General features: G+C 42.2%; 1 protein-coding gene across 1 annotated transcript; it reads right to left on the reverse strand.

Annotated features, from left to right (window-relative positions):
- Positions 1-7,856: 7,856 nt before the first annotated feature.
- On the reverse strand, positions 7,857-34,571 carry LOC132886000 (steroid 21-hydroxylase). Its single transcript, XM_060920538.1, has 12 exons — positions 34,442-34,571; positions 30,759-30,950; positions 30,539-30,628; positions 30,266-30,420; positions 25,087-25,182; positions 24,869-24,979; positions 23,577-23,663; positions 23,392-23,478; positions 19,008-19,121; positions 18,381-18,547; positions 8,199-8,302; positions 7,857-8,098 (listed from the first exon to the last, which is right to left on the reverse strand). The coding sequence occupies exons 1-12, from the start codon at positions 34,569-34,571 to the stop codon at positions 7,857-7,859; spliced, it is 1,575 nt and encodes a 524-aa protein (XP_060776521.1).
- Between the last annotated feature and the right edge of the window lie 37,518 nt (positions 34,572-72,089).

Consider the following 72,089-nt stretch of genomic DNA (forward strand, 5'->3'; position numbering starts at 1 on the left):
GCAACTGGACTTGCTTGAAAAGTCTTGAAGACGTTTCGCCTCTCGTCCGAAAGGCATCATCAGTTCTGTCTGTCTCTGTTCAGTGATGGTCGTTCCAGGCTGACAAAATTGAACGATCCTCTCTGGCTAAGATGTCTGCCAGTTTTCTGGAAGTCCTCTCATACTCCCGCACTAGTCGAAGGGTACTCATCCCAAAGTGTGTAGAAACATATCTGTGAAGATACTCAGTCGTCCAGGTACATAGTAATCTGTGGTTGGTAGAAGAGAGCAACTGGACTTGCTTGAAAAGTCTTGAAGACGTTTCGCCTCTCGTCCGAAAGGCATCATCAGTTCTGTCTGTCTCTGTTCAGTGATGGTTGTTCCAGGCTGACAAAATTGAACGATCCTCTCTGGCTAAGATGTCTGCCAGTTTTCTGGAAGTCCTCTCATACTCCCGCACTAGTCGAAGGGTACTCATCCCAAAGTGTGTAGAAACATATCTGTGAAGATACTCAGTCGTCCAGGTACATAGTAATCTGTGGTTGGTAGAAGAGAGCAACTGGACTTGCTTGAAAAGTCTTGAAGACGTTTCGCCTCTCGTCCGAAAGGCATCATCAGTTCTGTCTGTCTCTGTTCAGTGATGGTCATTCCAGGCTGACAAAATTGAACGATCCTCTCTGGCTAAGATGTCTGCCAGTTTTCTGGAAGTCCTCTCATACTCCCGCACTAGTCGAAGGGTACTCATGAACTGATGATGCCTTTCGGACGAGAGGCGAAACGTCTTCAAGACTTTTCAAGCAAGTCCAGTTGCTCTCTTCTACCAACCACAGATTACTATGTACCTGGACGACTGAGTATCTTCACAGATATGTTTCTACACACTTTGGGATGAGTACCCTTCGACTAGTGCGGGAGTATGAGAGGACTTCCAGAAAACTGGCAGACATCTTAGCCAGAGAGGATCGTTCAATTTTGTCAGCCTGGAACGACCATCACTGAACAGAGACAGACAGAACTGATGATGCCTTTCGGACGAGAGGCGAAACGTCTTCAAGACTTTTCAAGCAAGTCCAGTTGCTCTCTTCTACCAACCACAGATTACTGTTTCCCTCCCTGTTCTGCTTCAACTGAAGGATTCTAAAGTTGCATCCAATCTAGTTAGATTTTTAAAATCCTCTGGCCTTTACGCCAGAATCTAAGAGACTGATGGACTAGTAGTGGACTTAATTATCCTGTAGGTGGCGGTAATACACCGGATGGTGTCCAATCCGCCATTATATCCTGAAGAAGAAGAAGGAACTTTGCCCACCCAACCAAACAGGTACTAAGGGAATGCTGGGAGTATGGTCGACCCATATGCAGTTTTGGGTGGGATGGTAATCTAGCCTGGCAAGCCAGACTAAATGTGAATATTTAGTCTGGCCTCGATCCGTAGACATTTCCGAAGGGGGTAGGAGGAACAAACCGCTGTCTTTCAAACTGTCTCTGTGCGTATAGGCCAACGCTCTGACCAATCAGCGCAACAGTGACTGTGACGTAGTCAGAGCGACAGAAAGCAGTGGGGGAGGCCTTGAAATAAATAATTTTTCAAAATGCGTATTAATTAATAAACAGGTTCTAGATATTAAGAAGTTTGGAGATAATGACCACAAGTTTGGAGTCTGTACCACATACACTCATTTTTTTTTCCAAGTGTTTTTCAAGGGTTTGCTTAAACTGTTTTTGAGAGTTTTTATTTAGTGGTGTTTGGTGAAATAATTTCCCTTAAATTTAAAATAACGGGAAAATAAGAAACAATCAAAAAGTAATGTTTCAAAGCTGTTTATTAATTCTTCGTACTGCACAAACTAGCCCCATCCTTTTGGCTACCAGCGGAGCCAGCTGGTAGATCAGACTTTTGCCATAGCTGGTCGGCAAAACAGCGAAAACGTCCTTCTTGAGAAGGAATGAGCGGAGAGCCTCTTCCTGCTCATGTTTCAACGAAAACTCCAACTCTAATTCTTCTAAAACTGATTCCAAAGCGGAGTCAAACGCACGCTGTTCACTAGCGGTAGCCATCTTTCCTGTTGTGCTTTCTCCAGCGTCGCACAGCTTTGTCGTCACTCCTGCAAAAGCCCGCCCAAAGAATCCAAACAAAAACCTTGCGTTGTGATTGGCGGGCACGATTTGATGCCCGGGGTGTTTTTGTTTATATGGTGCGAGGCTAGACCCACTCGCTAGGCAAAAATATTTTGGCCGCTAGGCGGGTGGGTCTAGTTTACTAGGCTAATGGTAATCAGCAGGCAGATCAATTGGGGATCAGTGACATTCCTCTTTGCAAAACAATTACAAGGTCACTCATTCCCCCTTGGTTATTTTATTTCCATATTGTAAATTTGGAAACTAAGGAGATTGCAAAATCCAGAGGTTTTTATCAGAATGTACAGCAGTATTTAGAAGTAATGTATGATGATACGACACAGATATATACAGATGCTTCTAAAGACGAAACTGGTAAGACAGGAGCAGCAGTATTCATCCCCAGCTACAATATAAGTATTGGGAAAAGGACGTCAGATCACTTGTCAATTTTTTCAGCAGAAATGATGGCTATTATACTGGCCCTGCAGTGGGTGGAGGAGGTGAAGCCTAGTAAGGCAGTTATTTGTTCAGATTCTATGTCTTCCTTAAATAGTATCCAGAGTGGAAAATCTACATGCCGACAAGACCTCTTAGATGAAATTAACCACCTCATATTTAAGATAAATCAACATAAAACTTTTATTCAGTTCACATGGGTTCCAGCTCATAAGGGGGTTGAGGGTAATGAGAAAGTGGATAAAATGGCCAAAGAGGCCATCAAGGCAAATGAGGTTGAGTTAGAAGTCCCATTAAGCAAGGCAGAAATTAAAGTAATAATTAAAGACAACATCAACAAAATGTGGCAGGAGAAATGGAATACAGAGGAGAAAGGAAGGCATCTATATAACTTACAAAAGGAGGTGGTGTTTAGAAGGGGTGGTGAACTGAAACAACAGGAGGAGGTTTGGTTGACGAGGCTGAGGATGGGGCACACAAGTCTAAATAGTGGGTTGTATACAATAGGGAAACATCATTCTGGGGCCTGTGCATACTGTGGAGAAGTAGAAAAGGTTGAGCATGTTCTTATACACTGTACACAGTATTCCAGTGAAAGAGAGAAGATGGGGAGGGCATTGAGAAAACCTGTAACTATAGACAACTTATTAAGTCAGCCATTCACACAATCAGCAGTAACAGCTCTAACACAGTATTTAAAGGACACTCAACTAGCAAACAGAATTTAGGTTTTTTTTTGTTATAATCAGTCTGCAATTTAATATCCCTTGAGATCACACCTCAGCCCGGTAGATGGCGGTAATACACATTGATTGTTAACCACCAATAAATCGACAGAAGAAGAAGAAGGAACTTTGCCAGAATGTCTCACTTTGCTTCTAGCCGTTTCTGTCATAGATTTACATAGAAGACTAGATGCCTCGTCCCCGTTGCCCATCAACGAAGTCGAACGTCCACACATGGCGGCCATCTTACCTCAGACAGCTGGCTTACCCATTACATTGTGTTGGTAGCGATATGTACTTTTCAGATGACCGTAACTTCCTCAAATTTCAATCGATATTCAAACGGTTTGGTTTGTTATATAAAAAAACCAAACGGAAGTATGCATTTATGATATTAATGATGAATAATCATTTTATGTTTTAAAAAAATACGCATAGCTTGGCGAAAATATTTCAGTATACTACAGACTGTAAGACAGGATGCATGCTGAAATTCCTCTGCTGTGAGAAGCCTAACACTGCATACTTATGGATAACTGCGGCCTTAGGACAAATAACCATACAATTTATTTCCAATTTTTAGTGAAAATATTTTTACGTGATAGGGCCGTAGGGGAAGCTAAAGTTAAATAAACAGCTTACTCACTTCTGAAACTTCAGAAATACTTCATCCACCTCAAAAACCTAATGCACTCACATCATAGCATAATAAATATAAACTCACATCATAGCATAATAACAAATGTAAACTCGCATCATAGCATAATAACAAATGCACTGCCCGAGTAAGTAATAGTATAAAACAGTGACAGCGACTCACGGTAGCTTGTGACAAAAAAAAGCATTTAATTAATCACATGTGGTTATACTTCCAAGGATAAAAAGATATCTTTACATTTACAAAAAGAACATTCAAAGCTGATTATCATGTCAAAGTCAATATATGTTAGCACAGAAGATTGAAATTTCATTTGACTAGGCTCCAATGTGCAGTTAAAATAAAACTAAACATACTGATATAAACATCTACAATTAAAACACACACAGACACACACATCATCTTGTCATCAAAGTCAGTACTTTGATTTCCTGTAAATCATAATGTGAGTGCTGGGCTGTGCTGTGCTTGCGTAAGTCTTCATACCCCTTGTCTGTGGTAAGATGGCCGCCCTGTGCGGACGTTCTGGAATACGCGGTGAGGAATCTAGTCTTCTATGTAAATCTATGGTTTCTGTGCCTCTGTTATGTTTCATGGTTGTTTGCTCAAGCTCATTTTTCTATTTCATGGTTTTTGCACTAAGGGTTTATTTCTAGCTCATGTTTTTTTGCACTAGGTTTTTTTTTTCTTGTTTTTGTTTTTTTGTCCTAGCATTTTTTGTCCTTGCCTGTTTCGTGTTTTTGTCTAGTTTTCTGTCTCTTGTTATCTGGATTATTTTTGCCATTTGTTTTTGTCTCGTTTGTTTACCATTGTGCCACGCCCTTTTCCCTGGATTAAATCTCTCTATTTATTTGATTACTGTCAGTGTTCTACTTGTGGATCCTTATCTCACCATGCCTCCATGACCCCTAACATTTTCTAATACTGCATTGCCATAATTTTTGTGAAGAAATGCAAACAAATTGACAGAGAAGTCATGCTAGACCATAATATTCTACTATAGTCTAGTTGTCACAACAAAAGTACTCTCAGACGCATTCTGGACAGCGTGCACTCTGAACTGACTCACGCACATGCCATGAATGACGTACACCTGCATGGGATTAAGGTGCAATCAGCGTGCTTAAATAAGGACTCAAAATGCAGACTTACTTTGCGAAGTATTGCGTTGTTGTGACACATTACTGAGCCTTGTTTCCTGATTGATTTCCTGGTTTTTGATTCCTGTTTCCTGTTCCTCGTTTTTGATCCTGCTTCTGTTTATGATATTCTGTTTGTGCCTCACTTGACCTTTTGCCTGTTTTACCATTCATGATATGCCGATTTGGACTGTTTGCACTTTTCTTTATAATAAAGCTCTTCTGAACTTGCATCCATCTCCAACCATCTCTGACAGAATACTTTGCCCTGCTGACACGAATATAGCATGCACTTGTACACCTCTGCTGTGCTCGAGGAAAATGACGTCACGCACAATGGAGTTATGGCGGCCTCCCTAACAAAAAATAGTCCCGTCTATTTTCATCGCTTTAGTGGTAATATTGTTAAGAACAAATTCAAACTGCAGCTTTTTTTTTTTAAATAAAGGACATACAAAAAGACCGACTTTTAGCTCAGTTTGTTTATTTGTGATATATTTTCTTTAAGATGGGTGTTGGATTGGGTGGCATGGTGGTGTAGTGGTTAGCACTGTCACCTCACAGCAAGAAGGGCCTGGGTTCGAGCCCAGCGGCCGGTGAGGGCCTTTCTGTATGGAGTTTGCATGTTCTCCCCATGTTTGTGTGGGTTTCCTCCAGGTGCTCCGGTTTCCTCCACAGTCCAAAGACATGTAGGTTAGGCTAATTGGTGGCTCTAAATTGACCGTGAGTGTGAATGGTTGTTTGTCTCTGTGTCAGCCCTGCGATAACCTGGTGACTTGTCCAGGGTGTACCCCGCCTCTCGCCCATAGTCAGCAGGGATAGGCTCCAGCTTGCCTGTGACCCTATAGAACAGGATAAGCGGCTACAGATAATGGATGGGTGGGTGTTGGATTGCAGCAGGGCTCGGCCCTAAGCCCTTTCCTGTTTGCTGTGGTAATGGGTAGGTTGACAGACAACACCAGGTAAGAGACCCCATGGACAATGATGTCTTCAGATGATATTGTGCTCTGTAGTGAGAACAGGGAGCAAGTGGAAGAAAACTTAGAGACATGGAGGTATGCACTAAAGAGAAGGGGAATGAAAGTCAGTAGGAGCAAGATGGAGTACATGTGTGTGAATGAGGGTGAGGACAGTGGAATGGTACGGCTACAAGGAGTAGAGGTGGTCAAAGCAGATGAGTTCAAATATCTGGGGTCAACTGTACAAAGCAATGGCGAGTGTGGAAGAGAAGTGAAGAAGAGAGTGCAAGCAGGTTGGAATGGATGGAGAAGTGTCAGGAGTGATTTGTGACAGAAGGTTGCCAGTAAGCCTGAAAGGGAAAGTGTACAAGACAGTAGTAAGAGCAGCGGTGTTGTATGGTTTGGAGACAGTGACATTGACAAAAAGACAGGATGCTGAACTGGAGGTAGCAGAACTGAAGAAGTTGAGATTCTCATTGGGAGTGACAAAGTTGGACAGGATTAGAAATGAGTACATTAGAGGGACAGGACATGTAGGACGACTTGGAGACAGTGAAAGAGGCGAGATTGAGATGGTTTGGACATGTACAGAGAAGAGATCCAGGGTATATTGGGAAAAGAGTGCTGGAGATGGACTTGCCAGGTAGAAGAAAAAGAGCAACATGAGATTTATGGATGCAACAGAAAAAGATACAGAGGATAGGATACGGTTGGTGCAACAGAAAAAGATACAGAGGATAGGAAGAGATGGAGGGACATTATCTGCTATGGTGACCCCTAATAGGAACAGCTGAAAAAAGTAGAATAATTTTGGTCTGAGTCAAGAATAAGGAAGAAAAAGGATTTTGTTCCTATATTCAGGCCAAAATGCAAAGCAGCTATAGCACCACCATCAAGACAGTTTGGGCTCATTTTAGGACAGAGTATTATCTATTCAGTGTTCTCATCTCATCTCATTATCTCTAGCCGCTTTATCCTTCTACAGGGTCGCAGGCAAGCTGGTGCCTATCCCAGCTGACTACGGGCGAAAGGCGGGGTACACCCTGGACAAGTCGCCAGGTCATCACAGGGCTGACACATAGACACAGACAACCATTCACACTCACATTCACACCTACGGTCAATTTAGAGTCACCAGTTAACCTAACCTGCATGTCTTTGGACTGTGGGGGAAACCGGAGCACCCGGAGGAAACCCACGCGGACACGGGGAGAACATGCAAACTCCACACAGAAAGGCCCTCGCCGGCCCCGGGGCTCGAACCCAGGACCTTCTTGCTGTGAGGCGACAGCGCTAACCACTACACCACCGTGCCGCTCTATTCAGTGTTATGGGGAAAAAATTCATTTTAAAGTTCATTTTCAACTTATGTACATTCATGGAATGACACATGGACCACCGCCATTTTTAGATTTTTTAAAAAAACAAAGTTTTATGGGAAATTTCAACTACAGCAGAGAACGACACTTTATTAGACTTTGAATATACCACTGTCATTCTTTACATATTGCTGAGCATCATGTCGTCAATTTTATGTGATTTAGAAGAATGTAGAAGCTGCCATTTTGCACCAGCTCTAAAGTTTAAAACTCAAACTAGTTTCACCTTCACACTAACAACAAGGGTTTCAGCAGAAAAACATCTCACTGTCATGAAAAAATGCACTTCCTTGAAACATATGATGTTTTTCATTAAAGGGAAGCAAATGTCTATTTTGAGAGTTTGTGCAGAATAAACAAATACTGTCCTACATTATAAGCTTGTTTGAGCTACACAAATCCATGAACAAACTACAATGTAGATTCACTACAGTGATTTATTAGGCTCGAGGACGGGCTATAACTCTGTAGGGCTTGGCTTTTAGGACCACACTAGCCACACCACGCAGGTCAGGCAGTGGTTCCTCAGGGCTGGCAGGAAGAAACTGAAAGTCCCGTAGCAGATAGCCAGTGAAAAGGAACATCTCCATTTTGGCTACAGACTCCCCAAGGCATAGCCGAGCACCCCCTCCAAAAGGTATTAGGGCCCGGAGACAGCTCCCATCTCCCTCCAAAAAGCGCTCTGAAATGAAGAACGTGCCCTATCAACATTATGAAGCCCTGTTTTGTGTCTTCCCTGAGGTATAATATGCTATCAAATAGGAGATTAGCTGTTAATTTACCTGGTCTGAAGCTGTTTGGGTCAGGCCAAACCTCTGGATCATGATGAGCTCCAAATAAATTGGGGATAACAATGGTGTTTTTAGGGATGAAGTATCCTGCAATGCTGAAGGAGGGACAGTCACATGTCATAAACGTACAACATCCTACACAACATTGCAATCATATCTCTCAAATGTACAGTGGATATAAAAAGTGCACACACCCCGTTAAAATGATAGGTTTTTCTGATGTAAAAAAACTGAGACCATGATAAATAATTTCAAAACTTTTCCCACCTTTAATGTGACCTATAACCTGTACAATTCAATTGAAAAACAAACAAATATGTTAGGGGGAAAAACATAAAAAAAAAAAAACCCGTACAATAAACTGGTTGCATAAGTGTGCACACCCTTAAACTAATATTTTGTTGAAGCACCTTTTGATTGAATTACAACATTCAGTCTTTTTGGGTCGGAGTCTATCAGCCTGCCACATCTAGACTTGGCAATATTTGCCCACTCTTCCTTGCAAAAGCGTTCCAAATCTGTCAGATTGCGAGGGCATCTCTTGTGCACAGCCCTCTTCAGGTCACCCCACAGATTTTCAATTGGATTTAGGTCTGGGCTCTGGCTGGGCCATTCCAAAACATTTTCGGGGTCACTGTCATGCTGAAAGATGAAATTCCTCTTCATCTTCAGCTTTCTAGCAGACACCTGAAGGTTTTGGGCCAAAATTGACTGGCATTTAGAACTGTTCATACCGCAAGTCTCTCCACCTTGACTAAAGCCCCTGTTCCAGCTGAAGAAAAACAAGCCCAAAACATGATGCTGCCACCACCATGCTTCACTGTGGGTATGGTGTTCTTTTGGTGATGTGCAGTGTTGTTTTTACACCAAACATACCTTTTGGAATTGTGGCCAAAAAGTTCAACCTCAGTTTCAGCAGACCATAACACATTTTCCCACATGCTTTTGGGAGAGTTGATGCATTTTTTTTATTTTTTTTTGCAAAATTTAGCTGGGCCTGGATGTTTTTCTTCGACCCTACCTCATAGTCCAGACATATGGAGAATACGGGAAATTGTTGTCACACGTAGTACACAACCAGTACTTGCCAGAAATCCCTGCAGCTCCTTCAGTGTTGCTGTCGGCCTCTCGGCAGCCTCCCTGACCAGTTTTTGTCTTGGCTTTTCATCAATTTTGGAGGGACGTCCACTTCTCGGTAATGTCACTGTTGTCTCATATTTTCTCCACTTCCTGATGACTGTCTTCACTGTGCTCCATGGTTTATCTAATGCTGTGGAAATGTTTTTGTACCCTTCTCCTGCCTGATACCTTTCAACAATGAGATCCCTGTGATGCTTTGTAAGCTCTCTGTGAACCCTGGCTTTTGCTGGAGGATGCAACTGATACCCCTTTTCCACCAAATCAGTTCCAGGGCTGGTTCGGGGCCAGTGCTGGTGCTGGTTCACAACTCGTTCAACTTGCGAGCCAGCTGAGAACCAGTTTGCTTTTCCATAGCTCGCGGTGCTAAGGGGAGCCATGTTATTATGTCGTTGTATACGTCAGTTACGTCGCTGCATTTGCATAAACCTTGGCGCGAACATCGAAGCAACAACAACATGGAGAAGAAGCAGCAACAACAACAATAATAATGGATGACTTCTCATTTGTACAGCTGCTGCTTCTCATCGCTTAAAAATGGCGACCTTTCACGGTCTTGCGATTGTTGTTGGTCTTAACAACTCCGCCCCCCCACTGACTTAAGCGGTTCTTTCCTCTGGCCCAGCAAAGAGTTGGTGCTAGCCTGGAACCGTTTTTTTCTGGCCCAGAGACAGTTCTTTGTTCAGTGGAAACAGAAAACCCGGTTCCAATCTAAGCACTGGCCCCGAACCAGCCCTGGAACTGCTTTGGTGGAAAAGGGGCATCATGAGTAAATGTCTGAACTTTATTTGGGGTGAATCTGAGTCATTTTAATTGATGGCAGGTGTGAACCCAAAAAGACTGAATGCTGTAATTAAATCAAAAGGTGCTTCAACAAAGTATTAGTTTAAGGGTGTGCACACTTATGCAACCAGCTTATTGTACATTTTTTATTTTTTATGTTTTCCCCTCTAACAGATTTGTTTGTTTTTCAATTGAATTGTACAGGTTATAGGTCACATTAAAGGTGGGAAAAGTTTTGAAATTATTTATCGTGGTCTCAGTTTTTTACATCAGAAAAATCTATCATTTTAACGGGGTGTGTACACTTTTTATATCCACTGTATTATACTGCTTATCGCTCGAAATGACCCTTTATGTACTGTTTATAAAGAAATGATAAGTTGTTTGAAAAATGCAAGAGTTTTTTTTTTTCTTTTGTGTGTTAGTTTCTAAATCTAGCCTTGTCAGGTGTTATCCTTGATGAGTCCAAATTGAGTCTAGAGCCCTGGGTAGTATGGACCCTTTTCACGTGACATCATGACAAACGCGGCCGCCATTTTGGACGTGTACTACCAGTAGTTTACCACAGCCAACATTGAGGAACGGCAGCAAAGAAAGTGTTTATTTTCAGCAAGACTTCCATCATGCCACTATATTGTTGTGCACCTGGATGTAGTAACCATCAACAAACAAGGCAAGGGTTATCATTTTATCGGATCCCGGTAGATGCTGACCGATGGAGAAGATGGATAGTGGCATACCAACGCTTGTGTAGTGACCACTTTGTTGGAGGCAAGACGAATAAAATTAGCCAGAAAAGGCATTACATTGGTGTTAACATTCTGTGGCGGCGAGTGTGTAACCAAATAGGCTAAAATAACCCATTGTAACCTCTTTGTTCTTCTGTAGTAGCTATTGTTGACTAGCTAATGTCAACAAGTAGCTGGTATGTTACTGTAGCAATGTTTACGTTCAGTCATTTGGATGACTGTTAAAACCTTTCAGTCTCAAGTTTTTCCTTTACTGTATTTACTAGTTTACTGTAATTATGATCCGGCAGCTATTTACACCGGATCCAGTATAAATAGCTGCCGGAGCCAACGTCCGAGGTTCCGGCGCGCTCCGGCTTGCTCTCCCTCAAATTAAGCAGCGTGCGCCGGCTTGCTCTCCCTCAAATTAAGCAGCGTGCGCCGGCTTGCTCTCCCTCAAATTAAGCAGCGCGCGCCGGCTTGCTCCCGGAGTGCTCCGGCCGAAGTTCCCCTCAAATTAAGCAGCGCGCGCCGGCTTGCCCCCGGAGTGCTCCGGCCGAGGTTCCGGAGCACACTCCGGCCGAGGTTGCCCTCAAATTAACCAGCGCGTGCCGGCTTGCTCCCGGAGTGCTCCGGCCGAGGTTCCGGAGCACACTCCGGCCGAGGTTGCCCTCAAATTAAGCAGCGTGCTCCGGAACCTCGGCCGGAGCACTCCTGGAGCAAGCCGGAGCGCGCTCCGGAACCTCGGACGTTGGCGTGTATGTGTATGGCGATGGGTTTTTAATGACATAGGTATACAGATCATGTGGGCCGAAGTCAGGTAAAGATGAGGGCTTTGTGTACTTCCGTACGTCAGTGAACAATCCTGGTGGAAGCAGGTAAACGTCGTTCTCTAAGCCTGCTAACCTCAATTTTTGCAAATACCTCTCCCTCTGCTCGCCCTGTAAATGCCCTACGTCGCTGGATAGTGAAGGTGTTTTCTGCATCTCGCTCCTTTTTCTTTTATGTTCTCCCTTTGTCGCCTTCCTCGCATTCAAACTGATTCGAGCTGAAGTCCACTACATGTCCAAAATGGCGGTCGCGTTTACGAAGGTCACGTGACTGAAAAGGGTCTATAGTAGGAGTCGAGCTTTAAGTCCTAGATATAGTTCTTAAGTCTAGGAAACTATAAAATCCTACTGTGGCAATGGATAATGTCAGAGAAGCTGACAAAACAAAACTTGGCATTTTATTTTATTTTATTTGAACTATACTGAAATGTACTGATAATTTACTCTAACTATGTTATGTCAGCCAACTAACGTCTATTGGATTGTTAACAAGCCTTTCTTAATGTGTCTTTAAGAGACAAGCACTCTTTGGCCACCTGACCAATCACAACCATGTGCTTTTTGAACGTCCCATTCCAGATTTAGTCTCCCATTTGCTGTTATAATGATTTTGTGTACACGTGCATAAGCAGTAGCAAGACAAGCATCTTTTGTTCACATACATACCTGAGGTTTTTTTTAAACGCCTGGGTTATTAAAAAGCGATCACTCAATGCTATATTGCCCTTAGTATTAATGTCGTTATTGCATCATGTGTAGAATTCATTTCTGAAGACATACACAATTGATGCTCCAAACAATTTCAGGCATCCATCTTGTACGGGTATGTGTGTATTATATGTCTAGTTAAAAGCAAATACATTTTACATACGGCTGAAAGTATGTGGACACCTGACCATTATACCCCTATATACTTCTTGAATATACGTATCATTCCAAAACCATCCCCTCTTTCCTGCGATAACACTCTCCACTCTTCTGGGAAGGCTTTTCACTAGATTTTGGAGTGTTGCTGAGAGGATTTGCTCATTCAGCCACAAGAGCATGAGTGAGGTTAGGGACCGATGTTGGTCGAGGAGGCTTGGGGTATAATCATTGTTCCAATTCATCCCAAAGGTGTTCAGGGAGGTTAAGGTCAGGGCTCTATGCAAATCACTCGAGTTCTTCCACTCTAACCTTGGCAAGCATGTCTTCATGGACCTTGATTTGTGCACAGCAGCATTGCCATGCTAGAACAGGTTTGGGCTAGACCCCATAGATTCAGTGAAAGGAAATGTTAATGCTACAGCATACAAAGACACAAAGACATGTGAGCTTCCAACTTTGTAGCAACAGTATGGGGTGGGCTGTGATGGTCAGGTGTCCACATAATTTTGGGCATATAGTGTATGTGAAGGGAGATATCCTGTTTCCTGTGTTCATCCAGCCATTTCATCCAGCCATTTTTCTTTTAAACATTTGTGTATAAAAATAGTCATGACCACCCAGGTGGAACAAAGTCATTATCCGTTTGTCATCTTTCAACATGAGTGTTTGCACACATTTTAGCGAGCATTCAATAAAATCAACCTTTTCTATTAATACACAATTTCTACAATAGGTAGGACTAGATAATTAAGTTATTCACGAAATCGAGTCGTACATGTGCTGATAGCCGACGAGGCAAGTAGCACCAAATAACTGTTTTATTCTATCCACATTCACTGGATTTTGAGAAACAGACCATTTTTTGCACATTCGATAAATAAAAACTTTATTTAAAACATCCGACAAAATCATTTCCGCTTAGAATGTAAACAAACCGGTGAGCAATTTGTGAAAAATGCGATAATAATAATTCTTGAAAAATAAAAAAAAGATACATTCTTACCAGGAATGGAATTTCGTCATTTTAGGGGCAAGGCTACTTGGCCTTTTGTGCTGTCAATTTTTTGAGGGCACGAAGGCCAAAAGCCAGGGCACCAAGGCCATAAAATAAAACAATGATTTTAAGTTCACGTCTATCATGAATTTAATTTAAGGACTAATGACTCACCAACTCCAGGTTGGTGGAGAAGTCCTGCCTCAAGTGGAGGAGTTTTAGTATCTCAGGATCTTGTTCATGAGTGAGGGAAGGATAGAGCGTGAGATTGACAGGCGGACCGGTGCAGCCTCCGCAGTGATGCAGTCGCTTTACCGGTCCGTTGTGGTGAAGAAGGAGCTGAACCAAAAGGCGAAGCTCTCAATTTACCGGTCGATCTACGTTCCGACTCTCACCTATGGTCATGAGCTTTGGGTAATGACCGAAAGAACAAGATACAAGCGGCCGAAATGAGTTTCCTTCGCAGGGTGGCTGGGCGCTCCCTTAGAGATAGGGTGAGAAGCACAGTCACTCGGGAGGAGCTCGGAGTAGAGCCGCTGCTCCTCCACATCGAGAGGAATCAGCTGAGGTGGCTCGGGCATCTCTTTCGGATGCCTCCTGGACGCCTCCCTGGGGAGGTGTTCCAGGCATGTCCCCCTGGGAGGAGGCCCTGGGGAAGACCCAGGACACACTGGAGGGACTACAGTATGTCTCTCGGCTGGCCTGGGAACGCCTCGGTGTTCTTCCCGAGGTGCTGGTTGAGGTGTCTGGGGAGAGGGAAGTTTGGCTTCCATGCTCAGACTGCTGCCTCCCAAAGACGAGACGAGACGAGACTAATGACTCTTCTGAGGAAGATTGGAGTATCAGTCGAAACTATCAAGCAGGTAAAGAAACATCTCCTACACTATTATGTCTGAAGATAAGAAAACATTGAACACATCTAAACTTATCAATCCATCACTCACTTCAAAAATTGTAAAACTTATTAAACCTATATCCTCCCATAATTTTTGTTCAATTGACCCCGAATGTGCAAGAGCATCTTCAGACTGTACTACTACGCAGATTTTTGATTAATCAAAATTGAGCCTGGAGTACATCAAAATGTTTGACTGTAAATGGAACTTATACTAGAATGTATATGAAAATGAATAAAAGTAAATGTTAATGTTGTAATGATGCCAAAAACAATGAGAAAATCTCTTGCGATGGTGATCTCGTCAAGATGGCAGCAGTTACACTTCGGTTAAACAGCAAAAAGAAACATACAATACGAGTAACAAAACAATGCTAACTGCATAGATTAAAAAAGTGGCTATGAACAGACAACAGCACATATCACGTATCATATTACAGCAGGAACAAGCAGTAGTAACATCCATGACCTTATGCTTAAAGCTCGACAAAGGAAAAACTTGACAGAAAGCTAATTAGCATGTTAGCAGCTACAGTCGGTACCCGGCACGTTAAAAGTGGGTCAATGTTGTAACGTCATAACGTTACTGTACAAGCAATGCTTATTTAACGGTAACAAACTTAAGCCCTATATGTTGAAATTCCTGTCTTATTCGTTCGTTAATTTATCACACAGTCTTACCTCAGTCAACTTCTTCCCTCCTTCTGTGAAAATTCAACGTCTCAGACGCGGACACAAGTGGGCGGGGGATGCGTTTGATTAAGTCTCCTGGTTGGCTGGTGATAGATTGGTGTCATTATAGCACGTTGGAGCGGTTCATGCCAGGCTCAAGGCCGATCCGCCAGTGATGAGTTGCCCAATAAGAATCCAGAATGTCATCAAAAGATGTATTTTTTTCTCAATAGACGCAGGTGATGTTAAAGCCTATTGGCAGTCACGAGGCAGACTACAAAACCGCAGGGCATCAAGGCCACTGTGGCCTTACGGCAAATATTTTTTTCCAAGGGCACAAGGCCAAATTGAGAGGGCACGAGGGCCATGGCCAGTGTACAGGACTGAACAACAGTTACTGGAAACGTTTAGTTGCAGTTATTGCTGCACAAGGGGGTCACAGCAGATACTGAAAGCAAAGGTTCACATACTTTCGCCACTCACAGATATGTAATATTGGATAATTTTCCTCAAAAAATAAATGATCAAGAATAATATTTTTGTCTCATTTGTTTAACTGGGTTCTCTTTATCTACTTTTAGGACTTGTGTGAAAATCTGATGATGTTTCAGGTCATATTTATGCAGAAATATAGAAAATTCTAAAGGGTTTACAAACTTTCAAGCACCACTGTATAATGTAAATGGGTGATGAAGCATTACATCGCTGGCTTAGACTACACTATTGTATCAAAGAAGACAGACATTATATACCATTACATCACCCATCAGGATCATAGTCTTATGAAAAGAAGAAAGACATTACTGGTCAACATAACCTTCATTAAGCAGAGAGCAGAATGCATGAGCAAAGATAAATCTCAAGGATTTAACTAACCAAAACAAGTAGCAATCAGAACAGATTGTACCAGTTTCAAGCATGCCAAACATATGTGTCTATCAATGCCCGCTTAGATCCTGAAAGGACCTGATGCATGCTCGCTCACACTGGACTTTCCTCATCTTTAAGTTTGAGGTCTTGCAATGGTACGGCTATCGCACTTTTAACAATAGACATTGTCACAAAGCAGCTTTACAGCAAAATAAAGACCCCAAACACATGAGCCAAGTCCATCCCCAATAAACTTATTTATCTCAGACGAGCCCCCATAAAACTCTCCTGGATCAATGTGTGAGGCAGAATCTTTTAGGCAGCAGAGGTCTACATTCCTAGATCATACTTTGCAGAGGTGGACAGTAACGAAGTGCATTTACTTGAGTACTGTACAACCCCGATTCCAAAAAAGTTGGGACAAAGTACAAATTGTAAATAAAAACGGAACGCAATGATGTGGAAGTTTCAAAATTCCATATTTTATTCAGAATAGAACATAGATGACATATCAAATGTTTAAACTGAGAAAATGTATCATTTAAAGAGAAAAATTAGGTGATTTTAAATTTCATGACAACACAACATCTCAAAAAAGTTGGGACAAGGCCATGTTTACCACTGTGAGACATCCCCTTTTCTCTTTACAACAGTCTGTAAACGTCAGGGGACTGAGGAGACAAGTTGTTCAAGTTTAGGGATAGGAATGTTAACCCATTCTTGTCTAATGTAGGATTCTAGTTGCTCAACTGTCTTAGGTCTTTTTTTGTCGTATCTTCCGTTTTATGATGCGCCAAATGTTTTCTATGGGTGAAAGATCTGGAATGCAGGCTGGCCAGTTCAGTACCCGGACCCTTCTTCTACGCAGCCATGATGCTGTAATTGATGCAGTATGTGGTTTGGCATTGTCATGTTGGAAAATGCAAGGTCTTCCCTGAAAGAGACGTCGTCTGGATGGGAGCATATGTTGCTCTAGAACCTGGATATACCTTTCAGCATTGATGGGGTCTTTCCAGATGTGTAAGCTGCCCATGCCACACGCACTAATGCAACCCCATACCATCAGAGATGCAGGCTTCTGAACTGAACGCTGATAACAACTTGGGTCGTCCTTCTCCTCTTTAGTCCGAATGACACGGCGTCCCTGATTTCCATAAAGAACTTCAAATTTTGATTCGTCTGACCACAGAACAGTTTTCCACTTTGCCACAGTCCATTTTAAATGAGCCTTGGCCCAGAGAAGACGTCTGCGCTTCTGGATCATGTTTAGATACGGCTTCTTCTTTGAACTGTAGAGTTTTAGCTGGCAATGGCGGATGGCACGGTGAATTGTGTTCACAGATAATGTTCTCTGGAAATATTCCTGAGCCCATTTTGTGATTTCCAATACAGAAGCCTGCCTGTATGTGATGCAGTGCCGTCTAAGGGCCCGAAGATCACGGGCACCCAGTATGGTTTTCCGGCCTTGACCCTTACGCACAGAGATTCTTCCAGATTCTCTGAATCTTTTGATGATAGTATGCACTGTAGATGATGATATGTTCAAACTCTTTGCAATGTTACACTGTCGAACTCCTTTCTGATATTGCTCCACTATTTGTCGGCGCAGAATTAGGGGGATTGGTGATCCTCTTCCCATCTTTACTTCTGAGAGCCGCTGCCACTCCAAGATGCTCTTTTTATACCCAGTCATGTTAATGACCTATTGCCAGGTGACCTAATGAGTTGCAATTTGGTCCTCCAGCTGTTCCTTTTTTGTACCTTTAACTTTTCCAGCCTCTTATTGCCCCTGTCCCAACTTTTTTGAGATGTGTTGCTGTCATGAAATTTCAAATGAGCCAATATTTGGCATGAAATTTCAAAATGTCTCACTTTTGACATTTGATATGTTGTCTATGTTCTATTATGAATACAATATCAGTTTTTGAGATTTGTAAATTATTGCATTCCATTTTTATTTACAATTTGTACTTTGTCCCAACTTTTTTGGAATCGGGGCTGTACTTAAGTATACTTTTTGACTTGTGTGAAAACCTGATGATGTTTTAGGTCATATTTATGCAGAAATATAGAAAATTCTAAAGGGTTCACAAACTTTCAAGCACCACTGTATACAAGCTGATATCCTAGTAGTAGAGTAGCCAATCAGAGCGCATGATTGCTCATATCCAGTGAATGTGGATAGAATAATAACTGATATTACTCTGCATGTAATATAAGTACCATGCAAAACCTAGTATAAAATGCAAACCAAACTGTCCCAAGGCTGCATTGCTCTCGTTACACCACTGTGACATTATCTAATATGAGTTGTAAGTCATATATGTCCAAGTCCAAGCCTTCATCTGTATTTAAATCCTCTGACAGTTTGTTCTATTGTAGAGCCACTACAGTTACCTGCTGTCTCTGATGGCTTTGTGTGGCACAGCAAGTGGAGCCACAGGTCTCAATCTCAACACCTCATTAATCACTGCACACAGATAGGGCAGTCTGTGTCTGTCGCTGTAGTGAGGATACTGACCCTTCAGCACGCTATTTATCTCTTCATACACTCTCGTCTGAACCTGCAGTGAAATCAAATGCAAGCAGCAAGAATAAAGGAGAAAAGACACAGACAGGAATAGACAAAGAATGATTTGTTTTTATTCTTTACGGGAGACCGCACTAATATTAGAGGGGAAAAATATAATATCCTCCTGGGAACCAAGAAAAAAATGCGTCTCTCAATTTCTCTTTTGTTGTGATTTCCTTACTAGGAATTTCCCAGCAACCCTCCTAGTAACATGATATATCATTGGAAAGCCCAGGATGTACTCTTTACAAGACACCAGGATTCAAGTGAATCGCTTGAAAGAGTAAGAGGGTGTGCACGTAAACCAAATATCAACTACAGAGGACACAAGTCTATGGGTTGGTTCTCAAGAGGATATATTTGACTGGTAAGTGTAAGTTAGCAATCATTTGAACCCAATGCTGCTTTGTATGCCTTGGAGTAAAATTTCTTTCAGTATTTTATATTATTACCTCTGGTCTATGTAAGAGGAAAGCAATGGCCCAGCTGAGCCAGGCAGCAGTTGTTTCTGTTCCCCCTATGATCAAGTCCACTGTAGTCATGTGTATATGGCTGTCTGTCAGAGTCTATAGGAGAGGAAGAAGAAAGAATGAGGAAACCTGAATTATGAAGAAATACAAATCACAGACCGCTCTTATTAATCAACATTGTGCATTGTTAAAATATGACTGCAAAACAAATGTTCACTGAGCACGCTGTGTGATGACTTGCTGACATGTGGACAACTGAAAGTGCTAAGCAGAATGTTTTTTCCAAGAGAATCAGCGAACAAGGAGCGAGATTATGTTACAACAAGCTTGAGATGCACTGTTTCTTTTTTTTACATGTCAATTTTGAGATTTTTACAGCAAGATTTTTTCTGTTTTCAGGCTGAAATTGAACTCTTTCTAGCTGAAAACTACATACAGCTGTGAATTTTAAATTCAAATAAAGGAGTTCATTTTACATATTACGTTTCCATTTGAATTTTAGCAATATACTTAAAAAATGCTTCCAAATTATATAAATTAGGGTGTGATTTATGTAAATTAATTAATTAAAAGAGACTTTATGTCTTAAAGTACAACCCCGATTCCAAAAAAGTTGGGACAAAGTACAAATTGTAAATAAAAACGGAATGCAATAATTTACAAATCTTAAAAACTGATATTGTATTCACAATAGAACATAGACAACATATCCAATGTCGAAAGTGAGACATTTTGAAATTTCATGCCAAATATTGGCTCATTTGAAATTTCATGACAGCAACACATCTCAAAAAAGTTGGGACAGGGGCAATAAGAGGCTGGAAAAGTTAAAGGTACAAAAAAGGAACAGCTGGAGGACCAAATTGCAACTCATTAGGTCAATTGGCAATAGGTCATTAACATGACTGGGTATAAAAAGAACATCTTGGAGTGGCAGCGGCTCTCAGAAGTAAAGATGGGAAGAGGATCACCAATCCCCCTAATTCTGCGCTGACAAATAGTGGAGCAATATCAGAAAGGAGTTTGACAGTGTAAAATTGCAAAGAGTTTGAACATATCATCATCTACAGTGCATAATATCATCAAAAGATTCAGAGAACCTGGAAGAATCTCTGTGCGTAAGGGTCAAGGCCGGAAAACCATACTGGGTGCCCGTGATCTTCGGGCCCTTAGACGGCACTGCATCACATACAGGCATGCTTCTGTATTGGAAATCACAAAATGGGCTCAGGAATATTTCCACAGAACATTATCTGTGAACACAGTTCACCGTGCCATCTGCCATTGCCAGCTAAAACTCTGTAGTTCAAAGAAGAAGCCGTATCTAAACATGATCCAGAAGCGCAGACGTCTTCTCTGGGCCAAGGCTCATTTAAAATGGACTGTGGCAAAGCGGAAAACTGTTCTGTGGTCAGACGAATCAAAATTTGAAGTTCTTTATGGAAATCAGGGACGCCGTGTCATTCGGACTAAGGGGAGAAGGACGACCCAAGTTGTTATCAGCGCTCAATTCAGAAGCCTGCATCTCTGATGGTATGGGGTTGCATTAGTGCGTGTGGCATGGGCAGCTTACACATCTGGAAAGACACCATCAATGCTGAAAGGTATATCCAGGTTCTAGAGCAGGGGTGTCCAAACTGATCCATAAAGGGCCGTGTGGCTGCAGGTTTTCATTCCAGCCATGCAGCAGCACACCTGATTTGGCTTATTCAATCAACTGACACACCCACCCTTTAATCAAGGGTGGGTGTGGCTGCAAGTATTTGACCGTGTGAAGACAGTTCAGTTGATTGAATGAGCCAAGTCAGGTGTGCTGCTGCATGGCTGGAATGAAAACCTGCAGCCACACAGCCCTTTATGGATCAGTTTGGACACCCCTGTTCTAGAACAACATATGCTCCCATCCAGACGACATCTCTTTCAGGGAAGACCTTGCATTTTCCAACATGACAATGCCAAACCACATACTGCATCAATTACAGCATCATGGCTGCATAGAAGAAGGGTCCGGGTACTGAACTGGCCAGCCTGCAGTCCAGATCTTTCCCCCATAGAAAACATTTGGCGCATCATAAAACGGAAGATACGACAAAAAAGACCTAAGACAGTTGAGCAACTAGAATCCTATATTAGACAAGAATGGGTTAACATTCCTATCCCTAAACTTGAGCAACTTGTCTCCTCAGTCCCCAGACATTTACAAACTGTTGTAAAGAGAAAAGGGGATGTCTCACAGTGGTAAACATGGCCTTGTCCCAACTTTTTTGAGATGTGTTGTTGTCATGAAATTTAAAATCACCTAATTTTTCTCTTTAAATGATACATTTTCTCAGTTTAAACATTTGATATGTCATCTATGTTCTGTTCTGAATAAAATATGGAATTTTGAAACTTCCACATCATTGCATTCCGTTTTTATTTACAATTTGTACTTTGTCCCAACTTTTTTTGGAATCGGGGTTGTAATGATGGATGTAATTTCTCTTTACTTACTTGAGCGATTTTTGACATAATATGGATTACTACAATTGTGGAACAGGGCTATTTACTGTAGTTTTATTATTTACCATTTACTGTTTGATCTCAAACACATTAAGAAGGCAAGAAATATGTCTGTGAAGGTTCTCAGTCATCCAGGTCATAGTAAACTGTGGTTGGTAAAGAAAGCAACTGGACTTGCTTGAAATTCTTGAAGTCGTTTCACCTCTCATCCGAAAGGCTTCTTCAGTTCTGTCTGACTAGTGGGGAGTTCCAGGTATTTATCCTCTCGTGGACCAAAAGCAACCCTGAGGACAGTCATTGAGGTCACCTGGGTCGTTGAGTCATCCTGTAGGTGTAGGTCACTGAGGGCTGGGTGTGAACGGTGTTAGCAGCCTCGAGGGTCGTTAGGGTGATCTGTGGGTTGTTGGCTCTCTCTGCCATCATGTGAGTCATTGAAGTCAGCTGAGTCTTGGTGTACAGAGGAGGTGGTCTGAGACACCACTTATCAGCCACCTACAATGCAGTCCTTGGCACACTTCCCAGAAAACTGAATACACATCCACACCAAAACTCAGCTGACTTCAAAGACTCGCATGATGTCAGAGAGAGCCAATGACCCATAGATCACCCTCACGACCCTCGAGGCTGCTAACACCGTTCACACCCGGCCACCAGAGACCTACACCTACAGGATGACTCAATGACCCAGGTGACCTCAATGACTCTCCTTAGGGTTGCTTTTGATCCACTAGAGGATAAATACCTGGAACTCCCCACTCGTCAGACAGAACTGAAGAAACCCTTTGGATGAGAGGTGAAACGTCTTCAAGAATTTCAAGCAAGTCCAGTTGCCTTCTTTACCAACCAAGGCAAGAAATTGCACTAGTTAACTTTTGACGAGGCACACCTGTTAATTGAAAAGCATTCCAGGTGACTACCTCATGAAGCTGGTTAAGATAATGCCAAAAGTGTACAAAGCGTCAAGGTAAATAGTGAATACTTTGAAAAATCTAAAATATTAAACATTTTGGGGTTTTTTAAACACTTTTGTTTATTGCATAATTCCATATATGTTCCAGATGTTATTTCATAGTTTTGATGTCTTCAGTATTGTTTTACAGTGTAGAAAATAGTCAAAAGACAGAAAAACCTATGAATGAGTAGGGGTGTCTAAACTTCTGACTGGTCCTGTAAATGTCATAACCACCACCAGTGAGCAGGAGCTGACACCCAGGCAGCTGAAGTGGATTTATAATTTGTGTTTAAATGACCATTTATTTTGATTTCATACAACGGTTTCAGGCGGCATGGTGGTGTAGTGGTTAGCACTGTCGTCTCACAGCAAGAAGGTTCTGGGTTTGAGCCCAGTGGCTGATGGGGGCCTTTCTGTGTGGAGTTTGCATGTTTTCCCCATGTCTGTGTGGGCTTCCTCTGGGTGCTCCGGTTTCCCCCACAGTCCAAAGACATGCAGGTTAGGCTGGTTGGTAGCTCTAAATTGACCGTGAATGTGAATGGTTGTTTGTCTCTATGTGTCAGCCCTATGATGATCTGGCAACTTGTCCAGGGTGTACCCCGCCTTTCGCCCATAGTCAGCTGGGATAGGTGCCAGCTTGCCTGTGACCCTGTGTAGGATAAGCGGTTATGGATGGATGGATGGATGGATGGATGGATGGATGGACAACGATTTCATGAATCACATGCAAATTTGTTCATAGGCATTCTGTGCATTCAAATCCGGATTTATTGCCACATAAATTTGATGAATATCTTTTTAAACTAATGCCTGGTTTACTCAGAGCAATGCAGCAACCATCAGTAAATGACACGATGCCCTGTTAATGTCCTGTAATGTAATATTCACTATTATCATACTGTACTTGCTTACCATCTTTGGTACTCTTCCCTCTGGTGGTTGAAGGTACTGTAGAAGGGGTGCAGCAAACTGTTGGCCTTCTTTACTATCTCTCTTTTGCTGGAATAATGTAGATAAGATATAAGAATGTGATATTCACTGCACAGATTTGCAGTACCAAATGCTGTTTTCTTTTGTCCATAGCACTATATTTGTACCTTAACCTCATCTAAGTGGCTTCCAATGAGCTCATCTCTTCTAGCTACCTCTCTCATTAGTTGAGTAAAGGGAGCATTTGGGAACTTCTGGAAGGATAAAATTATGAACAAGATCAGAACAGTAGCTGACCACACAGGTAAACAAGAGTGCTCTGACAGCACAATATCCCCCGCTGGCAACTCTGCCATAACTCTTGTAAAATGCGACTGAATTGAACGAAATTGCAATATACATATTACCGACATATAACAAAGAATCCTGTCAAATTTCATGAAATTCCTCCAAAAATTGTGAGAGGAGTTGATTTCAGAAGGTGAGTACCCTTCCCGGGAAGGACGGATGGATGGACGGACAGACGGAAATCACCACGACATAATCCCCCTTCAGGCCTTTCAGCCAGTGGGGGGATAAAAATTGTGAGGGAAGTTGATTTCAGAAAGCAAGCACACCTTGATGAAATTGCCAAAGTACGTACAAGTTTGTTAATAATCAAGGGCATAACTCTGGTAAAATTTGCCTAAATTAAACGAAATTTCAATATGTGTATACCTGTCATATAACAAAGCCTTTTGCCAAGTTTGGTGAAATTCCTTCACAGATTGTGAGAGGAGTTGATTTCAGAAGAATGTACACCCTCATGAACTTGTCAAAGTACAAGTTATTTAATCAAGGGTCAAAACTCTGGTAAAATTTTCACAAATGAAATTAAATCGCAATATGCATATTACCGTCATATAACAAGGCCTTTTACCAAGCTTTGAGAAATTCGTCCAAAAATTGTGACAGGAGTTGATGTCAGAAGGCAAGCACACCTTCATGAAATTGTCAAAGTACAAGGTTGTTAATTAAGGGCCACAACTCTAGTAAAATGCAACCGAATTGAACAAAATAACAATATGCATACTAATGACATATAACAATATCTTTTGCCAAGTTTCATGAAATTCCTCCAAAAATTGTGAGAGGAGTTGATTTCAGAAGGAAAACACACTCTCATGAAATTGTCAAATTATAATTTTGTTAATCAAGCGCTGTAACTCTGGTAAAATGTGACTGAACTGAACGAAATTACAGTATGCATATTACCAATATATAGCAAAGAATCCTGCCAAGTTTCGTGAAATTCCTCCAAAAATTGTGAGAGGAATTGATTTTGTAAGGTGAACACCCTTCCCAGGACGGACGGACGGACATCGCTACGACATAATCCCCCTTCGGGCCTTTCGGCCAGCGGGGGATAAAAACAAGAATACTATGAGATTTAGGGATTGAGTGAGGAACGATGTGTTACTCTGAGCAGAGGGAACGAGTCCAGAGCTGAGATCCATGGTGAACCCCACAGAGACACGATCTTATTCAGACAGCCATGTATCTCCTGTAGATGTGCTGAGCTCTTCTCATACTGAGGAGAAGAAAAAGACGGATTGATAAGGACTGATATTTAGTCTGTCATTAGTTTTGATATGAAAGCGTTTGTTATAGTAGGAAAGGCAGTGCACTGTCACTAACAGATTTTCCAAAAGCTAGCATTGTAATGATGTTACTGGTTGCTACAGTGAAGTCTTCAGACAGGTCCATGGGCTTCTCATTATAGTCCAGTAACACCTGTTGAAGAGTGAAAAACTGGATTCATTATTTGGAGAAAACAAATGTAATTACTAGCTACAATTACAGCCAGGGCCATTTTTTATATAAGTGGCATAAGCGCTGATTTTTAAAATAAATATGCAAAAAAAGGCGCTTTACTTCATTTTGTGAATTTTATGTAACTAAAATAGACAAATAACATCACTAATGTCAGAAAATTTTGAAGAAGTGGTGATCATGAGCATTCATATCTGTCTGGGGTGGAAAAAACTCAAAAAGAAAAAAGCAGAAGAGCAGAAACACTGATAAGATCTCTATTTAGTCTGTTTATCTGCTTCCTGGGCGACATGGTGGTGCAGTGATTAGCACTGTCGCCTCACAGGAAGAAGGTTCTGGGTTTGAACCTCACGGCTGACTGGGGCCTTTCTGCATGTTCTCCCCGTGTCTGCATGGGTTTCCTCTGGGTGCTCCGGTTTCCCTCACAGTCCAAAGACATGCAGTTAGGTTAACTGTCTACTCTAAATTGCCCATAGGTGTGAATGGTTGAAAAGAGAAAACCTCTATAATAATCCAGTAGAAGTCAATGGGAAACCACTACTGTAATTCCTCCCTAGAAACTTTGATGGCTGTAAGAAAAAGCTGTCAGAGTGGCCATGTCCCTGCAGTGATATGCCAAATAGAGAGAGTCTGATTCCTTGCTTCAGCTGATGGATGTAACTGAAATGGAGAAAGAGTTAGTGTCTAGCTATAGACCCTTTTCACGTGACGTCACGACAAACGCGGCCGCCATTTTGGACATGTACTACCAGTAGTTTACCACAGCCAACATTGAGGAACGGCAGCAAAGAAAGTTTTTACTTTCAGCAAGACTTCCATCATGCCACTATATTATTGTGCACCTGGATGTAGTAACCATCAACAAACAAGGCAAGGTTGATCATTTTATTGGATCCCGACAGAGAAGATGGATAGCGGCCATTAACAGGAAAGATTGGCAGCCCTCGGCATACCAATGCTTGTGTAGTGACCACTTTGTTGGAGGTAAGACGAATAAAATTAGCCAGAAAAGGCATTACATTGCTGTTAACATTCTGTGGCGGCGAGTGTGTAACCAAATAGGTTAAAATAACCTATTGTAACCCCTTTGTTCTTCTGTAGTAGCTATTGTTGACTAGCTAATGTCAACAACATAGTAGCTGGTATGTTACTGTAGCAATGTTAACGTTCAGTCATTTGGATGACTGTTAAAACCTTTCAGTCTCAAGTTTTTCCTTTACTGTATTTACTAGTTTACTGTAATTATGATCCAGCAGCTATTTACACCGGATCCAGTGTAAATAGCTGCCGGAGCCAACGTCCGAGGTTCCGGAGCGTGCTACGGAACCTCGGGCGTTGGCTCCGTCAGCTATTTACCTGTACAGGGCTTAATTTGAGGGGGAGCAAGCCGGAGCGCGCTCTGGAACCTCGGACGTTGGCTCCGGCAGCTATTTACACTGGATCCGGTGTAAATAGCTGCTGGATCATAATTACAGTAAACTAGTAAATACAGTAAAGGAAAAACTTGAGACTGAAAGGTTTTAACAGTCATCCAAATGACTGAACGTAAACATTGCTACAGTAACATACTAGCTACTATGTTGTTGACATTAGCTAGTGCTAACAGCTAGCTGCTAGTACACTGCTGCAACACAGACACCGACCCTAATAATACAGTTCTTGGTCATTGCCTGGTAACAGCAAATTTATAACGGGCCATGTCTCAACAGACTAATGCCGCTTTTCCACTACAAAAGCGGCTGAGCCGTGCCGTGCCGAGTCGAGCTGAGCGGGGCTATTGAAGTTGCATTTCGACTACAACCGCGCTGAACCGTGCTGGCTGGAAGTGGGTGGACACATTGGGTGGAGTTAGCGAAAGTGGGTGGACGTCACGTGATGTCGTTAAGCAGCGCAAACAGTGACATCAGTGACAGTGGCGGAACAAGTCAGAGCCGGGCCGGGGGCGGGGCAAATGACCGGGCCCTTTATTAAAGCTTATCATAACATCATTTTAGGCTACAAAATGTCCGCAACTGCAGTGTTTACCAATTTCAACACTACCGGGTGCAACTATGTTATTTAGTACATCAAGTCCTTCAAACGAACATGTAACTCAGAAACAAAAAACATTAGGATACTGTACATGGCTCATAATAAAACATCAATAGCCTATACTGCGCACATTATTTGAAGGGCATACGAATGAGCGCTCAGAGTGGTGACAGGAAGAGTCAGAAATAAAAGGAGGGCGGTGCAAACCTCACTGAATGCACTGTGTTTACCAATTTCAACACTACGGGGTGCAACTATGTTATTTTGTACATTAAGTCCTTCAAACGAACATGTAACTCAAACAAAAAAACATTCGGCGACATACTGTACATGGCTCATAATAAAACATCAATAGCCTACTGCGCGCATTATTTGAAGGGCATACGACGAGCCTTGCGCTCCGCGAACTCGTCCACGATGCTCTGTATGTCACTGATTCAGTGATCTTTTAAGCGGTAGTCTCACCACCCGAATAGTAAACAATAAACATGGAGGACATGGAGTCGTTAGTGTTGCTGGTCTTGGTGCTGTGGCTTGTTGTCACCGACAACGCGGACAGATACTGGCAAGAGCGTATAGATGAGGCGAGGCGCATAAGGCTTCAGAAATTCTCGTAATTCATAATTATTCTTCTTCCGGGTTTGCGGTGTTTACAGATCCCAGCGCGCTCGCGGGGCGTGTGTGGGCATGTGAGGACACTCCTCCTCACCAATCAGTGCACAGGGGAGTGTCTGCTCACGCCCCCAACCTCAGTCAGCACGGTTTGGCTCGCTTCAGCCCCACTCCAAAACGGTGCGAGTTTTAGGGGCTAAGCAGGGCTGAAGCGAGCTGAGTCGTGCTGGTTTTTGGTAGTCGAAACGCGAGCCGTGTCGGGCTGAAGTGAGCTGAAGCGAGCTGAAGTGAGCTGAAAAAGGGTAGTGGAAAAGGGCCATAAGAAGTTATTTCAATGACATTTAATAACATTTTGTTTATCCTGAGGACCGAAAGTAAATGAAAATGTGAACAAACCTTAGCTGTAATAAGATGGCGACCACCGGCTCCAGGGACGACCCGCTGATGTAGGCATGTTACCCAGCCTGACACAAAATATTTGTAGGCATCCAAACTCTTATACGCTTTCAGATCAATACCTGTGTATGGCGATGGGTTTTTAACAACATAGGTATACAGATCATGTGGGCCGAAGTCAGGTAAAGATGAGGGCTTCGTGTACTTCCGTACGTCAGTGAACAATCCTGGTGGAAGCAGGTAAACGTCGTTCTTTAAGCCTGCTAACCTCAATTTTTGCAAATACCTCTCCCTCTGCCCGCCCTGTAAATGCCCTATGTCGCTGGATAGTGAAGGTGTTTTCTGCATCTCGCTCCTTTTTCTTTTATGTTTTTCGTTTGTCGCCTTCCTCCCATTCAAACTGATTCGAACCGAAGTCCACTACATGTCCAAAATGGCGGTCGCGTTTACGAAGGTCACGTGACTGAAAAGGGTCTATAAGAGTGAGGAGTGTTAGGCTAGGACATGTTAAGTTAATGAAGTATTGATTCTCTTTATTCTTGCATATAAAATAATATGATTGGTTTGGGTCAAGGGCCTCTGCATAAGTTGTCACTTAGTGCCCCAAATGTTCAGAAATGACCCAAACCCACCAACCAACTACAACTTGTGCAATATGCAGCATCAAGCATATTACACATTAGAAAATGAGATCATGTTAAACCATTCCACCGAGATTCCTTTAGAATCAATTATACATTTTTATGTATTACTAGTTTTTCAATCTCATAATTATTCTGTACCTTCATCGGGCTCTGAAGGCCTAATACAGTATACTTGGTTCCAAATCATGATTTAATATCTAGTACTAGTGAAGCAACCGTTTGTTTTTATACACCAAAGATCTAGAACATTCACCAAGTTTTGCTAACATGTATGCTTTTACTGACACATTACTTTTATATTTTATACAATTTTAATTACTGTATAATTATTTGTGTTTATTTGCTAATTATTAATCATGTTTTAGTTTTGACAAGCTTATGTTTCCATATTTTTCTGTTGTTTTTTTTTTACGTCACACTGTAAAGACTTTTAAATGAAATGTGCTGTATAAATGAAGTCTATTATTCATCCATCCATCCATTATCTGTAACTGCTTATTCTGTGCAGGGTTGCAGGCAAGCTGGAGCCTATCCCAGCTGACTACGGGCGAGAGGCGGGGTACACCCTGGACAAGTCGCCAGATTATCGCCGGGCTGACACAGAGACAAACAACCATTCACACCTACGGTCAATTTAGAGCCACCAATTACCCGAACCTGCATGCCTTTGGACTGTAGGGGAAACCGGAGCACCCGGAGGAAACCCACACAGACACAGGGAGAACATGCAAACTCCACACAGAAAGGCTCCTGTTGGCCGCTGGGCTCGAACCCAGAACCTTCTTGCTGTGAGACAACAGTACTAACCACTACACCACCGTGCCACCCATTATTATTATTGTTGTTGTTTGATTGTTTGTTTGTTGCTTTATTTATTTCATTTATGATTCGGATTTATCAGTTCATACACAAATTCAACCCCCAAAAAAGAAAAAATTAGACATTGTATTCAACTATCTGAATATAACGATAATGTTTACATTCTGGTGGCATGGTGGTGTAGTGGTTAGCACTGTCACCTCACAGCAAGAAGGTCCGGGTTCGAGCCCCGTGGCCGGCGAGGGCCTTTCTGTGCGGAGTTTGCATGTTCTCCCCGTGTCCGCGTGGGTTTCCTCCAGGTGCTCCAGTTTCCCCCACAGTCCAAAGGCATGCAGGTTAGGCTAATTGATGGCTCTAAATGGACCGAATGTGAGTGTGAATTGTTGTGTGTCTCTATGTGTCAGCCCTGTGATGATCTGGCGACTTGTCCAGGGTGTACCCCACCTCTCGCTCATAGTCAGCTGGGATAGGCTCCAGCTTGCCTGCGACCCTGCACAGGATAAAGCGGTTACAGAGAATGGATGGATGTTTGCATTCTGTACCTGTTTGAGGTATAGCGCTTGCTCTTCTATCAGACAGTGAAGAGACTCAGCAACACAGCGCTGCAAAGCACCATGGGCCAGGCGCCTGTGGGCCTTCCACTCCTCACTGTAATCACCCAGAGAGATGGAGTAACCGCCACCTGACACTTTATCAGCTAAACAAACACAGAGCGAGAGAGAGACAGTATAGAAAAAATGTTTGTATACATTTCAGCACAATTTACAGTAAACGTACAGTATATGCATTTATACACAGAGTATTGACGACCTTACCTGTGTATGAATGTGGTCTTCCTGCAAAGTCAGACCACTTTTTGACCAGAGCTTCACGAATCATCTCGCTACTGTTCAGAATCACCATCGCTGCACAAATTCATACCAAAAGGTACAGAACAAAAATTATCACCAGCACAATTTAATTTTGACTTTTGGAATCTTATAGGTAGTTACAGCTTTGAAGCTGAAATTGTGAAAGGAAAAGTGAATTATTCACTGGTGCTTCCACAGCGGAGACGGTAGATATTCCCATATCGACGAGCCAGTCCAGTCAGGTATATGGGCAAATGATCTTGGCTAAGCTCGAACATGTTTCCCAGGAAGGGAAGAGAGGGAGGTCCAGGGAGCGAGTGAACAAGGGAACGAGGGAAAAGCACAGAAAGGCAACGCAGAGGTTTGGACACACTGGCTAGAGAAAAGAAAGATGAAATATAGTTACAATGCTAGGGATATGATAAAAAACGTAGTGTGGTCTCGACCTCTTGATACTAAGTGCTTGTAATTGCATGCATTGTTTATGGTAAACATTCCCTAAGATGATGGTAAAGTGATCTATTGTTTAAGGTGGAAAAAAAGCCTTTATCTGTGTGATAAAGCAAGAAAATCAACAGCATAGCAGGCCCTGATGCTAAACTTTATAAATATTCATGAAGATGATATTAAATGAAATTCTATTGCAAGTTTATTCCATCCATTCTTGCATTTAAATCTACTGAAAGACTGACTAAATCTGAGGACTACCTTGTTCTACAGTACTGTGAAAAAGTCTTAGGCCCCCTAGTTTTTTTCATACAAACTTTGTTATAGACTTCTATTTTATGACTTCTACATTATCGAGTCAGTACAAAATCATTTTAGCATTCGAAACGTTCATTTTCCAGCACAAATTAAATGTTACAGAAAAAAAAAGTTTGTGTCTGAGCAGCATCTGTATAATAAGTGGCAAAGTTTGTTTGTCTTGAGTTAACGTTGCCATTTCTCGACGGATTTTCACCAAATTTGGCAAGTAGGTCCGGGGATGACCTGGAATTTTGCAGATATAAACAAAATTCATGTACGGGCCCCAGGGAGGTCCCTGGGGGGCACAACATCCATCCACCCCCTCCCTCAATGCCTTTCACGTTACATTTATCAACACAAACTCTCGACAAATCTTCACTAAACTTGGCATGTCGGTACAGGAGATAGCCACAATTTGTCAGAACTCAGAAATTCCATACTTGGGCCTCAGGGGGTCCCTGGTGGGCCCCTGGGTGGTGGATGTTTGGATTTTTGTTGTCTTGGGTCAACATCACCATTTCTCAACGTATCTTCACCAAATTTCACACAGAAATCTGGGGGCAACCCAGCATTTTGCAAAACCCGGGCAATGCCGGGTAACCTGCTAGTATTACATAAGAGGCCACTTTTCAGATTAAAAAAGAAATCATAATGAAGGCTGCTGGGTTTTGCTGCAACATTAAGAAGCAAGTGCGACAGTCAAAGTGTCCAGAAGAACTGGCTGGTTCTGTAAGATGCTCAGTAAAACCTACAGCTCATTTCCTTATCAAACTGTACCTGAGACTACTTTTTTTTTTTTAAAACAAAGTGTCATCTCACACCCCTACGGCAGAGCAATAGGGCCAGGGTTTTATATTTTATTTGGAAACTTCTGAGAAAAAAAACTCAGAATTTTTTAGATTAAAGTCAAAATTCATCTCATCTCATCTCATTATCTGTAGCCGCTTTATCCTGTTCTACAGGGTCGCAGGCAGGCTGGAGCCTATCCCAGCTGACTACGGGTGAAAGGCGGGGTACACCCTGGACAAGTCGCCAGGTCATCACAGGGCTGCACATAGACACAGACAACCATTCACACTCACATTCACACCTACGGTCAATTTAGAGTCACCAGTTAACCTAACCTGCATGTCTTTGGACTGTGGGGGAAACCGGAGCACCCGGAGGAAACCCACACGGACACAGGGAGAACATGCAAACTCCACACAGAAAGGCCCTCGCCGGCCACGGGGCTCGAACCCGGACCTTCTTGCTGTGAGGCGACAGCGCTAATCACTACACCACCGTGCCGCCCGGATCTCTTTGTCATCAAACCCAGTCCCGAAATAACATTTGATTAAGTCGTCCATTTCAGCAGCACTAAACACAGTAGTAGCAGACTAAGTCTCCGTCAGCTCTGAATGACCTGGTACTTCCTGGTAGCCTAAATTTGTGACTTTTTTCTCGAAAATTTCGAGTTTATTTTCTCAAAACTTTTGTCGAAAATTTTTACTTTTTTCTTGAAAATTTCGACTTTTTTCTCAAAATTTTTGGCTTTTTTCTGCGAAAATTTTGACTTCTTTCTCAAAAATTTCGACTTTTTTCTCGAACATTTTGACTTTTTTTCTCGAAATTTTTGACTTTTTTCTCAAAAGTTTTGAGATTGTTTCTCGAAATTTTTGACTTTTTTTTCTCGAAATTTCTGACTTTAATCTCGAAAATTCTGAGTTTTTTTCTCAAAAATTAAAAAAAATATATGTATTTCTTAGTGGAACTATCGCTCTTCTGTACACACCACATACCGACTTTGTTTCATTTATTATGACTTACTGCTGTTTATAGTATTCTTTTTTTTGTGAAACATTTTTTTTTTTAAAGCCATTTTTGGTCTACAGAATTTCTTTATATGTGCCTAAGACTTGCACAATACTGTATGTGTACCTCTTTTTTTTCTTAAATTTTCTTTGCAAACTTTTTTTTCTGCAATGTTTCTTTGATTTGGACTGACTTTTGACTGGGTTTAAAACAACATCAATAACAACAACAACAAAACTAAAAGCCTATTACAAAATTCGACCAGTTTAAAATAACTGACCTTAACTCGTTGAAAGCTGCACATGACTTAGAATAGTTAATTTAGTCTTGTTCTGTTTATATTGTATCTTGTGTTATGACTAAATATATTGTATACATTTTGACAATAAATATATAAAAGAGAAATTCAGTGCCCGTAAGTATATCTATTTAGTTTTTCACCAGTTTGTGTATTTGAACATTTTTGAAATCATGTATTCTTTTAGATTTTCTCTTTTGGCTATCATGTACAACAATAATGTGATGACCTGAATGGACATGAATTCAGATCATTACAATTTTTATTTATTTATTTTATTTTATTATTATTTTTGAAAACAGAAAACCTTCTGTTTCTACTCAGTAGATGCTGCCTAACTTTGGTGGAAGGAAGTAAAGTGTTTAAATTTCTTATCTTATCTCATGGTACATGTACACTATAGGGCCAAAAGTTTGTGAACACCTGCATCACACCCATATGTGTGTTTTCCGCAAACTTTTGCAACAAAGTTCAAAGTACACTGTTGTATAGGATGTCTTTACATGCCATAGCATTAAGATTTTCCTTTCTGGAACTAAGAGGCCCAAACCTGTTCCAGCACGACAATGCTCCTGTGCATAAAGAGAGCTCCATAAAGACATAGACTGTTCCGAAATCTAGTGGAAAGCCTTCCCAGAAGAGTGGAGATTATTTTAACAGCAAAGGAGAGACTAAATCTGGAATAGGATTTTCAAAGGAAAACATAAGCATTATAGTCACATGTCCACAAACGTTTGTCCATATAATGTGACATAATGAATAAGTAAATGCTTTAAGTTTGAATTTATTTCATTTTTTGAAGCGCATTTGTAAGCTGTTTTTATGGGGTCCGATGCAAATGAGACCCTGAACAAAACATAGTTAATCTGTACATTTGTAGCTTTTTTTTAAATTTATTAACTTTTTACTTGTTTTAAGTGACTCTCTGCATGTTGTAGCTTCACCCTATTTTAACTTTCTCCCAGTCATACAGCACCAAACACATGACCTGCAAAACGTACTTGCATTTAACGAAGGAACGTCCTTACCTTTGGACTGAATCCTTCTTTTGCCATCTTCATTATTTTGTCGATTTCGCTGCTTTACAAGGTAGCAGATTAAAACCAAGAGAATAAAGAGCAATGCAGCTGCTCCGACACTTACTGCTATTGAATACATGGAGTGGCTTCTTTGCGTCTTTGTGTCTGCGGTCTAAAAAACGCTGCTCCTTTAATCATTTTTCTCCTCCATCTTTTACACCAATCAGGGCTTTCTGTCCCTTCTTTCTTAAATCAAGGATAGATAAATATTGGTTTGACCTTCAGCTCAGTGTCACTCAAAGTAAAGGAAATGAATGACTCTTGGTGTTATTTGATTTATGTGGCTAATTATATTTACCACATTCATTGAAATCTAGTAGGCTACATGTTAAATGAGGCCTAAGACAGTGCACTCAAATGTCGTGCTTGCAGAGGACGAATGAATAGTGGAGTCTGAAAAGGGTACACTGGGGTTTTGTACATATTCATGTGTAATATTAACAGCCAAACTTCATCCTGATGTGTTAGCCCAGGAGGTCCTGGCAAAGAAAAGGAAGCCATTCATATTAAATAAAACAGTAATTCAGCTTAGATATATAATTAATACAGTGCAGCATAGTTTTCAGTCTGAAAAAGTGAATCAAAGGTGCGCAGTGTGGATGTGGAGTCGTGTTTTTTAGCCAAACCAAAAGCTGAGCTTTAAACCACTGCTGTTAAACCAGACTGGCCAAAGTGGCATTTTAGTAAACTGCTCTATTGAAAATGGCTTCTTTGTTCGGCTGAATGAACACAGTGCCTCTGTGAGGATTTCATCCTGCTTATTTCATGCTGTACTTTTCAAATATAGTTACCAATGTATATCTCATCTCATCTCATTATCTGTAGCCGCTTTATCCTGTTCTACAGGGTTGCAGGCAAGCTGGATCCTATCCCAGCTGACTATGGGCGAAAGGCGGGGTACACCCTGGACAAGTCGCCAGGTCATCACAGGGCTGACACATAGACACAGACAACCATTCACACTCACATTCACACCTACGGTCAATTTAGAATCACCAGTTAACCTAACCTGCATGTCTTTGGACTGTGGGGGAAACCGGAGCACCCGGAGGAAACCCACACGGACACGAGGAGAACATGCAAACTCCACACAGAAAGGCCCTCGCCGGCCACGGGGCTCGAACCCGGACCTTCTTGCTGTGAGGCGACAGCGCTAACCACTATACCACCGTGCCGCCCCACCAATGTATATAGTGTTTAATATTTTATATCGTGCTCTGTAAAATTACTGTTAATTTACAGTTATTTACTCCTGCCGTTGTTGCCAGTAAAGTTCTGTAAATTTACAGTAAACAACTGGAGCAAATGAGTAAATAATAGTAAAGTATTGTGATATATTTACATGTAATTACTTTACTTTTTTACAGTAGATTACTGTATGTTTACAGCGATATATCATTTAGTGCAGGGGTCATCAAACTACGGCCCGCGGGCCGACTCCGGCCCGCCACCCCCCTTTGACCGGCCCCCAGCCCCTCTGCCCCCCCACCACTTGAACCGGCCCTATGAGGCAATCCCCAAAAGTGGTCATGGCCTATTTTTTTTTTATTGCTTTTTGGCAAATAATAACATGTCTGCATCTTGTATTTTGTTGATTTTATCAATTAAAATTGATATTTAGTTATAAAATGAACTATTCATATTTTCTGAATTTTCGTCATATGCTCGCGATCAAGCAGTGACAGGCAGCGCATGCACAGAGAACTGTCAGTGTTCAGGACAGCAAAATGGCTAGTGGTAAGCGAAAAGCTGGCAGAGAGTGCAGAGTTTTTAAAGAACAGTGGACCACCGATTATTTTTTCGTTCAGTGTAAGGACCGTGCAGTTTGTCTTATATGTAAAGAAAGTGTGTCGGTTTTCAAAGAATATAATCTGCGTCGTCACTACAAAACCTGCCACAAAGAGTATGCTAGTTTGCGAGGGCAAACAAGAGAAGACAGGATTCGGAGGATGAAATGCGGACTGGCTGCACAACAGAATGTATTCCTTCACCAAACCCAGATCAACCAGGCTGCTGTCCGAGCTAGCTATAAGGTCGCTCACCTACTAGCTACCCATGGAAAGCCGTTTACTGATGGGGACTTTGTTAAAGTATGCATGCTTGCTGTGGCCAAGGAGGTGTGTCCCGACAAGAAGGATGCGCTCAGCGCGGTGAGTCTCTCCGCACCTACTATGACCAGGTGAACCGAAGATTTGGGGGACAACGTGTATGACCAGCTGAATGAGAAAGCGTCAGAATTCGAGTTTTTTGCTTTGGCCATGGATGAGAGCAATGACGTGCAGGACACAGCACAGCTGCTGTGATCTATTGATCTATTGCTCATATTATTATAATTTCACTGTTTTTTAAAAATGTATTTATTTTATAGGCCTATTTATTTGACCTTTATTAAGTGCTGCACACAATTATTATTAATAATATCAACAGGCCTACAGTACCTACAATTTATAATTTGCCACTCACCTTTGCCAGTGTCAATCACCTCAACTAGGCAGATGTTTATTACCTTGACAGCTTTGATGTTATTTTTATTAGAAAATAAATAAATGGAATATCTATTTCAAATTAAAACAAAGTGTGAAGACTCGATTACTACTTTTGCAAACCACTAGTAAAGATAAACAAATATGTGCCAGGAATCAAGTGTTGATATAGTAGTGTGGATATAGTAGTGGGGATGGCCGTGCCAGGCTAGTAATCTCTACTACACAATGAGGCCTGCTGGTGGTCATATTTGTCTGGGTCATGCAATTCTATGTTATATTGAGGTATTTCACCTGACGTCACAGGGTCACATGATGCCCCGGTGTCCACCATTTTGAACGTCAAGCTAGCTAATGTCAACAACAGTAGCTGGTATGTTACTGTAGCAATGTTTACGTTCAGTCATTTGGATGACTGTTAAAACCTTTCAGTCTCAAGTTTTTCCTTTACTGGATTTACTAGTTTACTGAGCTAGCGCGCCGGCCGCCGGCAGGCTAGCGCGCGCTAGCTCCCAGCTTGCCCGAGCGCGCTAGTTCAGTAAACTAGTAAATCCAGTAAAGGAAAAACTTGAGACTGAAAGGTTTTAACAGTCATCCAAATGACTGAACGTAAACATTGCTACAGTAACATACCAGCTATGATGTTGTTGACATTAGCTAGTGCTAACAGCTAGTTGCTAATACACTGCTACAACTACACCGACCCTAATAATATAGTTCTTGGTCATTGCCTGGTAACAGCAAATTTATAACGGGCCATGTCTCAACAGACTAAAGTTATTTCAATGACATTTAATAACATTTTGTTTATCCTTAGGACCGAAAGTAAATGAAAATGTAAACAAACCTTAGCTGTAATAAGATGGCGACCACCGGCTCCAGGGACGACCCACTGATGTAGGCATGTTACCCAGCCTGACACAAAATATTTGTAGGTATCCAAACTCGTATACGCTTTCAGATCAATACCTGTGTATGGTGATGGGTTTTTAACGACATAGGTATACAGATCATGTGGGCCGAAGTCAGGTAAAAACGAGGGCTTCGTGTACTTCCGTACGTCAGTGAACAATCCTGGTGGAAGCAGGTAAATGTCGTTCTCTAAGCCTGCTAACCTCAATTTTTGCAAATACCTCTCCCTCTGCTCGCCCTGTAAATGCCCTCCGTCGCTGGATAGTGAAGGTGTTTTCTGCATCTCGCTCCTTTTTCTTTTATGTTTTTCGTTTGTTGCCTTCCTCGCATTCAAACTGATTCGAGCCGTGCCGTCCAAAATGGCAGCATCACATGACTTGGTCACGTGGGTGAAATACCTCAATAGCTGACCCAGGCGACACGGTGGTGTAGTGGTTAGTGCTGTCGCCTCACAGCAAGAAGGTCCGGGTTCGAGCCCCGTGGCCGGCGAGGGCCTTTCTGTGCGGAGTTTGCATGTTCTCCCCGTGTCCGCGTGGGTTTCCTCCGGGTGCTCCGGTTTCCCCCACAGTCCAAAGACATGCAGGTTAGGTTAACTGGTGACTCTAAATTGACCGTAGTTGTGAATGTGAGTGTGAATGGTTGTCTGTGTCTATGTGTCAGCCCTGTGATGACCTGGTGACTTGTCCAGGGTGTACCCTGCCTTTCGCCCGTAGTCAGCTGGGATAGGCTCCAGCTTGCCTGTGACCCTGTAGAACAGGATAAAGCGGCTAGAGATAATGAGATGAGATGAGATAGCTGATCCGACCCCGGCCCCCCATTACAGTCAGGAACGACAATGTGGCCCCCAGAGAAAAAAGTTTGGTGACCCCTGATTTAGTGGGACGCTATTTTTTTTCACGTTGAAGCTAATTTTTTAGTAGGGTACAATTGCTGGGTTGCAACCGACGTCACATCCGCCTCATTAGATATGCAAGACATGAAGTGGTGGTCAGCTGAGCTCACTGTTCACAATGCATTACTATTGCTAGTCGTTAAAACACCCGATGCTTGTGTTGTGACATGCTGTTCGAATCAAACAAAACGTGAAACTGATAAAAGTTTCTTCTGGGTTCCCCGTGAAGTGATAAAAGAGGGTGAAGGAGCAAAAGATTTTACCAAAAGAAGATGAGAAAGGTGGCTCTTGAACCTTCTGCTGTGATGGAGGAGCCGAGTCAAAGAGCGCTTAAGTTTGCAATGATCACGTCATGAAAGGTTTGTAAATTCCTCTGATTTATTTTGTTTGGATTTGCAAATCACTTTTCTCACCATTTTCCGTTATTTCGTGATGTTTTGAAGTTCAGGAGATGCTCAAGTCCTCAAATGTGTTTTTGTTTACTGTTTGATCATGCTTGCCATATTGTAAACTAATGCGCATGTTTTCACTCTATTTATCAGGATGTTCTAGCAATCTTTACAAGGACCATGATGTAGATTTGGCTCCTACACTGAACTAGAGATAAGATAATCAAGACGATCCACATGAATACAAAAGCAGAGCTCACAAGTTAACAGCACGAAACTGCTTCCCTGGCCATGCAGTTACAGTGAGTCGTGATAACGTCTCTGTCCTGTTTCACCAATACACAGGTCTTTAAAGGGGTTTCTGTGGATCTTTGTGAATGATTTAGCTGGAAGAGAAGAGCAGGGAGGATCAAGAATCGAGCAGCTGTGGTTTGTTTACACCTGATATTAAAACTTGTAGCGTCCTAGCAACCATCACAAAGATGCATACAAGAAGCCCAGAAATGCTACTTACCCAGGAATAAACAATACAGGATTTATCTTGTAGTGTCCCGATCCCCAGATCTTTAACCCAACCACATATAAAAAGTTGTACTCCTCCATGCTCTTCCAGGTTTTCATCTTTGTGTCCGTGTAGAACGATGTCTGCAGCACCAGGTAATTTGAGATGTCAGGGAAAATCGACGGATGGATGATTTTCCAACTCATAGGAAAAATCCTTCTTTGTTAGCATGTAAGCATCTAATCCCACTGAGTGGTTTCTATATCCACTTCTTTTGAGTGTAATTCTTCTTTTTAATAAATTGCTTGTTTGCTGAACACAAACATGGCAATAAGTTCTTGTGTTAATGGACCAGACTCCACTTTTGGATCATTAATCCCTTCTGACTGAGAATGACCTGTAAGCATGGTTTGGCTTCTGGCACATCCATACAGTTTTAAATACAATACCTACAATTAAAAACAGTTTGTTTTTATTGTATTTATTTAATTCCTGGGCTCCTGTCTATAACAGGGAGTGATGTTGCATCCCATTAATACATGTTTACAATAGATTATTAGATTCTAATAGAATAGATGAGCCAAAATAATTGGGGCTCTTTTTTAATGGGCCCTGACTCATTACAAGTATAAATAGGTGGGCCTTAAAGTAGAAAAGGTTGAGAACCCCTAATATACGGTGCTCAGCGTAAATGAGTACACCCCCTTTGAAAAGTAACATTTTAAACACTATCTCAATGAACACAAACAATTTCCAAAATGTTGACAAGACAAAGTTTAATATAACATCTGTTTAACTTATAACGTGAAAGTAAGGTTAATAATATAAACTTAGATTACACATTTTTCAGTTTTACTCAAATTAGGGTGATGCAAAAATGAGTACACCCCACAACAAAAACTACTACATCTAGTACTTTGTATGGCCTCCATGATTTTTAATGACAGCACCAAGTCTTCTAGGCATGGAATGAACAAGTTGGCGACATTTTGCAACATCAATCTTTTTCCATTCGTCAACAATGACCTCTTTTAGTGACTGGATGCTGGATGGAGAGTGATGCTCAACTTGTCTCTTCAGAATTCCCCAAAGAAAATAATTTCTTTACACCACAAAGGTGAAGGCTACAAGAAGATCAGCAAAGCTTTACTTATCAGTCAGAATACTGTAGGAAAAGTGGTACAAAAATTTAAGAAAGATAGAACTGCAACCATCTCACAGAGACGTCCAGGTCGTCCACGGAAGTTAACACCTTGACAGGAGCGTCTTCTGATGAGAAGGGTTGAAGAAAATCGGCACACAAGTTCACTGCAGTTATCTAAAGAAGTAGAAAGCCAAACTGGGGTGACTATTTCCCGTGACACAATACGGCGTACACTGCAGAGGAATGGCATGCATGGATGCCGCCCATGAAAGAAGCCTCTCCTAAAGCCCGGGCACAAAAAAGCCCACCTCGAGTTTGCCAGGGTCCATGCTGACAAAGATGAAGACTACTGGGACTCTATACTCTGGAGTGATGAGACCAAGATAAATGTTTTTGGAACTGATGGCTTCAAAACTGTATGGCATCGCAAAGGTGAGGAATACAAAGAAAAATGCATGGTGCCTACAGTGAAACATGGTGGTGGCAGTGTCCTTATGTGGGGCTGCATGAGTGCTGCTGGTGTCGGGGAGCTGCATTTCACTGATGGCATCATGAATTCACAGATGTATTGCTCTATACTGAAAGAGAAGATGCTACCATCACTCCATGCCCTTGGTCGTCGTGCACTTTTCCAACATGACAATGATCCTAAACACACATCTAAGGCCACTGTTGGATTTCTGAAGAAGAACAGGGTGAAAAAGTGATTCAGTGGCCAAGTACCGTATGTCTCCTGATCTGAACCCAATCGAACACCTATGGGGAATTCTGAAGAGACAAGTTGAGCATCACTCTCCATCCAGCATCCAGTCACTAAAAGAGGTCATTGTTGAAGAATGGAAAAAGATTGATGTTGCAAAATTTCACCAACTTGTTCATTCCATGCCTAGAAGACTTGGTGCTGTCATTAAAAATCATGGAGGCCATACAAAGTACTAGATGTAGTAGTTTTTGCTGTGGGGTGTACTCATTTTTGCACCACCCTAATTTGAGTAAAACTGAAAAATGTGTAATCTAAGTTTATATTATTAACCTTACTTTCACGTTATAAGTTAAACAGATGTTATATTAAACTTTGTCTTGTCAACATTTTGGAAATTGTTTGTGTTCATTGAGATATTGTTTAAAATGTTACTTTTCAAAGGGGGTGCACTCATTTACGCTCAGCACTGTAGATGACTTTACAATGAACTGACAGCAGAGTACATTTACTGGAAATACTTGTAAAAATAAAATTACAGCGTAAACTAAAATATACAGTATAACCTTTTACATTTGCTTAATGCATTGATCAAAAGCAACTTACAAATGAGACAGTATACGAGTACAACCAAGCAGTTGAAGCTGATGGGTCTTGCTCAAAGACCATGGCAGTTTGGTGGTGCTAGGATTTGAACTTATGACCTTCTAATTTGTACCTCAAAACTCTAGCCAGTGAGCCATCACTTCCCTCAAGTAGTGTCCACTGATTCAACCATGACTGTGGAATTAATTCATACTAAAAGCCAAATTTCAGTGTTCTGCTAAACCAAAGGTTTTTTTTTAACTAGCATATAAACTTAGATCAAAGTGGGTTTGTGTTCATCTAAAATATGCACTAAAAGAAAGGGTACAAAAATAAAACAAACCACTAAATTTGCAGATGCTGACACAAAGAGAATCATTCTCGTTCCTGCCTAAAACTTTAGATATCCCACTATGCATTGCATTTTCTGGTGTATTACTGCAAACCAGTGCATTGCTCTAACTGTCCAATCATTTACAGTAAAATTATTTTTTTTTGTAAAAAAAAAATATTGTGCATTTACAGCATTTTTTTTTTACAATACACATGTTGATATGGAGCTCTTGCAGTCACGTGACCGAATCCTGGCTGGAATGTAAACAGCCGCCATATTGTCGGTCAACAACACAGCTGAATATTGTTGCACTCGTATACAAAACGGATCAGTTTCACCGACGGACTACACGGCTCATTTTTCTAATGAACAGATAACTAGATATATGTCTAAAATAAATGACCTACAGATTAGTGACCCTTATCGATTACCGGACGTAGTTTTCACGAACGTGTCAGTGGACATTGAACTGCCAGAGGTGGAATACCCAGATGTGTATAATTACCTCATTAACTTTCCCTCGCTGTTCAGTGGTGAAGCACTGCGTGCTTATAAATCTCTGGACAGTTATCTTTACAGAAATTCAGGATTTGTCAGCCCCCCTCAGATGTGGCATCTTGTAAACAAGAAAATAACAATCCTCATTGGATGGGTAAGTCACTTAAGTATTGAGTACTAGTACTGATACTAGATATATCAGTAGTATCTAGTATAGCACTGACCAGCCGATTATGGTTGAATATTTTATATTATCAGTTAGATCAAGTATCAGTAGTCTATCACTATTACTGTATATATGGTATACCTGATAGCAGCAATCCATTTTGCATGCCTGTCAGGGTCCCGTGGCAGCCTATGAAACTTTCTTCCTGATTTCTGACCTCTCCTGTTGTGGCATTTATATGCCATACAACTCTCCGGCATTGTGACATGGTAATATTTGCAGATTTGGGCGAAAAACAACGAAAGTCAGTGTCGGTAAATTGTGATGGCGGAAATATGGCGTTTGACCGACAAGATGGCGTCTGTTTACAATCTGGATCTGCTGTGACGTCACATGCAAGTGGACTATAGGTTGAAAAAAATCCATCCATCACATCCCATTTTGCCTATATTTGGAATTTATTTGGTGTTTCTACAAAACCTCTTTATATAAAATGGAGCAGGAGAGAACGTTAATCTGTAACCTTTACATCCGACAAAATGTAACAGTGCATTCATTTCAGTAGCGGTGTGAGTCAGGAACAGTGTAAAGAACACTTGGAATGTTTTGATAGCACATAGTCCTTACTAAAGTAGATAAAGTGGCAAACAGACATACCCGGTTGAAACAAAGTACAGTATTTAAAAAAAAAATACTATGTTCAATGTATGGATGATTGATTATTTATATAGTATTAGATATTATGAACTTTGTCACAGTATGGGGCATAATAACTGCTAAAAAAGTAGATATACATTCCCTAATGTGTGGGTGTAGAATGCGACGTGTTGAAGGTCGTACAGTGTATCTGCATGCAGCGGCTGCTCTTCACTAGATGTTCTAGCCTTGGATGTTTGGTGTCACGTGGTTCAGCGAGGCAGGCCGCAGTTTCATCTCAGTAAAAGGAAGGGAGATGTCCTTGCCCTTCCAGTCGATCCACACAACTCCCTGATAAATACACAATACGCAGTCGTTTTTTTCTTAACCACAAACACACCTCCCATTTCTCACAGTATATATATAACAACATATTATGTACAATGCATTTTAAGGTGCTGATTGCACACTAATGCATTGTGTAGTAAGTGAAAGACAATTAAAGCTGTACTGCTTTTCAGATTTTTCAAATGTAGGTCATTAAAAGAATTTTCCCGACACCCAAATATTTTTGTTTAGTGGACTGAAAGCTACTGAATTCGAATCAGACTTCAAATTTTATTAGGCTTTCTTTAAATAGAACAATTAATCAATTTAGGGTCACGAGGCCCTAAATTCTCCACTATTTTTCCTGCTTCATCATGACCCAATACAAGATACTACGTCATGCTTCATGTGGTGGGCTTTCCCTGTTCGCACAAGTCATTGTGGGATACAAACTTGAAACAGGAGAGAAAAATGGAGGACGTGAGTGTGCAAATGAAAAGTGAAAAAACAACTACAGTAACGGAAAGCAAGAAGAAATATGTTATTTACCAGCTGTGAGGTCCTTATCGTGAAATACCGTGACTGAGGTCTTGAAAGTACTGAGCGAGGCCCTCTGGGCCGAGGTCAGTATTCAAGGCCGAGGTCACGGTATTTCATCATACGGACCGACCTAAGCTGGTAAATAATATATTTATTTTTTTCTTTACCAAATTCTAACAGAAAACGAGAGTGCCCAAAAGGGAAAACCGAGCCGAGCCGCCATTTTGAATCCTCATTCACGGCTGTAATGCAAATTGCTTCCTCCTCAGTATACAAGTGCACTTCCATGGCAGGAAAAAAACGACATTTTGCCGCCTATGTAGTTCCCTATTTATACAAATAGGAGTCATTCAGCATTCAGCCATGTTTTTGCTCGGCGTTAGCAAGTTACAGATTTTTAGCTTTCTCCTGAAATGGTTTCTTTTATTTCTTCTTCCTCAGGGTAGTAAAACTCGCTTTTGCTGTGAACACTGTCGTTATCGCTATCCATGCTGTAAAATTAATGCTATTCTCCTGAGAAATGCTGGCAAACATTTATAAGATTTTTGATAATCTTATAAATAAATCTTATAAAAAAAAGATAAATGTTGACAAAAATTGCTACTATGTTTGTTGTCGTTGTGAATGAGCGAGTCGCCAGAGGTCCATAACCGGGATCCGTAACTGGGGTCCGTACCGTAGGATACGGACCCACTCGCCAGCCAATCAGAGCGCAGGATTTGGACCGTGAAAAAAAAAAAGATGTTATGTTTGTGAAGGAAAGGAAACGCAGGACCAAACTAATAAACATCAGCAGTCAGCGAGCACCTCGGTGTGATCGGCTGTTCGTTTAGCGACAGAATGATGGAACTGTCAGTGCACGGTCAAAGGTAAACCTGTAGATGGCAGTAATGCAACACTGTGGATGCCAGCTGCCGTAAAACCCAAAAGAAGAAGAAGAAGAATGTAAACCTGTGCATGTGCACATGTACTTCCTCTGTCTGCTTGACTGCGTGAAGCGAGTGATTTCATGCACATTATTTGCTCAGGAATCCCCTCAAATTAAATAACTTCCCAGCCACAGAATTGCCTGATATTCTGTGATTTATTACAGAAATAAACATATATCACAATGACCAAATTTCAGAGGGAACTAAGTTTCACCGATTTTATGAAACTGAAAGGCCGTCTAGCTTTAAAGGATGGAGTTTGTCTTTAAAGCAAAAACAGCGAAAGGAAGCCCTTGAAAGTCTCATGAGCTTGTGATTTGGGTGTTAAATGAGGATTCTCTGTCAAACAAAACCTCAGTTTGATTGACTGCAGACAGATAACCTGCACTTGTGCTCTGTATTGACCCAAACTCTTTTTCCTTGGACTACTTTCTCTAATGTGTTAATCACCAGGCATATGGTGTATTTTATTCAACACTATTTTATTTACTTATACCTAAAATAAAATGCACATCTTATGCAATGTTTACAAATGACTACATTTTGTTTAACACTAAGTGTTTTAGGAACATTTTTTATCTTATTAACTGCTAAAATCCTGCAATTATAACATAATTATTACATTAGAATTCTTGATGCTCCACAACTTTACTTGTTTGTGGAGCTATTTTACATCACTGTACATTCGTATAGACACATCTCAAATTTCTTGGTGTTGTACAGTTTGATGTGTAACAAAGTGCTAGCATCTTATTCGAATATGGTTTAATTTACTTCTAAAACTATATAGACTCAATATCATGGGGAGCACAGATTCATTAATTATTGAAAACACTGATACAGTTTTCTTTTTTTTGGCTGCTCGCGTTCAGGGTCGCCACAGCAGATCATTGATCCGTATATTTTATTTGGCATAAATTTTACACCAGATGCCCTTCCTGACGCAACCCTCCCCAATCTATCCGGGCTTGGCACTAAGTATGCACTGTCTTGTGCAACCCCGGTGGCTGGGTATTTTACCTAATCTACATGTCTTTAGACTGTGGGAGGAAACTAGAGCACCTGGAGAAAACCCACACAGATACGTGGAGAACATGCAAACTCCACACAGAAAGGCCCCCGTCGGCCATGAGGTTCGAACCTACAGTAGAACCTTCTTACTGTGAGGCAACAGTGCTAACCACTACACCATTGTGATGCAAATGACAATAATAATAATTATTATTCTATCCACATTCACTGGATATGAGCAATCGCATGCTCTGATTGGCTACTCTACTACTAGCCTATCAGCTCATATACCGTGAGTAGAGAAAAACAAAATGGCAAAGCGTATCAAGTCAGATATATCACTTTGTTTTCAAGTATTTAAAAGAAACAGAAATAGCTAAAAGAATATAGGTGTTTCCCCCCCCCCAATGTCTCCTGTTCCACACTCCAGCCCAGCTGGTGGCAGTAATGCACCTTTAAGTTGGTTGGCCAACCACCAAAACAACCCTAAAGAAGAAGAAAAAGAAAATGGCGGAGCATGTTGCTGAACCAACCGAGGACGAAATAAAAACTCTACTTGAAAACAAAACCCCCAAAATAAAAAAAGCAACAAAATATGAAAAAAGTATTTGATGGTAAGAACATATCTTTTTTTATTTTTCAAGAATTATTATTATAGCATTTTTCACAAATTGCTCCTGTCATTTTGCCGGTTTGTTTACATTCTAAGTAGAAATGATTTTGTCTCATGTTTTGTATAAAGTTTTCATTTATCAGATTTGCAAAAAAATTAAACTGCTCCATTTCTAGGTCTGGGTTCGAGCCCCGTGGCTGGCGAGGGCCTTTCTGTGTGGAGTTTGCATGTTCTCCCCGTGTCCGTGTGGGTTTCCTCCGGGTGCTCCGGTTTCCCCCACAGTCCAAAGACATGCAGGTTAGGTTAACTGGTGACTCTAAATTGACCGTAGGTGTGAATGTGAGTGTGAATGGTTGTCTGTGTCTATGTGTCAGCCCTGTGATGACCTGGCGACTTGTCCAGGGTGTACCCCGCCTTTCGCCCATAGTCAGCTGGGATAGGCTCCAGCTTGCCTGCGACCCTGTAGAACAGGATAAAGTGGCTAGAGATAATGAGATGAGATGAGATAATAATAATAATTTGTATTGATAATCTGAAGTAATTTCATCTGTCCCCTTCTCATATATTAGTCAATATTATGAGTCCCTCAATTTATGTAGAGTCAGTAATTTGAAACTTGTCCAGTCGAATGTGTTATAAATAAACCATAACCTGTAAAGACTGTAACCATATAACTTAGATTAAATCAGGGTTTCATGTTTATACCTGGTCCTTCGTGAAGGTTGCATATACACCATTGAGATTGGCTTTGTAGCAGTTCTTGTACCACCAGCCTCCCATATAGTTTTTTGCACAATGGACACTATTCGTGTTGGGTCCCTTGTCCTTAGTTGAGAAAGGACAACCATTGTGGTATCTCATTGAATCCCCTGCAAACAGACACAAATAGATAATTACACTACATCCCACCTCTTTCATGTGTGCAGTTGTGGTCAGAAGTTTACATACAGTGACATAAATGTATTAATTACATACAGTAACATGAACTGTTCTTTTTCTGTGGCAGAATGCACAGCATACATCTTTAATTAAAAAAGAAACCCTAGAATTTGGTGCACAAGTGTGGCAGCGGGGGCGTGGTCAAGCGCTGGTCTGTGACAGGAGGGTTAGGGTTAGGGCGCACTCCAGAACAGCAGCGCCAGCGCTTCCGCACGCTGCGCTTGGAGGAAGTCGGCCAGCCGTTTGTGTTTGGCCAGCAGCTCCGGGACGCCTGCTGGCGGTGGCTGAGGGCCAACAACCGCGACGCCGAAGGAATCCTCGACCAGGTGGCACTGGAACAGTTCGTCGCTCGCTTGCCAGCAGGAACTGCGGAGTGGGTCCGGTGCCACCGCCCGGCATCGCTGGATCAGGCAGTCGAGCTGGCGGAGGACCATTTGGCGGCTGTCCCAGCGGCAGGACGGCAGAGGACATCTTCTCTTCTCTCCTCTTCTCTCTATCTCTCTCTCCCCCTCCTCCTGTGTCCCGTCCTCGCCCCATTCCCCCACCGCGGAGGCGGGGGCCGGCCCCACCCCAGCCAGCCCGCCGCACCCGCGGTGCCCTCCTGTTTCTCCCTTCTGTGTCTGTCTCTCCCCCACCTCAGGTGAGTGAACCCCAGATCACCGGTGCAGAGGGAAAGCCCGGGCCGGTTGGCTGGCGCTGCGGGGAGCCGGGCCACCTTCAACAGCAGGGTGCGACAATGGAAGTGGGCGCGGTGGTTCGGATCCCTGACGCGCCAGAGGCCGCCCTCGATCGGGCCGGAGCGTATCGCATACCGGTGAGTATCCAAGGGGCTACATATCAGGCGTTGGTGGATTCTGGTTGTAATCAGACCTCAAGTCGCCAAAGCCTGGTTCAAAACGAGGCATTGGGGGGAGCACAAGGGGTGAGGGTGTTGTGTGTGCACGGGGATGTTCACCGCTACCCTTTGGTGCCGGTCCACATTATTTTCAGAGGGGAAAAATTTATAGTGAAGGCGGCGGTTAATCCTCGCCTTACCCACTCTTTAATTTTGGGGACTGATTGGCCGGGATTTCGGGGTTTAATGACACGCCTAGTGGAGAGTGGGTCCTGCCATTTGACAGGGGGAGGTCCCGGTGTCGCTTTGGCGGGAGCAGCTGTCACAGAGCCGTCTACGTCATCTCCGCGTCAGAGTGAGGAGCCGCCGGCTCCTCCTCTCTCTATTGGGGAATCCCTCGCGGATTTCCCATTAGAGCAGTCGCGAGACGAGACTCTGCGGCATGCGTTTGACCAAGTGAGAGTAATCGATGGTCAAACGCTCCCGCCGAACGCCACCCCGTCCTTCCCCTACTTCGCGATTATGAAGGATAGATTATACCAAGTGACGCAGGACACTCAAACTAAAGAGTGAGTCACGCAGCTTTTGATTCCAAAGAGCCGCCGGGAATTGGTATTCCAGGCGGCTCACTTTAATCCCATGGCTGGACACTTAGGGCAGGATAAAACACTAGCCCAAATAATGGCCCGATTCAAATAATGGCCAGTTAGTAAATCCAGCGGCCATTCCAAAAGCGCCTTTGCGCCCTCTACCGTTAATCGAGACCCCGTTTGAGAGAATTGGGATGGATCTCGTCGGGCCATTAGATCGGTCAGCACGAGGGTACCGCTTTATATTAGTTCTGGTGGACTATGCAATGCGATACCCGGAAGCAGTGCCTCTGCGCAATATCTCAGCACGCAGTATTGCAGAGGCACTCTTCCGTGTCATCTCCCGAGTTGGAATCCCGAAGGAGATTCTGACTGACCAAGGCACTACGTTTATGTCACGAACACTGCGCGAACTGTATGGGTTATTGGGGATTAAGCCGATCCGCACCAGCGTATATCACCCACAAACAGACGGTTTAGTGGAACGGTTCAACCGCACCCTCAAAAATATTATTAAGAAATTCGTAAGTGAGGACGCACGTAATTGGGATAAGTGGCTCGAACCCTTGCTGTTCTCAGTGCGAGAGGTCCCCCAAGCCTCCACGGGGTTCTCCCCGTTCGAATTATTATATGGGCGTAAGCCGCGCGGCATCCTGGACGTGCTGCGGGAAAATTGGGAGGAGGGACCTTCGCAAAGTAAAAACGAAATTCAGTACGTTATGGACCTGCGCGCAAAACTCCACACGCTCACCCACCTAACTCAGGAGAATTTGCGGCAGGCCCAGGAACGGCAAACCCGCCTGTACAACAAGGGTACATGCCTTAGAGAGTTCACACCAGGAGACAAAGTACTCGTACTGTTGCCCACGTCGAGCTCCAAATTGATCGCCAAGTGGCAAGGGCCCTTTGAGGTCACACGACGAGTCGGGGACGTCGACTATGAGGTGAGGCGAACAGACAGGGGTGGGGCGCTACAGATCTACCACCTCAATCTGCTGAAACTCTGGAATGAGGAGGTCCCCGTGGCGTTGGTGTCGGTAGTTCCGGAGAAGGCGGAGCTGGGGCCGGAGGTTCAAAAAGGGACATTGGCATCACGTACCTCTCCGGTCCCCTGTGGAGACCACCTCTCCCCGACCCAACTCACGGAGGTCGCCCAGTTGCAGGCCGAGTTTTCGGATGTGTTCTCGCCCCTGCCCGGTCGCACTAACCTCATAGAACACCACATAGAGACGTCCCCGTGGGTGGTAGTGCGTAGCCGCCCTTACAGGCTACCCGAACACAAAAAAAAGGTGGTTCGGGAAGAACTTCAGGCCATGCTCGAAATGGGCATCGTCGAGGAGTCCCACAGTGACTGGAGCAGCCCGGTGGTCTTGGTTCCCAAGGCCGACGGCTCGGTCCGGTTCTGTGTGGACTATAGAAAAGTCAACGCGGTGTCTAAATTCAACGCGTACCCAATGCCTCGTATTGATGAGCTGCTCGATCGACTAGGCACGGCTCGCTTTTACTCGACACTGGATTTGACGAAGGGATATTGGCAGATCCCCTTGACTCCATTATCCCGGGAGAAAACGGCCTTTTCCACACCGTTCGGCTTACACCAATTCGTCACACTTCCGTTTGGGCTGTTTGGGGCGCCCGCTACGTTTCAGCGGCTGATGGACAGGGTCCTCCGGCCCCACGCCACCTATGCGGCCGCATATTTAGATGATATTATCATTTATAGTAATGACTGGCAGCGGCACCTGCAACACCTGAGGGCCGTCCTTAGGTCGCTGAGGCGGGCGGGACTCACTGCCAACCCAAAGAAGTGTGCAATTGGGCAGGTGGAAGTACGGTATCTGGGCTTCCACTTGGGCAACGGGCAGGTGCGTCCCCAAATTAATAAGACAGCAGCGATTGTGGCCTGCCCGAGGCCCAAGACCAAAAAGGGGGTGAGACAGTTCCTGGGGCTGGCTGGCTACTATCGTAGGTTTATACCTAATTATTCGGACGTCACCAGCCCGCTGACTGACCTCACTAAAAAGGGGGCGCCAGACCCGGTCCAGTGGACGGAGCAGTGTCAGCGGGCTTTCTCTGAGGTAAAGGCTGCACTGTGTGGGGGGCCACTTTTACACTCCCCTGACTTCTCTCTCCCTTTTATGTTACAGACGGATGCGTCGGACAGAGGGCTGGGGGCCGTTTTGTCCCAGCAGGTGGAGGGGGAGGACCGCCCGGTCCTGTACATTAGTCGGACGCTGTCAGTGCGTGAGGGGTGCTACAGCATGATTGAGAAGGAGTGCCTGGCGATCAAGTGGGCGGTCCTCGCCCTCCGTTACTACCTGCTGGGGCGCCCTTTCACCCTCTGTTCGGACCACGCGCCCCTCCAGTGGCTCCACCGCATGAAGGATGCCAACGCGCGGATCACCCGTTGGTATCTGGCACTCCAACCCTTCAACTTCAAGGTGGTCCACAGGCCGGGGGCGCAGATGGTCGTGGCGGACTTCCTCTCCTGTCAAGGGGGGGGGGGAGTCGGCTGCAGGCCGGACGGGCGCCCGGCCTGAGTCGGGCGGTGGGGGTATGTGGCAGCGGGGGCGTGGTCAAGCGCCGGTCTGTGACAGGAGGGCGGAGTCAGGGAAGGTAAGTGGCAGAATCACATCACCTGAGAGCAATTAACCTGTGTTTGTGTGTCTTCCCAGCAACCACGCCCTATATAAGGAGAGTGAGAGCAGAGGAAGTGAGCTCTCTCCCGCACCAGACGACTTGTGTGTGTGTGTGTGTCTGGGTGACTGAGAGTGTGTTTGACTGAAAAGTGAAACAATAAATAGTTTTTGGAACTCAGTTCTGTCCTGCCGTACTTCTGTGCTCCACCCACCTGCTCTGACCGCTACAACAAGTTTTAATTATCTTTGGGTTTTCTGAAATCAACAACGGTCAAAAATTTACATACAGCACACCTAATATTTGGGTAAAATGTCTCTTTGCAAGATTCACCTTGACCAAGCATTTTTGTTGACCATGAACAAGCTTCTGGCAGAATTCTGGTTGGATATTGCACGACTCTTCATGGTAGAATTGGTAGAGTTCAATTAATTTTTTTTTCTTAGCATTTATCCTCCACAACCAGCTCTGATGCGTGTTTGGGTTCATTGTCCTGCTGTAACTCCCAAGTCCCAAGTCATGTTCAAGTTCCTGATGGTTTATGTGGAAGAATTCTGAGGTAGTCCTCCTTCTTCATTATTCCATTCACTTTGTGCAATGAACCAGTTCCACTGGCAGCAAAACAGCTCCAGAGCATGATGATCCTACCACCACCACCAGCTGGTACAGTGTCCCTCTGTACATGGTGGTCACTGTGGACAAACAACTCAATCTTTGTCTCATGTGACCATACAGCTATCCTCCAGAAGGCTTTTTTTTTTTTTTTTGTCCGTGTGGTCAGCTTTGAACTTTAGTTAAGCTTGACGGTGTCAGTTTTGGAGCAGGGGGTTATTTCTTGGATAGCAGCCTCTTAGTCCATGGTGATCTGAACTGTAGACAGTGATCCATCAGCTTCCAGTTCATGGCAGGGTTGTGCCATGGTGATTCCCAGGTTGTTCCTGACCATCCAAACCGATTTCTTTTCAATTGAGGGTGGCAGTTTGGGTTTTCTTGAAGCAAAGTGGCTTGGCAAAGTGACTACACCTCACAATAACTTGGATACAATTGTTTGAGCTGATCTTGGAATTTGCAGTTGTTTAGAAATGGCTCCAAGAGACATTCCGGAGTTGTGTATATCTGCGATCCTCTTTCTCAGATCTGCACTGAGCTCCTTGGACTTTCCCATTTTACTGTGTGTTGGTCAAGCCAATGAGTGCTATAAACAAACCCTTTTTACAAAGGCACAGAGAAGCTACCAGCCGTAGTCAATCATGATCACTAACAGGAAGTTAAGAGACCTTGGTCTTGGCAAGATAAGAGACATTTTGGAAGTTTCAGCACCTCTGAATTAATAATCTAAGTGAACGTATGTACATTTTTGACCCTGTATGTATAATTTTGACCATGTATTGATTTCAGAAAACCCAAAGAAAATTAAAACTTGTGCAGCAAATTCTAGTGTTTTTTTTTTTATTAAAGATGTATGTTGTACAATCATTCTGCCACAGAAAGAGAACAGTTCAAAGAAATGACTGAAAGCCCAAATATTGCCATGACATTCATGTCACTATATGTAAACTTCTGACCACAACTGTATATCCCATTCTCAACACTCTTCTTACCAGCTGTGCCAGAGTATCCGGACACACCAATGGTGTAGTGATTCACCTCCGACCCCACAGAGAAGTTGGAGTAGTGAGCGTAGGCTGTGTCATTTCCTAAACGCAAATCGATGCGCAGGTTCATTGGTTCCATGCTAGTCAGAGTATGAAGGATGTCATTTCCTGAAATAGGACAAACATGGTTAAAAAAAGTTGAGAGAGTAAGATGATACACAAAATCCCAGCAGCTTACCAAGCCAAAATTCTGCACTCATCTCTCCAAAGCCTTTGCGATATTCGTTCCATTCTCGGAAGAAATCAGTAGATCCATCAACTCTCCTCTGGAATACCTAGCAAATAAAAAGACACACTTTTGAATTTGAAACAGACATGGTAAAGAAGGCAATACAAACAAACTATTAAGCTGTTACTGTCCTCAAACAAACTATTAAGCAAAACTGCATAGTCAAACCTACTGTCCAGCCTCCTCCATCAGTCTCCATATCACAGTAGACCCACACTACCTCTCCTTCTATACCCTCAGGGTAAATCTCAGCCTCTCCTGACTTCTGCATGCCATTCAGCTGCACCTGAGAGCATTCAGCTGGGTATGGGTAAGGCAATTGTGCTGCAGAAGAAGAAGGTAGAGACCATGGCAAACTTAGAGGAACCATACAGGAAGCCAGGATTTAAAAGAAAGGGTGAAGATCAGCTCACCTGTTGTAAATGCTGTGGAAACAACATTGATGTACTGCCCGTCACTTTCTCCATCTACTTTTACAGTGTAGTGAGAAGATGCCACCAGATCAGTTAACTTGTACTGGGACACAGTTGGATTTAGGATCACCTCCTGTTTATGTAAGGAAGTCAAGCTGTAACTTATAGGATTACAATACAGCATCCAAAAGCCTAAGTGCTCATTTGGTAAATGGACACGTAACTGGAATGCAGAAGTCTTAAAAAAGACAATATAGGGCAAAAATGGAAGAGGTATGGTATAAGGGTTATGCAATATATAGCCAAAAGTTTGTGGACACCTAAACATCATGCCCATATGTGATTTGTCCCCGAACTGTTTCCACAGCAGAGGTGGACAAAGTACCCAACTTCATTACTTAAGTCAGGGTACAGATCCCACTGGTCAAATGTTACTCCGATACAAGTGAAAGTTGTCCAGTCAAATTTTTACTTAAGTTAAAGTGCTGAAGTACTTGCTTTTAAAAATACTTAAGTATTAAAAGTACATTTTCTGTCAACACATTGTTGTATTGTTGACAACGCTTCTAATACCTCATGCCTCTGAAGCAACCTACTGGATTATTTTGTGAATTCACAAAATGAACGTATGCTGTGCCATCATGGTGGTTTAACGTTAAGCTAGCTAGTTAGTGAAGCTCCACCTGACATGCTAGCAAACGCTTTTCAAACTCGAAATCATATTGGGTAGCTAACGTTACTAGAAAAGAAAGATTTCTACATTGTTTATTTGGCAAGATTATGCTAAAACAATTCTGAAAGCACTTCAGATAAGTTAACATTATTCATGTTAGCGTAACTCCATTTTTACATGCTAACTAACAGTGTCCAAGTTAACTAGCTATGTGTTAACGTTAGTCGTGGACAAGGCTACGGCAACTTGGCAGGCAAATCCATAGAAAGTCGTTTGACTAACCAGACTGCATAGCTATTGCAACGTTACCTCTAGCCCTAAAAGCACAGACAGCTTCATTGCAATCTTTCTCTTGGAATAAAACGTTTATATACCTCAGTATGCTTCCACAGGCTGGAAGGCGAGTTTTTATAGGCTGTGATGTGGTTCGTTTTCAGCAAACAAAGCAAAGATTTAAAACGAAACGAATCTTTAATCCTTTCAAAAAACTGAAACATGGGTTCTACCGTAGGTATGGCCATGAGTGTGTGCATTCTCCAGAAGAACCGCCTCCTTCCATTCTGCCATCAACTGATCGTGTTAAATAATGCTGCTGAGAAATCATTGACCTTGATTTTATACAGTCTATGGACGTGACGTGACCCTAGTGATCGGCTGTCTCAGTGTCACCTGCGAAAAAACCAATCACGTTTTAGAAAAGAAAAGAAAAACCATCCACTTTCAAAGCTGCTTCATAGTAACGAGTAACAAGGACCTTGACAGAAATGTAGTGGAGTGAAAAGTACGATATTTGTCTTTCAAATGTAGTGAAGTTAAAGTAATAAGTTTCCAAAAAAAAATAATATTCAAGTAAAGTACAGATACTCAAAAAGTGTACTTAAGTACAGTACTCAGGTAAATGTACTTCGTTACTGTCCACCTCTATTCCACAGGATGTCTCTGTATGCTGTAGCATGACAATTTCCCTTCACTGGAACTAAGAGGCCCAAACATGTTCCACTATGACAATATCTCTGTGCACAAAGCGAGCTCCATGAAGACACGGCTTGCGAAAGTTGGTGTGGAACAACTTGAATGGCCTGAACAGACCTCTGTGCTGATTGCGTCCTGTGCCTTCTTGCCTGACGTCAGTTCCTGACCTCACAAAAGATCTTGTGGATGAATGAGCACAAATCTCCACAGCCAGGCTCCAAAATCTGGTGGACAGCCTTCCCAGAAGAGCGGAGATTATTATAAGAGAAAATAAAGTGAGACTAAATCTAAAATGGGCTGTTCCAAAAGCAGATATGAGTGATGTCCACATATTTTTGGCCATATATTCTTCTTGTTTCTTTCAGTATACTTACCTTAACCTCATCTCCAAACTGGTATGTAAGCCTATAGCTTTTGAAAGATAAATGAGTGTTCTTCCATGAAATCACAGCTGAATTCCAGGTGACTTCACTGGGTGTCACTACCTGAAGCTTTACTCCTGAAAAATGTTAAAATACATGATAATTTTCAACTCCACCCAATAAAATAGGCAGAAGAAAATAATTACTGTGGTGGGCATGCAAGAAAGTAACTTCAATGTAATTTAAAATTAAATTATTTTTTTTTTAAAGATGATCCACATTTTTGGAACAAATGCTTCATGTCCAGTTCATTACCCACCAGACTTACTCCTCACTAAATACTGCAATCTGACTTTAAAAGTACATCCCCGATTCCAAAAAAGTTGGGACAAAGTACAAATTGTAAATAGAAACAGAATGCAAAAATTTACAAATCTCAAAAACTGATATTGTATTCACAATAGAACATAGACAACATATCAAATGTCGAAAGTGAGACATTTTGAAATTTCATGTCAAATATTGGCTCATTTGAAATTTCATGACAGCAACACAAACGGAAAGATACGACAAAAAAGACCTAAGACAGTTGAGCAACTAGAATCCTACATTAGACAAGAATGGGTTAACATTCCTATCCCTAAACTTGAGCAACTTGTCTCCTCAGTCCCCAGACGTTTACAGACTGTTGTAAAGAGAAAAGGGGATGTCTCACAGTGGGAAACATGGCCTTGTCCCAACTTTTTTGAGATATGTTGTTGTCATGAAATTTAAAATCACCTAATTTTTCTCTTTAAATGATACATTTTCTCAGTTTAAACATTTGATATGTCATCTATATTCTATTCTGAATAAAATATGGAATTTTGAAACTTCCACATCATTGCATTCCGTTTTTATTTACAATTTGTACTTTGTCCCAACTTTTTTGGAATCGGGGTTGTAGACTGACTTTCAGATTTTTCAGGTTTAGGTCATAAAAAGAATTTTCTCTGACAGCCAATTATTTTTGTTTCGTGGACCAAAACCTACTGAATTCAAATCACAGACTTCCAATTTTATTTTATTTTTTTAAATAGAACAATTAATGAATTTAAAGCCACATGGCCCTAAATTCTCCGCTATTATTTCTTGCTTCACCGTGACCCAATTCAAGATACTACGTCATGCATCATATGGTGGGTTTCCCCATTTGCGCAAGGCGTTGTGGGATACAAATTTGAAACAAGAGAGGAAAATGGAGGACGTGACTGTGCGAATGAAACATGGAAGACTGACTACAGTAACGGAAAGCAAGAAGAAAAGACGTTATGTTGTGAATGAAAGGAAACGCAGGACCAAACTAATAAATATCGGTGGTCAGCGAGCACCTCGGTGTGATCAGCTGTTCGTTTAGTGACAGAATGATGTAACTGTCAGTGAAAGGTCAAAGGTAAACCTGTAGATGCAACACTGTGGATGCCAGCTGCCATAAAGCCCAAAAGAAGAAGAAGAAGAAGAAGACGATGCCAAAAGGTAAACTTGTACATGTGCACACGGACTTCCTCTGTCTGCTTGACTGCGTGAAGCGAGCGATTTCATGCACATTATTTGCTCAGGAATCCCCTCAAATTAAATAACTTCCCAGCCACAGAATGGCCTGATATTTTTTTTTTAGATATTACAGAAATAAATATATCACAATGACCAAATTTCAGAGTGAACTAAATTTCACTGGTTTTATGAAATTTAAAGGCTATCTACTTTTAACGGTTCAACATACAGTCATCCAGCACCAGCCAAAAGTTTGGATCATAATAAATATCTTGTGATGTACAGATCAAACTTTGTCAGACGGCATAAAAATACAACAAAAATACAAGTATTCACTATAAGAAACTGTTATCAAAGCGATAATTATGTACAGTACCAGTCAACAGTTTGTATACCCCTACTCATTCATAGGTTTTTCTGTATTTTGACTATTTTCTACATTGTAGAACAATACTGAAGACATCAACATTATGAAATAACATCTCATCTCATCTCATTATCTCTAGCTGCTTTATCCTGTTCTACAGGGTCGCAGGCAAGCTGGAGCCTATCCCAGCTGACTACGGGCGAAAGGCGGGGTACACCCTGGACAAGTCGCCAGGTCATCACAGGGCTGATACACAGACACAGACAACCATTCACACTCACATTCACACCTACAGTCAATTTAGAGTCACCAGTTAACCTAACCTGCATGTCTTTGGGGGAAACCGGAGCACCCGGAGGAAACCCATGCGGACACGGGGAGAACATGCAAACTCCACACAGAAAGGCTTTCGCCGGCCACGGGGCTCAAACCCGGACCTTCTTGCTGTGAGGCGACAGCGCTAACCACTACACCACCGTGCCGCCCCGTGTTTGAGATCAAATAGTAAATAATAAAAATACAGTAAATCGCCCTATTCCACAATTGTAGTAATCCATATTATGTCAAGAAGCGCTCAACTAAGTAAAGAGAAACGACATCCATCAGTACTTTAAGGCATGAAGTGACTATTAATTAATAAAAATACAGAATGTGTCCAAACTTTTGATTGGTTCTGTATAGTGAGGAAACAACAAAGAGCATCTAATGTTTACTAAATTTACTTTTTAATGCTTGGTGGATGATGGCTAATTATTTAGACATTCTGACGTACCACTTTTTGTTGTGAAGGTTGTGGAAACAGAGCTACTCTGGAGACTGTTGAGTTGGCTCATGATCTTTACTGCATAAAGGGTAGATCTGTGCAGACCTCTGAGCTGGTGCTCCACAGAAGTGCCAGACAACATCACTGTCACTGTCACATTTGGTGCTGTAAATTTAGAAATATACTTCATTAGAAAAGGAATAAAACAAGCTAAAGAGCTCATCATCTGACAGCTCAAAACGGCAATGATAAACTCCACTTACATCTTGTAGATTCATAACGGAGGATATAATGATCGACTTTCGCTTGAGCAGGCTTCCATATCAACAGTGCTTTACTGTCTGTGACGTTCACGGCCTGGAGGTCAGTGGGGGAGTCAGGTACTAGAAAGGACAAATGGAGGATTACATGCTGATGTACTGTAAGCATGTAAGATCCTGGCATATTCTTTACCTGTAACAACTGAAGCTGTGATCGCTTCACTCTCTGTTGCTCCCATAATTGACCTGACACTAATTTCATACCGGGAACCAACAGAGAGCTTGGAAATGAGAACATGGAACAAGTGTGAATCAACAGTCATGGATCCTGTCACCCCTGAAAAGTAAAAGTATATTCCATGTCACAAAGCAAAGCATTTATAAACATAGTACATGGGAAGTGTTAGAACCCTCGACAGTACCATTTGCAGAATTGGTGTATATAACTTTAAATCCTGCTACTGTGCTTTTAGGTTTGGTCCAAGACACAGTGAGAGATGTTTCTGTAATGTTGCTGAACAGCAGTTCTGTTGGTGGTTCAGGTCCTGGGGAAGGACACACAAAGACACAAAGGATGATAAGTTGAGAAATATTATTTTAAGTGCAGCGCTTCAAAAACCTTCTCGTTCATTCATCTTCAAGCATGCAGGACATTTACTTGATACTGAATGACATTCATTCATTCATTCATTCATTCATTCATTCAGTCAGTAACTGTTTTTTTCCAAGGTGGATCTGGAGTCTACCCCAGGAATTATATGTTAATTAGGATAATTAGTATAATGGAGGTGATGATAGAATATTCACGCACGCTGATTGGTCAAGAGATTCAGATTATTTCTTGATAATCACCTCAAGCAACTCGGCAAAATGGCGGCCAATCGCTTCGTCACCAAGTGAGGAAGAATTACAACTTATGAAAGAAAATGCTGTTCCTAAAAGCACTAAAGATGCTATGAAGTTTGGTCTAAAACTATCCAAAGGGAAGGTGGAATTGTGGTTGATTTTATCTATTTCAAAACAAAGTATTTTATGTGACTCAGCATAGATAAGTCACACAAATCACCATGCATTCCGTTTGCATGTCGCTTTTGCAGATTGAAATAAATGATTTTTTTAAATAATATTTTTTGAAATAATCACCTGTGTATTTATACTAAAACAATTATCCGCCTCAGGCTCAGTGAATATTGGTGAATAATAACCACCTCAACTTCATCTCGGTTATTATTCACTGATATTCACTGAGCCTGTGGCAAATAATTGTTAAATATAAACCTAAATGCAAGTCTTAAAAGTAAGAACCAATTTATACACTTTTTATAGAGATTAACATTTAACAATGAGATTTATTCATAATATTTACATTCCATATTTACGTATACGTTTATTTTTTCACTTTATGCAGTAATTATATTTAATATCTTTTTGCATGGGCGGCACGGTGGTGTAGTGGTTAGCGCTGTCGCCTCATAGCAAGAAAGGTCCGGGTTCGAGCCCCGTGGCTGGCGAGGGCCTTTCTGTGTGGAGTTTGCATGTTCTCCCCGTGTCCGCGTGGGTTTCCTCCGGGTGCTCCGGTTTCCCCCACAGTCCAAAGACATGCAGGTTAGGTTAACTGGTGACTCTAAATTGGCCGTAGGTGTGAATGTGAATGGTTGTCTGTGTCTATGTGTCAGCCCTGTGATGACCTGGCGACTTGTCCAGGGTGTACCCCGCCTTTCGCCCGTAGTCAGCTGGGATAGGCTCCAGCTTGCCTGCGACCCTGTAGAAGGATAAAGCGGCTAGAGATAATGAGATGAGATGAATGGAGCCTATCCCAGCTGACTACGGGCGAAAGGCGGGGTACACCCTGGACAAGTCGCCAGGTCATCACAGGGCTGACACATAGACACAGACAACCATTCACACTCACACCTACGGTCAATTTAGAGTCACCAGTTAACCTAACCTGCATGTCTTTGGACTGTGGGGGAAACTGGAGCACCCGGAGGAAACCCACGCGGACACGGGGAGAACATTCAAACTCCGCACAGAAAGGCCCTCGCCGTCCACGGGGCTCGAACCCGGACCTTCTTGCTGTGAGGCGACAGCGCTAACCACTACACCACCGTGCCGCCCTCACTTTTATATTGTTCCATTAAATGTTTCTTAGGTTAAATTTCTCTCTAAATGACTGAGTCAAGATGGATTTTGCAAACTCACAGCTCACATTTTCTACAACAGTTATTACATTTTGACAAGAATACACAAAACGACTTTTTTTTTCAAAGTACAGTTCCTCATATTACTTATTGCTGAGTTCCAAATAAACTTGAAATTTAAAGGTAGATGGCCTTTCAGATTTTCAAGTGTAGGTCATAAAAAGAATTTTCCCTGGCACTCGATTATTTTTGTTTAGTGGACCAAAAACTACTGAATTCGAATCATAGACTTCCAATTTTATGAGTTTTTTTTAATAGAACAATTAATTAGTTTAAATTCTCCACTATTTTTTCCTGCTTCACCATGACCCAATTCAAGATACTACATCGTGCATGACATGGTGGACTTTCTTCATTCACGCAAGGCATTGTGGGATACAAATTTGAAACAGGAGAGAAAAATGGAGGTCGTGAGTGTGTGAATGAAGCGTGAAAGACCGACTACAGTAACGGAGAGTGAGAAGAAAAGACGTTATGTTGCGAAGGAAAGAAAATGCAGGACCAAACTAATAAATATCGGCGGTCAGCGAGCACCTCGGTGTGATCAGCTGTTCGTTTAGCGACAGAATGATGGAACTGTCAGTGCACGGTCAAAGGTAAACTTGTAGATGGCAGTAATGCAACACTGTGGATGCCAGCTGCCGTAAAACCCAAAAGAAGAAGGTAAACCTGTGCATGCGCACACACGGACTTCTTCTGTCTTGTTGACTGCACGAAGCGAGTGATTTCCTTCATGCACATTATTTGCTCGGGAATCCCCTCAAATTAAATAACTTCCCAGCCACAGAATGGCCTGGGTTTTTTTTTTTTTTTTTAGATATTACAGAAATAAACATACATCACAATGACCAAATTTCAGAGGGAATTAAATTTCATCGATTTTATGAAATCGAACGGCCGTCTAGCTTTAACATTTGGACCCTTTTTTTTTTTCCATTGCAATTTTTGTGTGTTTTTGGATGAAAATAAATGTGTTGATTTCAAGTGTGAATTAATGGTGATTAAATTAATACTCTAATATGTTTCCAGCGGCACGGTGGTGTAGTGGTTAGCGCTGTCGCCTCACAGCAAGAAGGTCCGGGTTCGAGCCCTGTGGCCAGCGAGGGCCTTTCTGTGCGGAGTTTGCATGTTCTCCCCGTGTCCGCGTGGGTTTCCTCCGGGTGCTCCGGTTTCCCCCACAGTCCAAAGACATGCAGGTTAGGTTAACTGGTGACTCTAAATTGACCGTAGGTGTGAATGTGAGTGTGAATGGTTGTCTGTGTCTATGTGTCAGCCCTGTGATGACCTGGCGACTTGTCCAGGGTGTACCCCGCCTTTCGCCCGTAGTCAGCTGGGATAGGCTCCAGCTTGCCTGCGACCCTGTAGAACAGGATAAAGCAGCTAGAGATAATGAGATGAGATGAGATACGTTTCCAGGTGATGGTATGTTCATAATCCAAGTGTAGAGTGATGGAAACACTGAAGGAAAAAAATAAAATAAAAAAATACCATCTTCAAAAGAAAGGACTTGTATGATCTGTTCTAAACTGTCACCAGAGTCAGATCTGACAAAGCCTAGAGATGAAGAATGTGTTAAAGTTCTACTGAATGCAGCAAGAATCCAAAATGTTGAGACCATCACACATCTGGAAGAACATGAATACGATGAACAGTTGTATTATCACAGAGAATGTAGATCTTCTTTCACTCATTCAAAAAAAAAACACTTGAGAAAATGTCTAAAGAACCGGAGACTGAGTGTGACAAGAGATGGTCCTCCCATGTTCTAATGATGACATCTTTTCATGTGTTGAATCCGGCATGCATATTTTGTGAGGGGGAAAAAAAGTAAATACTGTATGTATCTTGTTCAAATACAAGAGAAACCCTGCTTCAATCAAGAGAACTGTAATCTGATGACAGTGAGAAATGCCGCACAAGCCAAATTAGATCAGTGTATCCTTTCGCTCACTTTTAGAGAACTGGTTGCTGTTCAAGCACATTATCGCAAGTCCTGTCACTACATCTACAGATGAGGGCAGAAGATGAATCTTTCACAGCCTACTGATGAAGATGAAAGTGCAGAAGAGGAGTCCTACTTGCTTCTGTTCAAGTATATATATGTGATGTCCTCTTCACTGCACCCATCATGTTAAAAATGACCAAATTGACTGATAACTTTGTAAAATTCATGCATACATTTGGCTACGATGATGTGAAGCCTCATACAAAGAAGCACATTCAGAGGAAACTCGAAGCCGAATTCAACAAATTGCTTAATTTGTTTCTGACAGCGTCACTGATAGCACCAGCAATCAGAGTTCATGGCAGCCTCCAAACATGGCCACCACAGACTACAATTCCCAAACACCACAACGCCCTCCCTCTCCTGACTTCTAATCACCACCGCACCTGTTCCTCATTACACCTCATCAGCCACCACTACTTAAAGGAGAACTGAAGGCAAATTTTTTATTATCAAAATTCTATTTATCTCATTTTATTAAATCTAGGAATGCATTTTTGATACCTATTCTGTCACTGCTATAGCAAGTTATGAGTGTTTGAAATATGCTTTGTAATATATCAGTCCATATGCCAAAGCAATGGCCGTAAACGAGATTTGCTGAGACCTGTGCGAGACATCGTAGGACGGAAGTAAAACGTACAGCGGAAATCAAAGTGACCAACATCTGCCAACGTTGTCAAAAGACACATGTGCGCCTTCTTTCGAATGCTGATGTAATCAAGCCGGAAGTTTTGTTTGTTTTGATAGCAATGAGGAAAGTTTGAAAAAAGTAGGCAGTAATCGTCATTTAAACTCGTTTTTGTGCAATATTTCGTTTGGAAAACAGTTTTCAAAATGGCGGCACTGACACCTGGCTGACACTTCACGTTTCGAAGTCTCAGACAAGTCTCGTGAAGATCGCGCGGATAAGTGACGCCAGCCGTGGACCAAACGAACTAAATTCAACATGGCTAAAAAACGAATAGGCCGATAAGTATATTTAATTGCAATTAGTTGCCAATATCGGCACGGTGGTGTAGTGGTTAGCACTGTCGCCTCACAGCAAGAAGGTCCAGGTTCGAGCCTAGCGGCTGGCGAGGGCCTTTCTGTGTAGAGTTTGCATGTTCTCCCCGTGTCCGCGTGGGTTTCCTCCGGGTGCTCCGGTTTCCCCCACAGTCCAAAGACATGCAGGTTAGGTTAACTGGTGACTCTAAATTGACCGTAGGTGTGAATGTGAGTGTGAATGGTTGTCTGTGTCTATGTGTCAGCCCTGTGATGACCTGGCTACTTGTCTAGGGTGTACCCCGCCTTTCACCCGTAGTCAGCTGGGATAGGCTCCAGCTTGCCTGCGACCCTGTAGAACAGGATAAGTGGCTACAGATAATGGATGGATGGATGTATAGTTGCCAATATGAGTCATGATATAAGGTTACTAAAACCGAAAACATAATTGAATAACACGTTAATTAAGAAATAAAGCATGTTTAAAAATGACTTCAGTTCTCCTTTAAGGACTGCAGTTACAAACCATCAGTATGAAGTATCGTTCTGTGTACCTGATCATACCAAGCCGTTTGGTCCCCATGGTTGACTTTAGTGACTGTGACCCTGCTTTCTGTTTATATTCAGACTCTGAACCTTTGCTATTTCTCCAATACGCTGCTTGTGAATTGACTGATTCCTTACTCGACCCTTACACAGTCTTTAGTCTTACGATTTAGATTTGGTTGCCAGTTTGCAACATACCGGCTCTCCTCTGTAACTGCATCTGTAAGTGCATGCACCCTTGACAGACAGTAGTGGAAAGCTCCTTGTGTATCCAGATAATGAAGCTTCAAGAAGGACTACAGAGTGTTGTACAACCCCGATTCCAAAAAAGTTGGGACAAAGTACAAATTGTAAATAAAAACGGAATGCAATAATTTACAAATCTCCAAAACTGATATTGTATTCACAATAGAACATAGACAACATATCAAATGTCAAAAGTGAGACATTTTGAAATTTCATGCCAAATATTGGCTCATTTGAAATTTCATGACAGCAACACATCTCAAAAAAGTTGGGACAGGGCCAATAAGAGGCTGGAAAAGTTAAAGGCACAAAAAAGGAACAGCTGGAGGACCAAATTGCAACTCATTAGGTCAATTGGCAATCGGTCATTAACATGACTGGGTATAAAAAGAGCATCTTGGAGTGGCAGCAGCTCTCGGAAGTAAAGATGGGAAGAGGATCACCAATCCCCCAATTCTGCGCCGACAAATAGTGGAGCAATATCAGAAAGGAGTTTGACAGTGTAAAATTGCAAAGAGTTTGAACATATCATCATCTACAGTGCATAATATCATCAAAAGATTCAGAGAATCTGGAAGAATCTCTGTGCGTAAGGGTCAAGGCCGGAAAACCATACTGGGTGCCCGTGATCTTCAGGCCCTTAGACGGCACTGCATCACATACAGACATGCTTCTGTATTAGAAATCACAAAATGGGCTCAGGAATATTTCCAGAGAACATTATCTGTGAACACAATTCACCGTGCCATCCGCCGTTGCCAGCTAAAACTCTATAGTTCAAAGAAGAAGCCGTATCTAAACATGATCCAGAAGCGCGGATGTCTTCTCTGGGCCAAGGCTCATTTAAAATGGACTGTGGCAAAGTGGAAAACTGTTCTGTGGTCAGACGAATCAAAATTTGAGTTCTTTATGGAAATCAGGGACTCCATGTCATTCGAACTAAAGAGGAGAAGGACGACCCAAGTTGTTATCAGCGCTCAGTTCAGAAGCCTGCATCTCTGATGGTATGGAGTTGCATTAGTGCATGTGGCATGGGCAGCTTACACATCTGGAAAGACACCATCAATGCTGAAAGGTATATCCAGGTTCGAGAGCAACATATGCTCCCATCCAGACGACGTCTCTTTCAGGGAAGACCTTGCATTTTCCAACATGACAATGCCAAACCACATACTGCATCAATTATAGCATCATGGCTGCGTAGAAGAAGGGTCCGGGTACTGAACTGGCCAGCCTGCAGTCCAGATCTTTCACCCATAGAAAACATTTGGCGCATCATAAAACGGAAGATACGACAAAAAAGACCTAAGACAGTTGAGCAACTAGAATCCTACATTAGACAAGAATGGGTTAACATTCCTATCCCTAAACTTGAGCAACTTGTCTCCTCAGTCCCCAGACGTTTACAGACTGTTGTAAAGAGAAAAGGGGATGTCTCACAGTGGTAAACATGGCCTTGTCCCAACTTTTTTGAGATGTGTTGTTGTCATGAAATTTAAAATCACCTAATTTTTCTCTTTAAATGATACATTTTCTCAGTTTAAACATTTGATATGTCATCTATGTTCTATTCTGAATAAAATATGGAATTTTGAAACTTCCACATCATTGTATTCCGTTTTTATTTACAATTTGTACTTTGTCCCAACTTTTTTGGAATCGGGGCTGTACACTCTGCAGCTACAAAAAAAAATGCTATCAAAATTTCTGCTAATCATCTGCATGGACAAATAAAAAGGATGGAATCAAATCCCTGGTTCCTACATCCCATTAAACTGAATTCTAAAGGAAAAAAAATCAGAAAATATGTATTTTATCTTTTCGTATGAATTATTTTATACGGCATCTAATCCATGTTATAATGTTTATAATGTCAGCCGTAATGCAGAAGGCAGCATGACATGAAAATGATATCAGTTATTAAATGGCCTTAATTCCTTGCTCCAGTAAGTCTTTCTAATACAGTAGACTCAGTTTACCAGGCTATGCAGAGAATTGTTCAAGATGAAAAGAAAAAGCCTTGATAGATTAACGGGCAGATTGCACAGTACAAAGGCAAGAGGAATGTCCGCCAGCTACAGATAGGAAGAGGGTTGAATCATTTCTTAGGGTCAACTTGTCCTGCTGTAATCTCAGTGGCCTTGGTTAAATGGGTGATCTAAAGAATAGGAGGACATCTAGTGGTAACGAAGTGAGTTGGAGTAAGGAATATAAAGTAAAATGCACCAAATAGAGGCAGCAAATATGTCCCACCCTTTGAGTTTATAAGATCATGCACTATGGTCATTCTTCAGTGTTCACTCTCAAGACTGACCTTCTGTATTGCTTAGGTTTATCTTTGTAATAAAGTTTATTATTGATTCTAAGAAGTTTTGGTGTTCTTGCTGGTCCTCAAACCTACTTGTGAAACGGAAAGGATTCTCCATGACAATACACCAACTTAACAGAATCTCTCCAAATATTCCTAAATCTGTTTGTCCTTGATATTGATGTAGTGTTCAATGTGTACCAACAGATGTCCATCAAAGGAACTGAGAGGAGCATGAGATGTATAGAGACAGGAATTCGTTTCACTGACATACCACCACACCAAAAAATCCAGGAATGATGATGGCTGCTGTCTTGTGGGGGCAGTAAGATACAACTGATTAAATTCAACATCGGCCAGTAGAAGAAACAAAATATGAGATAAAACCTGGGTAGTAAAACCTTATATAGAGAGCGTGCACGTGACGTCACGAGGTCACGTGATATTTGTTTATCTGCCATCTTGGACGGCATGGCCGCGCATAGAACTTAGACGAACCCGTTCTAATTATCAAGTGTGTGGGAGTAGACCTTTCGAGAATGGTTATATCTTGTTCAGCATTTGGTTGTACCAATAGACAGGGCCAAAAGGAGGGCCTGTCATTTTATAGATTCCCCGCAGATGAGGAGAGACGCGCAAAATGGGTGTCCGCTGTGCGAAGAGAAAACTGGAACCCCAGTTCTACCAGCCGAATTTGTAGTGAACACTTCATATCAGGTAGGTGTAATCTTCTAATTCAATACTCCTAGTACATCTGTTAAGTTGATTTTCGGATTGAAAGATAACTGCATAGTCGGTGATTTGTGATTTTTTTTTTCAGACAAAAACATACATATTTACAACCCTGTCATTATCTGAAACTGAGTTTAGATTTCAAACATTCTTACGATAAAACGTCCTGCATAGTCTCTTTATGATAAACGTCTTAATGCCACTTACCCGTGAGGTTATCAAGTAGACATTCTTCTTCGGAACCTTCCAGAGGTATAGTTGGATACCCATCCCGCAACAAAATATTTATAAGCTTCCAGGCTCTCGTAAGCTTTGAGGGCTTTGCCAGTGTAACACGATTCACGATTAACAAGAAAATTGTAAATGTCGTGGTAGGCCAGATCGAGCAAATCGCCGGCACCGCAGCTCTGAATTTCCCTGAACAAGGATTGCGGCAAGTTGTACGGATCTGCAATCCCCAACCTGGAATACTTTTCCACGTAACGCTGCCTCACGTCACCTTCAAGATGCTGAACAAACTTAGACAAGTTATCGCGCGATGTAGATGGGGTATTTTCCGAATTTTCTTGGGGATTACTCCCTGGATCCATTACGCTCGCGCAAGGTAAACAATCCTGAAGCCGTCCAACATGGCGGAGTACACACGGACGGGTCACGTGACTGCACATCCTCTATAACCAGTGCTTAACCCACAGTCTTGAGTAACCCACAGAAGAGCTACTATAGCACAAACTGCTGAAAAAGTTAATGCTGACAAGCTTCTGTTTTAGACAGCATTAACTTTTTCAGCAGTTTGTGCTACAGTAGCTCTTCTGTGGGGTTGGACCATATGGGCTAGCCTTTGTGCCCCATATGAATCACTGAGCCTTCGACACCCATGACCCTGTCGCCGGTTCACCAGTTGTCCTTTCTTGGACCATTTTTGGTAGGTACTAACCACTGCATACTGGGAACACCCCACAAGATGTGCCATTTTGGAGGTGCTCAGACCCAGTCATCGAGCCATCACAATTTAGCCTTTGTCAAAGTCACTCAGATCCTTATGCTTGCCCATTTTTCCTGCTTCCAACACATCAACTTCAAGAACTGACTGTTCTCTTGCTGCCTAATATATCCCACCCCTTGACAGGTGCCATTGTAATGAGATAATCAATGTTATTCACTTCACCTCTCAGTGGTCATAATGTTATGGTGGATCAGTGTATGTCTTTCATCAACATAATAGTTGATGATACTGATAGCATTCTGCTGTACTTAGCCTTTCAAAAAGACCCAGATTGTAGCATGTATGGAAAATGTGGCCCTGCCAACTGCACCACATATATCAGCATCACCAAAGTGTCCACTGCAATTGGTCAGCATGTGTGTGCTTCCTTGCTTGGACTGCATGCCTTCACTGGGTGCAACACAGTAAGTGTCGTCATGGCTGTAGGAAACTTGCTGAGCTGAAACATGTGATGGCCAATGATTGCTTCCAGAATGGCTTCTCAAAGCTTGGAAAAGAATGGCAGCTCAGTGATGATATCTTCAAGGTCTTGGAAGAAATTACTAATATCTGTGATGTCAATGATATGCGATATGAGCTCTTCAGAGTAAAAAATGGCAATGTGTAATCTGGGCTGCTGCCACCCTGTCAAGACTGTCTATACCTATATGCGGTTAGAGCTAACTATTAGGCTGCCATCTGGCAACATGCCTTGATCTACAAGTACTCAGTCCATTAGACAGTAAAGTCTAAAGTCCTTCCTGCGCCATGCAGTTGGGTGCATTGGGTGGCACCAATCTTTGTTTCCATAGCCCTCGGTCTCTCGCCCATACAGCTAGGGTTACAGTGGGGGGCTAGTCCTCTGGTAACCGCGAGAGTTTGACTCCCCACTCACATCTGTATTGCAGCGTGCTTTGCCAGATGGCAGTAGGTACTATTTTTATGATGGTCTTTGGTATGACCCAACCATGAGTAGAACTCGCGATCTCCCGACACGCTACCCACTAGGCCAACTCGCGGTATTAGGCAGTAAAGGTTGAACCCAAAATGACAGCTGGGGAGTTTGTCATAAACTGAATGATGGGAGCACCAGCACCAGATACAGTGTTAGAATTTCTCTCATGGAAATGCTAGAAGGCACTGAAACTGCCCTTTTGTCAGTGTATGGTAAATGGACTGATCTGTACCCACGCATGTGTCCTGCAGAACTGTGAGAATATGAAGAATGAGGAGGAATTTGATGATGTGCAGGATGAATCTGATGGCTCAGACAGCCAGTATGTTTATATGCACAATAATATTCCACTATTATTCAGAATATTACAATACTTGGAATTTAATACGAGACATGTAAACAGCATATTCTGTTTGGATAATCCAAATTTGGCCTTATTCTGAATTTAGCATTTTTCTGGTTAAGACATGTTGGATTTAACAATTATTCACTGAAGGTGAAGTGAATATCGGTGAATAATAACTGAGACAAAGTTGAGGTTATTAGTCACTAATATTCACTGAGTCTGAGGTGCATAATTGTTTTAGCATAAATACACATGATTATTTTCAATTTTTTCAAAAAAATCCATTTAAAAAAAAGTCAAACATCAAAAGCAGCATACAAATGTAATGTGCACAGACTTGTGTCACTTATCTATGTCGACTCACATAAAATACTTTGTTTTGAAATATCTCATCTCATCTCATTATCTCTAGCCGCTTTATCCTGTTCCACAGGGTCGCAGGCAAGCTGGAGCCTATCCCAGCTGACTACGGGCGAAAGGCGGGGTACACCCTGGACAAGTCGCCAGGTCATCACAGGGCTGACACATAGACACAGACAACCATTCACACTCACATTCACACCTACGGTCAATTTAGAGTCACCAGTTAACCTAACCTGCATGTCTTTGGACTGTGGGGGAAACCGGAGCACCCGGAGGAAACCCACATGGACACGGGGAGAACATGCAAACTCCGCACAGAAAGGCCCTCGCCGGCCATGGGGCTCGAACCCGGACCTTCTTGCTGTGAGGTGACAGCGCTAACCACTACACCACTGTGCCGCCCTGTTTTGAAATAGATAAAATAAATCACAATTCCACCTTACCTTTTAATACTTTTAGACCAAGCTTCATAGCATCTTTAGTGCTTTTAGGAAAAGCATTTTCTTTCATAATTTGCAATTCTTCCTCACTTACGGTGACGAAGCAATTTTCAGCCATTTTGCCGATTTGCTCGAGGTGATTATTGAGAGATAGTGCGAATTTTTCGACCAATCAGCATGTGTGATTTTTCAATAATCACCTGTGTATTTACACTAAATGATGATATTATTTGGGTTTCAGGAGCATGTTTTGGACATGTATATGGCACATTCAGAAAATGTGTCTCAAATGGGGTTTTTACGGCAGTTTGTGTCACACAGCCACTTGCCTGTTCATGGTCGGCTCTTTGTGTTGTACACAAACCAACTAGACAATTGGAGTATACACAGCTACATGTAAACGAGAATATTAGTGGAATATTCATTTTCTTTAGCCACTTAAACAGCTTAGTAGGAATATTGTGTTTTGTTTTGTTTTTTGGGGGGGTAAGGGCAAAAACCGGAATATAATAATATAATAAGAACATTTTGTGCATGTAACTGTAGTGAGTGACATAGATGCTTAATGGGTTATTCTGAAATATATGTATGTGCATC

The sequence above is a fragment of the Neoarius graeffei genome, chromosome 5 (assembly GCF_027579695.1).
Source record: "Neoarius graeffei isolate fNeoGra1 chromosome 5, fNeoGra1.pri, whole genome shotgun sequence".
Taxonomy (NCBI): Eukaryota; Metazoa; Chordata; class Actinopteri; order Siluriformes; family Ariidae; genus Neoarius; species Neoarius graeffei.

Excerpts from the sequence above, each read along its gene's own strand:
- LOC132886000 (XM_060920538.1), bottom strand. The coding sequence starts at position 34,571 with ATGTATTCAATAGCAGTAAGTGTCGGAGCAGCTGCATTGCTCTTTATT. Across the intron at positions 30,951-34,441 it reads AAGAAGGATTCAGTCCAAAG|CCAGTGTGTCCAAACCTCTG; the intron begins GTAAGGACGTTC and ends TCTTTTCTCTAG. Across the intron at positions 8,303-18,380 it reads AAAGCCATCAGAGACAGCAG|CATTGCAGGATACTTCATCC; the intron begins GTAACTGTAGTG and ends TCCCTCCTTCAG.